Raw genomic sequence first — 70,984 nt, 5'->3', positions numbered from 1 at the left:
AAACCGCTGCGCCACCCAGGGATCCCCGCAAGATAATATTTTAAACATATTCTCCAAAGGCCTCTCCCTTGCCAGGGGTAAATAATTTGCTAGAAATCCCCCATGTGCCTGACAACAAAATATATACTCATTATTTATAACCAGTTGAATAATAAAAATAAAATAGGCTTAAAGAAACTTTCTAATGAATTACAATAAATAAAAGAGACATCTAGTTCATTTTCTAAGGCCACCTCTATCAAAACTTTTCATCTAAAATTTGCTGCAATGTTTGATAAAATGCTGTTTTTAAAAAGATTAAGTTAATGAAAGTATGTTGCCAAATAGGGCCTGAAAAATATTGACAAAATCTGGAAATTAAATGGTCTAGTGACTTTATTTCCATATGATCATTATCATAAAGGATATTATTTCAATTAAGAATAAATGCTTTGGGTCTTCAATTAGATAATGTCTGATTAAGTGGTTAAAATAGTCTATTATTTTGATTGTTGGGACCTGCAAACCCAAAGCATTAAATGAGTTTGGTGCTTAGGATTTTGCACCAGTCTAACACTTTGCTTCGTTTTGTTCATGTCTCCTCCAAGGTGGTACATCCTCACTTTCTTTAGCCCTTCCCAATTCTCCCTCTTGTAAATCAGTTGAATTGAGGTAAATTTTATGTCAGATAAAATTCACATATTTTAAGCGTATAGCCTGAGGAGTTTGGCCAAACATATACAGTCCTGTCGCCAACACCATGGTTGCTATCATCTCCCCTTTGCTCGAGGTATCAGTAGGCACCAAACTGCTTTTTGTCACTATAGTGTTACCTTTCCAAGCATTTTACATCAGTGAAAATCTACAACTGGTATGTTTGTGTCTGGATTCTTTCATTTAGTAAAATGTTTTTGAGTTTCATCCATGATATTTCACGTATCAGCATTTTGGGTTTTTTATTGTTGAATATTGTTTTACTGTATAAATATACACAATTTGCTTATCCGTCCTTCAGATGATGGGCATTTGGGGTTCCTCTAGTTTGTAACTTTTATGAATAAGACTTAAATGTGAACATCTGTCTACAAAGTTGTTTTTGTTTTCAGAGAGAGGATGCAATCTGGCAGCAGAAGGAGGTGTTGTAGAAAGAGGAGGAGAGAGAGAGAATCTTAAGCAGGCTTCACACTCAGCATGAGCTCAATGCAGGGCTCAATCTCACAATCCTGAAATCATGACCTGAACCAAAATCACGAGTCAGAGGCTTGAATGACTAACCCACCCAGGTGCCCATGTCTACAAAGTAGTTTTGAGGACATACTTTCTTATTTCTCCTGAGTAATTTCTAGGATGTTACTCCTGGGCCATATGTTAAACTTTACAAGAAATCTCTAAAGTGTTTCCCAATATGACTGTACTTTTTTCCAAAAAGTTTTAACTGCATAGAAGAGATTTCTAAACATGCAAGATAATATTTTAAACATATTCTCCAAATGTACAATTTGCATTCCCAGTAACAACATATGAGAGTTTGAGTTGCTTGCGCCATTATCCTTTTTGACACTTGATATTGTCAGTATTCTTTTAATTTTAGCCAATCTAATGCACATGTAGAGAGACCTCATTGTGGTTTGAGCGTGCATTTCCTTAATGACAAATGACAATAAATAATTTTCCTGTATTGTTTTGTCATTCGTATGTTTATTTAGTGAACAGTCTCTTCAAAAATTTTGCTCATTACTTTATCTTTTACTGAGTTGAAGAATTTTTCACATAGTCTAATTACAGCTATTTCTCAAATATGTGTTTATCAAGTATTTTTTCTCTGTAGCTTACCTGTTTTTTAACACCGGCTCCTGAAGATAAAAATTTTAATAAAATATTTTTTCTACTTTAGTTCATGCTTTTGTGTCCTATTTAAGAAGTTTTGTCAGGAAAAAAAAAAAGAAAAGAAAAGTTTTGTCAGGATACCTGAGTGGCTCAGCGGTTGAGTGTCTGCCTTTGGCTCAGGTCATGATCCCGGGGTCCTGGGATCAAGTCCCACATCGGGCTCCCTGAAGGGAGCCTGCTTCTCCCTCTGCCCATGTCTCTGCCTCTGTCTCTCATGAATAAATAAAAATTTTAAAAACCTTTTTCAGAAATCAATTGGCCATATATGTGTGGCATCTATTTCTGGACTCCCTTTTTAGTTATATTAACGTGGCAAAACTAGAATTTTGTCCTGAAACCTCTAGCTGTTTTGTTCTCGGTTTCTCATATCAGGAAGATGATTAGCATCCACCTGGGTTTCCCTTCCTTATACCAAAGCTTGTAGCCCTCACAAGGGAATAAGAACACATACAGGGTTCACCTCCTTTGTTTATGGCCACTCAGAGATCATTTTCTGACCTCCAGTTTCTTGAAAACCATGGTTTCATATGTTGGGTCAAGTTGTTGTTTAAGCTATTTCAGGCACTGGTATGAATCCAGTCTCTGCTACTGCCATCTCAATAATCTACACAACTTATTTTATAGCTAAAAACATGGTCTACAGTGGCAAATTACCTACACATACTTGAAAGGAATGAGTATTCTGGTAATATCAGCTGGAGTCTTTCCTAAATGTAGTTAAGTCAAAATGGTTGACAATATTCAAATCTTCTATATTATTACTTATTTTCTGTTTAATTTTCCAGCCAATTACTTTTTAAAAAGTGTTGAAATTTCCAACTATAATTATTTTTTTGAACTATAACTGACACATAGCATTTAGCTTCAGGTATACAAAATAATGATTCAATATTTGTATTATTCTTAAATGTCTTGTTAACATCGTCACCATCTATAACTATACATGTTTTTAAAAAAGTAAGTTCCACACCCATCATGAGCCCAATGTGGGCTTCAAACCCACAACCCTGAGATCAAGACCTGAGCTGAGATCAAAACTCAGATGCGTAACCAACTGAGCAACCCAGGCACCCCACAAATTTTTTTTATCTCATGATAAGAACTTTCAAGATTTATTCTCTTAGCAATTTTCAAATATGTGATACAGTATTGTTAACTATAATTCAACTATAATTTTGGATTTGTCTGTTTCAGTGTTTAGGGGTTTTTTTAATAATAAATTTATTTTTTATTGGTGTTCAATTTGCCAACATACAGAATAACACCCAGTGCTCATCCCGTCAAGTGCCCCCCTCAGTGCCCGTCTCCCACTCACCCCCACCTACGCCCACCTCCCCTTCCACCACCCCTAGTTCGTTTCCCAGAGTTAGGAGTCTTCATGTTCTGTCTCCCTTTATGATATTTCCTAGTTGTATTATTTTTCCTTTCCTCCATTTGGAAGCTCTCTTAAGTGAAAAAAAATATTTATGATTGTCATGCCCTCTTAAAGCATTAATCCTTTTAGCATCATAAAATGTCTTTCTGTATTTGTGGTAATTTTTTAAATGTGAAATCAACATTGTCTGATACTAATAAAACCAATCTAGTGTTTTAAATTTATGCTTCATTAGTGTTCCCACTAGTTACTGATGTGATTGAGTTCAAATCTGTCATCTTGCTAAATATTTCCATTTGCCATCTCTCTCAGATTACAGGAGTTTTTTTTTTTTTCAGTGACTCCATTTTTACCTCCATTAAAGCTATATCTCTGTTTTATATTTTACTGTATGCTGTAGGCATACTCACCTTTCAAACAATATTACACCACCTCAGATGCTGTGTAAGAACAACACAATAACCTGCTTCCATTATTCCCCATCATACACTGTGCCAAACTTGCCATATATCTTACTTCTAAATATGCTTTAAATCCAATTTGCTTTTATAGTCAATTGCCTTTTCGTTGGATTATAAATAGGAATAAATATTTTTAATTTATACACATATTTCCCATTTCCAGGAGTCTTCGGTCCTTCATGTAGATCCAAATTTCCATTTGCTAGGACATTTCTTCTATCTGAAGAACGGCCTTTAACAATTTTGATAGTGCAGATTTGTTGGCTATAAATTCTCTCTCCTTTTATTTGGAAAATATCTTTACTTTGATATTTTGTCTTAATTTTAAAATAATTGTTTTCCTCCGTGAAGTCTACATCGACAGTTTTTGTTCCCATTCACTTTTTTAGTAATGCCATTACATCATCTTTTCCTTTCATATTTTCAGATGATCAGTCTGCATTCACTCTTATCTTTGTATCTCCATCATGAGCCCTTTTCTCTGTGTTTTAAAGATTTACTCTGTTCTGCTGATTTCCTGGAAGTGATCTTGATGTAGCTTTCTGCAATGTTCTTTATATTCAAATTTGAGTCTGTGAGCTTTTTGGATCTGTGAGGTTTTATTTTTCACATTTGGGAAGATTTTCAACATTTTTTCTCTAAATATTTTCTTCTGAACCCTCTTTCCACTTCTACTTTTGGGAATTCAATTACATTAACGTAAACAGTTTGATATTTCTCCTGAGGTCACTAACTCTTTCTTCATTTTTCCTATTAATTTTGTCTGATTCATTTTGGATATTTATGTTTCCATATTTTCAAGGTTATGGATCTTCTCTTAATCTGCTGTTAATCTTATCTATATTTTAAATTATAGATGCTATAATTTTCAACCTGAGACCTTCCACTTGAGTTTTTAAATATATTTTTGTATGCTTTTTCCACCTCTTTTTTTGTCATGCTCATATTTTCCTCTAACTTCTTGAACATATGGGACATATTTATGATAGCTGTTTTAAAGTCCTTGTCTATTAGTTATACCATCTGTCATGATATCCAATAGGTCAATTATATAATTTTTCTTCTGATTTGAGTCATATTTTTCTGCTTTAAATACCTGTTCATTTTTTATTAAATGACAGGCATTATAAATTTTATACTGTTAGTTGTAAAATATAGTTTATGCCTTAAATAGTATGGAGATTTTTGATATATAGTTAAATTAGATTGCCTTCTTATACTCAGCATAATCCCTCTGAGATTTTTATAAGTGTCATCTGTATCTAACAGGCTTTTTTAGATAACAAATTATCTAAACAAACAAAGTTTTTATTGTGTTTCATCAGTGTGACAACTTCCTCAGAGTAGAATGAAAGGACTGTTTTTACAACAAATACTATATAAAAAATAGTTGAACAGTAAAGGTATAGGAGAATGCTTATTTCTTCAGCAAATTCTAGCAAACAAGTTGTTTTTACTTTAAATAAAATTGGTTACTAGTATGAACACCATATAGTATTCGTATCTGCAAAATATAGTACCAAGAATTTCTTTGTCAAATTTCCATTTAATAAACGGTTTTCACTGCTTTGTCTCATTTGAATTATTGTCCAAGCTTGTGTCAAAGCCATTGCCATTATTCATACATCATGTATTTTTCCCTAACTAAAGGCTGATGATCCTTCTATCTTTCTAATGAAGGTCAGTAGTATTGTTACCTTACGTTGTGCTACAATTATTTTTTGTACAGGAAACTGAAAGATATTAATATTATACTCTTGTAATTATTAAATCACTTCTATATTCATCATGAGATCTATAAATCACTTGGCAAAGAAACAAAATCTATTATCATGAAAGAATTCCTCATTAATCCACATTGCTGTCAAACTTTAAAAAGTTGAAAAGTTGTTTAGTTGATTCTGCACATCTAAATGTATGATATATGTTTAAAGTGTTCCTTTGGTAGTTTCACTCAAGATGAAAATCAATGATCCGATCACCCATTTCAAGAAATTATAAATAGTAAATAAAACTTAAAGTGTACAGAGAAAATTATTAATAAATAGCATTAATTAATAAAAATAAATATGAAATAAATATCAACAAAAAGTCCTAACATCTTTGCAAATACCATAAAGTGGTAAATCCTTCAATGGCTCATCAAGAAAACATAACAGAAATAAGAAAGAAGGCATCACTGCAGATTCTACTGGCATTTGAAAAGATAAAATATTATAAACATTATGTCAATAAACTTAAAATATCAGATGATATGGATAAATTCTTTGAAAAAAATTAAGAAAGTCATCCAAGAATAAATTTAAATCTGGATGTCAATATAACTATAAAAGAGATTTAATCTCTATTTAAAAAAAAAAAAAACTACCAACAATGAAGACCATAGGCAAGATAGGTTCACTGTTGAAATCTTCAAAACATTCTAAGAAGAAAGAATATCAGTCTTACACAAACTTTCCAGAGAAGAGAAAAAATATAGAGTGCACCACAAATCTTTTTTAAAAAATATTTGTATTTATTTATTTGAGAGAGAGAGAGAGAGAGAGCACACACATCAGCAGTGGTGAGGCGGGCAGAGGGAGAAAGAGAAGCAGACTCTTCACTGAGTGGGGAGCCAGATGCAGGGCTCAATCCCAGGCCCCTGGGACCATGAATTGAGCTGAAGGCAGATGCTTAACTGATTGATCCACAAAACATTTTTATGAAGCCAGGTAAATTGGCCTCAATGCCAGGTGAAAAAAAAAAAAGAAAAGGGAAGTAAAAGAAAAGAGAAAAAAGAGAAGAGAAAAAAAAAAGAAGAGAAAGGAAGTGAGGAAGGAAGGAAGAAATTAACAGATGAAAATTTCTCGTGAGAGTGAATACTGCAATTCCAAACACAATGTTAGCAAATAGGACAAACTACTATATGTGTGTGTGTGTGTGTGTGTGTGTGTGTGTAAGATCACAAATGGGATTCATTTTGGTTATACATGTAGGCTTAGCATTTGAAAACCATACTAATGGAGGAAAATATAATAATAATAAATTACAGAAAAAGCAGTTGAAATAATTCGACATGCAGTAATAATGATAATCATAGTAATAATAATGAATCTCACCAAACAAGCAATAGAAAAGAACTTCCTCAAGGGTATCTATGAAAGGCACTTGGATAGATCAGTCAGTTAAGCATCTGCCTTCAGGTCAGGTCATGATCTCGGGGTCCTAGGATCAAGCATCCACACTGGGCTCCCTGCTCAGTGGGAAGCCTGCCTCTCTCTCAGCAGCTCACCCTGCTTGTGCTCTCTCAAATAAATACTTTTTAAAAAAATGTCTTTTTAAAAAAGAGTATCTATGAAAAACCCAGACATAATATATTATCATATTTAATAGTGAAATATGAAATACTTTATTCCTAAAATCAGGGGGAAAAAATTAAGATATTCACTCTCACCACCATGGGAGGTCTTAGCTAAAGCAGTAAGGCAGGAGAAAAATCAAAATCATACATATTGAAAAGGAAGGAAGAAACTGCCTTTCTTGGAAGATGACATGACCATGTGAGAAGAAATTGCTAAGGAATTTACAAAGTCACAGTTTAATAAGTAAATTTAATGAAGTCTTAATATATGGATATTAAAATATCAAACATCGTCCCATACACTATGACAAAAATGGGAAATAAAATTAAAACATCAAGACCATTCATAATAGCAATGTAAAACATCTAAACCATAATTAAATTAACAAAATATTTGTAAGATTACAACACTGAAAACATTATCAAGACAAATTAGAAAAGACTTAAAATCAGCTAAGAGATATACTACATGCATGGATTAAGAAATGTACTAATTTTAATTTACCAGTTCTTCCAAAATTGATCTACAGATTCAACAAAATCTGACTTAAAATCTCAAAATTTTTTGGAGGAAAAATTGACAGGCTTATAAAATTTGTAAAACTAGATCAACATCTTTCTGAAGAAAAATTACACTACAATCCTATTCAAGGCAAAACTATTCTCTTAAATTCAAGCAAAAGAAAAATGTATTCAAGAAATAAAAACTGAGAGAAATCATTGCAAGCAAACATGCACTACAGAAAATAATAAAAAAACAGGGCTCCAGAAAGAGAAAAGTAAGATAATTTTGACCTATATGAAAGAATGAAGAGTTACAGAAAGATAATCATTTGGGTCAATATAAATGTTTTTTCTCATCTTCAAAATGCTTGTAAAGATAATCAACAATTAAAAATGATTACTATAATGTTGCATTCATGACATATAGCATTGAAATATATGGTAATAATAACCAAAAAAAAAAAATAGGAGAGGAGATGGCGGCATACAGTTGGAAAGTTCTTCTTACATACATGAAGTAGTACATTATTTGAAGTTAGATGTGATAACAAAGATGCATATTGTAAATTCTAAAGCAACTACTAACAAACAATAAAACCCAGAGGTATATCTCATAACCCAATAGTAAAGAAAACAATAAAAAAAAAAACCTGGAACAATTTAAAAAAAAAAAGAAGGAAAAGGGTGGGGGGGGGAAATCAAATGTAACAAACAGGAAACAAATAGCAAGATGATTTCATCCCATCCCTCTATGTCTCCAGATATTGTCCTATATATGTAATTTCCGTGTTATCAAAAAGGATGTCTCTCTGACACCTCATATTATATAAAAGGTGTCTCAGCTCTTAAGATTAGCTACTGGACTTCTGTAACAGAAGATGTTTGCGTTGGGGCCCAATAATAGACTAGCAATTGTTCACAAAAGTAATACTTTGCTACCGCATCACGTAGATTTTGAACCCAGAATCCCAAAAGACACCACTTGGTGGCAGTGCTTGACTTTATCTGCAAGTGTTAGGGACCATCTCCAAAGTCAGATATATCATTGGGGCAGGGGAAGAGAGGATAAATTACTTGAATGTAAAAGAGTCACATTTTTTTTTTTCCAAATTTAAAGAGAACTGTGAACTCAATAATCAAAGAAACTCAATAAATTCCAAGAGAATAAAAATATAGATGACAGCATCACATTTTAATCAAAATGCTAAAAAGGTTTTTTAAAAGAAAGTCCTCAAAGTATCCAGAGATAAAAAGAAATATTGACTACAAAAGGACATAAATAAGAATGACCACATCATGTCTGCAGGCTAGTTTTTGTTCTAGACTCTGGCCAAATTCATTAATTTAATGTACAGGAGTTAGCAGGGTGCCTATGTTGGTATACACATCTAGCCATATCCAAACAGTCTGCAGGGACTGTGTTTATTTCCTAGTGTTCATCCAGCAGAGACTATTCTGTGCCATGTATCTTGAGATTCTGCATAAAGTTATTCTTAGAAAATTTACTGATTAGGTAAGTTTCTGTATTTTATCTATTTTTGATTAACCATCTTCAGCTAATCATGTGCATCAGTAGAGTCTTTGGCTTTCTCCCCAGAGAGAAATGATCCTGATACACTACTATAATGAAATACCTTTCTTTTAATATTCACTAGGCTAAAATGGCCCCTAACAAAGTAGTGACAGTATTTGAGAGAGGTCAGACATCCCTGAGAGGAGATGACAAACCTATAGAGGAGTCCCATCCAAGCGAAGGCAAATTGTGCCTGTATTTCTTCTCAAGTTGGTATACGCAAGTACTAGGCCTTCCGCCTGGATGAACCACAGCTACTCCAGACACTACCTGAGCAAAAGTACCTCTTACCTTATCAAAAAAAAAATCAGAATTTGGGCAGGCCAGGTGGCCCAGCAGTTTAGCGCCGCCTTCAGCCCAGGGCGTGATCCTGGGGACCCGGAATCGAGTCCCACGTCAGGCTCCCCGCATGGAGCCTGCTTCTCCCTCTGCCTGTGTCTCTGCTCCCTGCAATCTGTGTCTCTCATGAATAAATAAAATCTTTTTTAAAAGATTCAGAATTATATATATATATATATATGCATATGCCTCTGAATAAAGATATATGTGCATTGCACAATTAGAAAAAAATAAGCAATGAAAAAACAAGGAAAACACTTGAATACATACCTCATGAAAGAGAAACACTTTAGACCATTAAAGCACAGAAAGATAACCAAACTCATTAGTATTTAGAGAAATGCATTTAAAACCACAATAAAATACTATGTTACACAAATTTAATTGGCAAAAATGAAGAAGCTTAAATCAAATTACTAGAAAAGATGCAAATCAATGGGAATAGTCATACTCTGCTTTTGAGAATGTAAACTGGTACTGCTATTTTGAAAATAATGCAGCACTAAATTTTCCATGAGTCAGCAATTCTTCCCTGTGTGTGTGTGTGTGTATATATATATATATACACATATATAAATTGGCCACAGTGCAAATATTTGTACATGGGAATCACAAATGCTACAAATCAAGGCCTCAAGGGGATTTGCAGCTTCCACTTTCAGGCTTTTAGAACTCAGATGCTATGTGTGGAAGCTGAGCTCCTGCTAAAAAGACCATGGAAGAGAAATGAGTTCTGCTCACTAACAGGCTAACTGTCAGACATTCAGGACCAGCCAGTCTCCAGCTGACCTGCCAACTGAGATCTGCCAATGAACTCCAAATGCAAAGGGAGACTGACTGATACCATATGGAGCAGAGATGGGCTGTCCCAGCTGAGCCCAGCCCAAATTACTGACCTACAAGACTGTGAGCAAATAAATAATTGTCATTTTGAGCTAAAAAAAAAAAAAAAAAAAAAATGCTTCTGCCTCTTTACCTTCGCACCTTCCTCCCCAGGAAGGTATATATATCTCTATATATATATATATATGAGAAAAACTTATATATGTGCACCTGGAGGCCTAGAAAAACATATTTATAAAAGCGTATTTTGTAATAGCAAAATAACACCCAAAAAAACCCTCCCAAAACCTGGGGAAAAAAACTAAATACTCCAAAACAAGAGAATGGTTAAATAAACTGTGGCATATTCTCATTATAGAATATTTTATACATTGGTGAAAATGAATAAGCTTACATTTCATGCAACATCTATGGCTACTATACATACGATTGAGGGAAAATCATGTCTTGAAAGACTACATAATTCCATATTCTGCCCCTATAACAAGCAAAACTAAACATATTGTTTAGGACTGCTTATACACATCTTTAGAATATTTCTAATTTAAAAAAAAGAGAGAGAGAGAATTTCACACCCCCAAATCAGAATTTTACTTGTATTTTAAGAGAAACAGAGACTGGATAGGAGTAGCATACAGGTAGATAAAACACATTGGTAATATTCAGTTGAAGTGAACATAATAGTGACTTCTTGGTGTTTTATTATTAAGAGTTTCAAAAGAGAGAAGATAAAGAAGTTAATTCACTCTTGAAGGGCCTGGGTAACCTGTAATACATGTAAGCCAGATAGAGAGTCCATTTAAGGCCGTCCACACTTTCATAGGCTCTACCCTGCCCAAAACCCCTGTGCTGCTCAGCAGATGATTGCCCTAGCTCCTAAGGAAAAAGAAAAAGGAATTTTTTAAATATAACTTCTTAAATGAGATTCATGTTCTCTACACAAACAATTAAAGTGTTACAGTTACCGATAAAAGTCTACAAAGCAAAAATGGAGGCTGGACACAAGTAGTGGCCAGGATGGTCTTCTAAGGAGAGGGGTATATATGAGCACAAGTCCACAGGTGTGACAGCCTGATGTGATCATAGGGTTGTAAGGTATTTTGATGATTAGACTGTGAAAGGCAGAAGGGACTCTGTGAAATACAGGCTGAAGGCTTCATTAGATTGATCATTTAGCTAATTGATAATTGACTTTGCTTCTTTTCTAATGTATGCACTAGAAATTATGTGTTATTAATTCCCTTCTGAGACCAGCTTTACCTGCATCCCACAAGCCAGGATATGTATGTGTTTTCATTATCTTTCAATGCAAAATATGTTCTAATTTCTATGAGTTTTTAACTCTAAGTTATTTAGCAATACATTTATTACTTTCAAACTGATGGGGATTTTCAAATTATCATGTTGTTATTAACTTTTTGCCCAATTCCAGGAGACCTGGGTGGCTCAGCAGTTGAGTGTCTGCCTTTGGCTCAGGACATGATTCTGGGGGCCTGGGATGGAGTCCCTCATTGGCCTCCTTGTAGGGAGCCTGCTTCTCCTTCTACCTGTGTTTCTGCCTCTTGCTCTGTCTCTCATGAATAAATTTTTTAAAAATCTTAAAAAAAATTCTAGCCCAATTCCATTATAGTCAGAGAATATGCTGTACATGGTTTCCATCATTTTAAATTTGGCAATTGCTTAATGGCTAAGAAGATTTTTTAATGTTCATTGTGTACTGGAATGTGTATTATGACATTATTTGCTACTCAGTTCCATATGTGTAAATTATAAACCATTTTTATTATGTTGCTGAAATCTTGTCTACTTCATAATTTTATGAAGGTAGTGGGTTTTTTTTCTATCATTTATTGAAAAAGGACAAGTTCAAGTCTTCCACTATAGGTCCTTAATTTTTGAAAATCCCCAAATCTCCCTTATGAGACCAAGTCTTATATATATAGGATTTTTTAATCCAGTCAAAATTAATTTCAAATACAAAGACTGAATCTTACCTCCCAGAAAAAAATATGTTGGGGTCCCAAACCCCACTGCCTGAGATTCTAACTTTTTTTGGAGATAGGGTCTTTATAGAGGCAGTCAAGTTAAAACAAAGTCATTAGGGTGGGTCCTCATCCAATAGGATTGGTGTTCTTATAAAAAGGAGAAAATTTAAAAAAAATTGAAGAGAGAAACACACATAGAAGGCCATGTGATGACAGGAGTTGTGCTGCCACAAGCCAGGGAATTCCCAGAGGCTAGGAGAGAGGGCTGGAACACATTCTTCCCTAGCAGCTTCAGAGGGAACATGAGCCTTTGGTCACATGATTTCAGAGCTCTGGGTTCCAGAACTGTGAGACAACCCATTCTTGTTGTTTAAACCACTTTGTTAAGTAATCCTAACATAAAACAATGCTGGAATGGGTATTTGAGAACACCTCAAAATTTGTTTACTTGCTTACATGTTGGTTATGTGCTTTGGCAATCTATGCCTTATATGTTTCCAGGAGCAACAGACAGGTTACCAATAAAAGTAACAGAAGACTCACAGAGCTTAGAGATGAAATCAATAATTTCTTTTATATAATTTCCCCAGGTATTACAAAAATAGATTACAGAGATATATCCACAAGACTTGGTCTAAGACACAAACTACAATGTGAACCTTTCTCTCGGTATGTAGAGAATATTTACCCTGATTATCATGTTCCAGATCACTATTTCTCTTTGGGATAAACCGTGGAAATTAATCAATGTCTGGATAACTTAGCTAGAAAGGAGAACAAAAAGCTTGGAGATTTTAGGAAACATGGTATGGGATATGATCAGATCTCCCCTTATATTAACCAATATAGAAATTAGAGTACACGACTTTTGCTTGGATGTTTCCAATCTTCTTTTAAAGATTTATTTGAGAGAAGGAGAGAGCTCATGAGTGAAAATGAGGGGAGGGGCAGAGGAAGAGAATCTTCAAGTGGACTCCTCACTGAGCATGGAGCCTGACTGAGGCGGGGCTGGACCCCAGCGCCTGTGAGATCATGACCTGAGCCGAAACCAAGAGTTGGATGGTTCAACCACTGAGCCACCCAGGTACCCCGATGTTTCCAATCTTGATGGTTTTGTCACAGTACTCAAATACCACCACATAAAAGGCAACCAATTTTGGGAATATGGCCCAACTAACCTTGTAGCATGTCAACAGTCATCAATGCTGGATAAAGGCACTGAGTAGCCAAGAGCCCAGTGTCAGAGATTACAAAGGAAGCCTGTCTAGCAGTGGCTTTTACAAAATGTCTCTCTCTTGGAAATGTTCTGAGGCCAAATTTACAAAATAAATAAATGAGGATTGACTGGGCTACCTTAGCATACATTTCTGCCACATTCATAAGTATCCAAAAAAATAACAATAATAAAAATTAAAATTAAAACCATAAAGGAAAAGTGCTTTCCTACTCTGCGGAATGTAAGGCTTTTCTGGAATTAAACTCCTTGAACTTTTCTCTAGAGCTAACCTTCCTGTGCAAGGATATGAAATTGCATGCTAGTGAGACTACACACTCATGCTCACAAAAGCTTAAAAGAGGCTTTCAGCTAGAATCACTATGAAGAATATTCAGACAGTGGACAATCAACAAAATGAGCTTTCTGGAGAGCTGCACCTTCTATGGTTTGCTTGCATATCAGTTCTTTTGGTTGAATGTGCTGTGACAGTAAAGAGTTTTCCAAGAGGTTCCCCCCCTCCCATTAGAACTGGTGGCCAGGGATCCCTGGGTGGCGCAGCGGTTTGGCGCCTGCCTTTGGCCCAGGGCGCGATCCTGGAGACCTGGGATCGAATCCCACGTCAGGCTCCTGGTGCATGGAGCCTGCTTCTCCCTCTGCCTGTATCTCTGCCTCTCTCTCTCTCTCTGTGTGACTATCATAAACAAATAAAAATTAAAAAAAAAAAAAGAACTGGTGGCCAGTATAGTAAATGGTGAAAAAGAATTGGAATCAGATTCACTGTTATAATTTTTTTTACAATAACTTAAAAAAATATTTTAAAAGAATTGAAAGGAAATTAAATCAGAACTATTACAATATAATTTGTCATAGGATCAGCTTTCCATATAGATTTTATAAATCTCAAAGAAGAAATATAATGGACTCCAATGAAATTCACTTTGTTCTAATTTTTGATAGTCATAGAAGTTTTCCTATCCTTTGGGTGCTGAAAGTGAACTGAAGACAAACTGCTCTTTGCACATATTTAATTTCTTTCTACATTAAAAAAGTATGAAAAATATGTATGAGTTTATGGACTGCTGAAATTGTCATTGTTAATTGCCTGCTGAAAAAAAAATGTAGGTTTGACATAATGCCTGGTCTCGACTGAACAAGTCAGATATCTCTGTTGCTCTTGGGTCAACTGGCTGGTAAATTTGCACCATACAGACAAATTTCTTTCTATATTTTTAACTTCTTTTTTTCATATATTTTTTTATTGGAGTTCGATTTGCCAACATATAGTATAACACCCAGTGCTCATCCCATCAAGAGCCCCCCTCAGTGCTTGTCACCCAGTCGCCCCAACCCCCCGCACACCTCCCCTTCTACTACTCCTTGTTCATTTCCCAGAGTTAGGAGTCTCTCTCCTCACTGATATTTCCCACTCATTTTCTCTCCTTTCCCCTTCAATCTCTTTCACTATTTTTTATATTCCCTGACTGAATGAAACCATATAATGTTTGTCTTTCTCCAACTGACTTACTTCACTCAGCATAATACCCCCCAGTTCCATCCACATAAAGCAAATGGTGGGTATTAATTGTTTCTGATGGCTGAGTAATATTCCATTGTATATAGAGACCACATCTTCCTTATCCAGTCACCTGTCAATGGACACTGAGGCTCCTTCCACAGTGTGGCTATTGTCGGCATTGCTGCTATAAACATCGGGGTGTAGGTGTCCTGCCGTTTCACTGCATCTGTATCTTTGGGGTAAATCCCCAGCAGTGCAATGTCTACGTTTTCCTCTGAAATGTCTGTTCATGTCTTTTGCCCCTTTCATGATTGGATTGTTTGTTTCTTTGCTGTTGAGTTTAATATGTTCTTTATAGATCTTGGTTGCTAGACCTTCATCTGATATGTCAGCTGCAAATATCTTCTCCCATTCTGTAGGTTTTCTTTTAGTTTTGTTGACTGTTTCTTTTGCTGTGCAGAAGCTTTTTATCTTAATGAAGTCCCAATAATTCATTTTTGGTTTTGTTTCTCTTGCCTTCATAGATGTATATTGCAAGAATTTGCTGGGGCCAAGTTCAACAAGGGTGTTGCCCGAGTTCTCCTCTAGGATTTTGATGGATTCTTGTCTCGCATTTAGATCTTTCATCCATTTTGAGTTTATCATTTTGAGTTTATCTTTGTGTCTGGTGTAAGAGAATGGTCTAGTTTCATTCTTCTGCATGTGGCTGTCCAATTTTCCCAGCACCATTTATTGAAGAGACTGTCCCTTTTCCAGTGGATAGTCTTTCCTGCTTTGTTTTTGTTTTTTTTAATTTTTATTTATGATAGTCACAGAGAGATAGAGAGAGGCAGAGACACAGGCAGAGGGAGAAGCAGGCTCCATGCACCGGGAGCCCGACGTGGGATTCGATCCCGGGTCTCCAGGATCGCGCCCTGGGCCAAAGGCAGGCGCCAAACCGCTGCGCCACCCAGGGATCCCTCCTGCTTTGTTAATGATTAGTTGACCATAGAGTTGAGGGTCCCTTTCTGGGTTCTCTATTCTGCTCCATTGATCTATGTGTCTGGTTTTGTGCCAATACCACACTGTCTTGATGACCACAGCTTTGTAGTACAATTTGAAATCTGGCATTGTGATGCCCCCAGCTCTGGTTCTCTTTTTCAACTTTCCCCTGGCTATTTCGGGTCTTTTCTGATTCCACACAAATCTTAAGATGATTTGTTCCAACTCTCTGAAGAAAGTCCATGGTATTTTACTAGGGATTGCATTGAATGTGTAAGTTGCCCTGGGGAGCACTGACATTTTCACAATATTAATTCTTCCAATCCATGAGCATGGAACCTTTTTCCATCTCTTTGTGTCTTCCTCAATTTCTTTCAGAAGTGTTCTGTAGTTTTTAGGGTATAGATACTTTACCTCTTTGGTTAGCTGTATTTCTAGGTATCTTATGCTTTGGGGGCAATTGTAAATGGGATTTACTCCTTAATTTCTCTTTCTTCAGTCTCATTGTTAGTGTATAGAAATGCCACTGATTTATGGGCATTGATTTTGTATCCTGTCACATTGCCAAATTGCTGTATGAGTTCTAGCAATCTTGGGGTGCAGTCTTTGGGTTTTCTATGTACAGTATCATGTCATCTGCAAAGAGGAAGAATTTGAACTCGTCTTTGCCATTTTGAATGCCTTTTATTTCTTTTTGTTGTCTGATTGCTGAGGCGAGGACTTCTAGCACTATGTTGAATAGCAGTGGTGAGAGTGGACATCCCTGTCATGTTCCTGATCTTAGGGGAAAGGCTCTCAGTGTTTCCTGATTGAGAATGATATTTGCTGTGGGCTTTTCATAGATGGCTTTTAAGATACTGAGGAATGTTCCCTCTATCCCTACACTCTGAAGAGTTTTGATCAGAAATGGATGCTGTATTTTGTCAGATGCTTTCTCTGCATCTCTTGAGAGGATCATATGGTTCTTGTTTTTTCTCTTATTGATATGATCTATCACATTGATTGTTTTACGAGTGTTGAACCAGCCTTGCATCCTGGGAATAAATCCCATTTGGTCATGGTGAATAATCTTCTTAGTGTATTGTTGGATCCTATTGGCTAGTACCTTATTGAGAATTTTTGCATCTGTATTCATCTGGGATATTAGTCTATAATTCTCCTTTTTGGTGGGCTCTTCATCTGGTTTTGGAATTAAGGTAATGCTGGCCTCATAAAACGAGTTTGGAAGTATTCCGTCCCTTTCTATCTTCCGTAGAACAGCTTTAGTAGAATAGGTATTGTTTCTTCTTTAAACGTTTGATAGAATTCCCCTGGGAAGCCATCTGGCCCTGGGCTTTTGTGTCTAGTGTGTTTTTGATGGCTGCTTCAATTTCTTCCCTGGTTATTGGCCTGCTCAGGTTTTCTATTTCTTCCTTTTCCAGTTTTGGTAGTTTGTGATTTTCTAGAAATGCGTCCATTTCTTCTAGGTTGCCTACTCTATTGGCATATAGCTGCCATGATATGTTTTTAAATCATTTATGTTTCTTTGGTATTGGTTGTAATCTCTCCTCTTTCATTTGTGATTTTATTAATTTGAGTCTTTTCTCTTTTGTTTTTAATAAGGCTGGCTAATGGTTTATCTATCTTATTAATTCTTTCAAAGAACCAACTCCTAGTTGATCTGTTCTACAGTTCTTCGGGTCTCTATTTCATTGAATTCTGCTCGAATCTTTAGTAACTTCTTCTGCTTGATACAGGTTTTTGCTGTTCTTTCTCCAGTTCCTTTAGGTGCAATGTTAGCTTGTGTATTTGAGCTTTTTCCAATTTTTTGAGGGATGTTTGTATTGCGATGTATTTCCCTCTTAGGACTGCTTTTTCTGTATCCCAAAGTCTTTGAACAATTGTATCTTCATTTTCATTAGTTTCCATGAATGTTTTTAATTCTTCTCTAATTTCCTGGTTGATCCTCTCATCTTTTAGCAGGATGCTCTTTAACCTCCATGTGTTTGGGTTTCTTCCAAATTTCTTCTTGTGACTGAGTTCAAGATTCAAAGCATTATGGCCTGAAATTATGCAGAGGACAATACCAATCTTTTGGTATCAGTTGAGACCTGATTTGTGACCCAGTATGTGGTCTATTCTGGAGAAAGTTCCATATGCACTTGAGAAGAATGTGTATTCAGTTGTGTTTGGATGTAAAGTTCTGTAAGTATCTGTAAAATCCATCTGGTCCAGTGTATCATTTAAAGCTCTTGTTTCTTTGGAGATGTTGTGCTTAGAATATCTGTCATTTGCATAAAGTGCCATGTTGAAGTCTTCCAGTATAAGTGTATTATTATCTAAGTATGTCTTAACTTTGGTTATTAAGTCATTGATATACTTGGCAGCTCCCACATTACTGGCATAAATATTCATGATTGTTAGTTCTTCTTGTTGCATGGACCCTTTAAGTATGATATAGTGTCCCTTTTCATCTCTTACTACAGTCTTTGGGGTAAACTTTAATTTATCTGATATGAGGATTGCTACTCTTGCCTTCTTTTGAGGACCATTTGAATGATAAATAGTTCTCCAACCTTTCATTTTCAGGCTATAGGTGTCCTTAGGTCTAAAATGAGTCTCTTATAGACAGCAAATTGATGGGTCTTGCTTTTTGGGGGATCATTAAGCCCATTTACATTCGGAGTTACTATTGAAAGATATGAATTTAGTGTCATTGTAATACCTATTCAGTCCCTGTTTTTGTGGATTATTTCTTGGGGCATCCTCTTTCTTTTACAGGGTCCTCCTTAATATTTCTTGCAGAGCTGGTTCGGTGGTCACATGTTATTTCAGTTTCTGCCTATCTTGGAAGCTCTTTATCTCTCCTTCTATTCTGAATGACAGCCTTGCTAGATAAAGTATTCTTGGCTGCAGGTTCTTCTCATTTAGGACCCTGAATATATCCTGCCAGCCCTTCCTGGCCTGCCAGGTCTCTGTGGAGAGGTCTGCTGTTAATCTAATAGTTCTCCCCATATAGGTTAGGGATCTCTTGTCTCTTGCTGCTTTAAGGATTTTCTCTTTATCTTTGGAACTTGCAAGTTTCACTATTAAATGTCAAGCTGTTGAATGGTTTCTATTTATTTTGGGGGGGGGGAACCTCTCTATCTCCTGGATCTGAATGCCTGTTTCCCTCCCCAAATTAGGGAAGTTCTCAGCTATGATTTGTTCAAATATGCTTTCTGGCCCTCTTGGTGGCTCTGGAGCTCCAATTATACACAGATTGTTCCTTCTGAGGCTGTCATTTGTTTCTCTTAACCTTTCCTCATGGTCGTTTTTCTCTTTTTTCCTCAGCTTCCTTCCTTGCCATCAACTTGTCTTCTATGTCACTCACTCTTTCTTCTACCTCATTAACCCTTGTCATTAGGACCTCCAGTTTGGATTGCATTTCATTTAACTGATTTTTAATTTCGGCCTGATTAGATCTAAATTCTGCAATCATGAAGTCTCTTGACTCCTTTATGCGTTTTTTCCAGAGCCACCAGTAGCTTTATAATTGTGCTTCTGAATTGGCTTTCTGACATCAAATTGTAATCCAAATTCTTTAACTCTGTGGCACAGAGTACTGTTTCTGATTCTTTCTTTTGTGGTGAGTTCTTCTTTCTAGTCATTTTTCTCAGTGCAGAGTGGCTGTATGAACAGGCTATATCAGGAATATCAACCATGACCTAGGTAAATTTCACCCTACATGATTCTGCTGAGGTCAGAAACCAGAAATTGAAAACAAAGATCAGAATGCAATAAAACAAAAGGACAACTAAAATGAAAAACAAATTTTAAAACAAAGTAGTAAAAAATAAGCCAGGAATCCTAAAGAAGAGAGAAAAAAAAGGAAAAAAAAAGAAGAAAAAAATGGGGGGTACTGGGAGATGGTGGTGGTGACGAAGTTGTAGTGGAGGGAGAATGTAGTCTACCTGAGGGGTCCTAAAGGGTTATCCTCTTGTTTCTGAGTATATTAAGTTCTGTATGTTAAAAGATGCTCAGTCACAAATTTATATAAACCAGAAATACTTGTAGAAGGCCCCAACATTGAACACCAAAACATAAATGAGATAAATGAGGGGGGCAGAATGGGAATGGGGAATCTCACAGAATGAACCAGCATGGTATACTTGGTTCTGGGTGCATGCTTGTCATGTTTTAACTTCTGCCATTGTAGAACAAAATGAGGCAGAGAAAACAAAACACACACACACACACACACACACACACACACACACACACATATCTTGTATATTTCCCAAAATTAAGTTGAGTATGTTGAAGGGAATCTAGAAGTGTAAAATAAATCTAGGACCTGTAATTGTAGAAATAGGAAAGTCAAAAAGGAAGCATCTTAAAAATGAAGAAATGGTAAAATATTGTAGTTAAGGTGGGAAAAGAGAAAAAAAATGGAAATTTACAGTCTGATATCAAAATGAGTTGTACTGGAAAAAGGAAGAGAAAAAAAGGAGGAGTACCCTCTGGTTCCATATACTGTAAATTCCTCGACTTCCCCTGGAGCTTTCCAGTGCTGCTCAGTCCAGAACTTGCTCTCCCCCCGTCCTTCTAGCTGGTCTTCTGGGGGAGGGGTTGCTGGGCTCTCCCTGGGGTGCCCCTCCTCTCCTAGTGACCCTGGGGGACTGGAGGCCCCACTGCCCCTCCTGGGATCCTGCCCAAGTTCCCTGATGAGCGCCTTTCCCTCTGGGAAGAATCCGGGGCAGATTTTTTAAAGTTCCTGTTTCTCCAGGTCTGGGCTCTCCTGTCGGGGGCTCCTCATGCCCCCCCCCACTGGATTATTTTTATTTTTTTCCGCCTTCCTACCTTGTTAGAAGTGAAAACTCTTCTCCCTGTAGGGTTCCAGCTGTTCTCTCTTTAAATCTCAGGTTGAATTCATAGGTTTTCAGGAAGGTTTGAAAGTCATCCAGGTAAGTTGGTGGGGCCAGGTGACTTCGGGACCCTACTTCTCCGCCCTCTTCTCCAACACCTATTTTTAACTTCTTAACCTGATTCAATTGGTTATATTTAATATCCAAGATTCATACTACTGTACTACAGATTGTTTTCACAGCAATAAATCTTTAGTTTTAATTTATGGTTTCACTCAACAAATGGCTTGTAGAAGTGATTTCTTATTTTGGTATTTTGAAATGACATATTTGACAGTTTAAAAAAAACTGTTCACTCTATACTGAGCTGGGCTACACTGTTGAGTACATATTTAGATTAAGATGAATTATAATGTTGATCTGTTGCCTTTTTAAAATGTAACATCTGACAGAAAATGTGAAAAAAAAATGATCTTCCAAAAGATATCTAAATTCTAGTTCCTATAAATGATACTTTACATGGGGAAAAATACAGGTATTTGCAAATGTAATTAAATAAGGATCTTGAGATGGGGATGTTACGTTGGATTACTTTGGTGGACCCTAAATGCAAACAAATGTATCTTTCTAAAAGGGAGGCAGAGGAGGCCATGTAAAGATGGAGCAGAGAAAGATTTGAAGATGCTAACTTTCAAGATAAAATAATCTGGCTACACCAAGGAATACTGGCAGATGAAAGAGGCAAACAGCCTCATCTACAGTCTCCAGAGGAAGTGTGGCTCTTGGTGGCAGCTTGATTTTGTGACACCCCCCCCCCCCCCCCCCCCGCCCCAGGACACTTAAGAGAAAATACTTCTGTTGTGTTAAGCCATTAGATTTGTAGTAATATGTTACAACACAGAAAAGTAATCAAATTACCTCATACTTTGTTTTTTTAATTTTTCCTCTTCCCACTCACTATTGTATTTTCTGCGTCTGCCTGGAAACAATCTTGTCTAACTTGCGAGTAACCATTCTTATTTCTCAACTTTAATAGGTGCTGGTCCCTACTGGGATCAACATAATCATAATCAATTATAAATGAAGGGATTAAATGCATTTTACACATGCAGATTCTGTGATCAGAAAAATCAACCAGTTCAAGGACATACAGTAACTGTTATAACTAACTTAAATCTAGATTCAGATAACACAAATGACATTCTTCTTGACACTACAACTACAAAGAAATCACAAATTACAATCTGTTACCTGATGGCCAAGTATATAAATATTTATAAATATGTATATGCCATGCATATTTATAAATTCTTATCTAGCCAACTAATATACATATCTCTTATCCTGAGACCTACATGTAAATACAGTGGTGGTGTCATAAATGATAAAGCTGCATGGATTCCATTCTCAATATGGTCATGAGTAACTTGAACTCCAACATTTTGAAGTCTTGAAACATACATAAGTCCATCATCCCTCACAATATCATATTGACAGGTAAGAATATAGGTTGGTGGCAAATTCTGTAACAGGGAATCATTGGCTAGCAAGGGTGATACTCTAATATCCATAAGTCCTGGAAATGAAAAATTATGTTTTCCAAGAATTGGTTCAGTATAAACATAACCCTTCCTATACTTCTCGGGTAAAAGAGTGCTCCAATTAACAAACTGAAACAGATGTCTTGATTCCTGAGGCATATGTTCATTTCTTCTCATCGCCTCGACAAATGTTTCATCCTTGGTGAGATATAAACTCACAAGTTTTATGGCCAAGTCCCTTGGTAGAATTATACCATGCTCATTTTCTTGGTGAGATGGCAGATAAGAATCAATTATCTGTAAGGCAGGGTAAAGTAAAGCTTGTATCTTGATTTTATGTTTAAATCCAGTGTCAGTCTGGACCTGAAAAAACATAATGATGTCCTATAAGCAAAGACCTCTGAAACACCACGAGGAAGGAATTTAATAATTTAAGCAATCTCATGATAAATCTATACAAATTGATGTGATATTATAGCTATTTTCACAATATTTATAATGTCTTTCAGTGGCATGAAAAAAATGTCAAACTCATTTCAACAGTAAAGTTTTAAAAATGTCGGTTACGTGTGCGAGAAAGGGAGAAGATACAAACTCTCAGTTACAAAATGAGTAAGTCCTGGGGATGTAATGTATAACATGGTGACTAGAGTCAATTATTCAAAGTTTGTATATTTGAATGCTGTGAAGATAGTAAATCTTACAAGTTCTTATCACAAGAAATACAGTTTGTAGTCATACATGATAATAGATGTTAACTACATTTACTGTGCTGCCAGTTTGCAATATGTACAAACACCTAGTTATCATGCTGTACATCTGAAACTAATGTTATATATAAATTATATATCTACAAATTTTTTTTAAAAATAGACATATGGGCTGTACCCAAGAGCAATTTGAGAGACTGGGAACAATGGAAACAGTGAGCTCCTCAATCTGAGGTAGTGACAGAGGTAGTAGTTGTGACAGTAGTGGCTTCATAACCACTAACAGCATAAACCCTCCTAGAGTTGCTTTAGCAAATTGATGGTTTATTGTCAGTTGGGTTGGTACATAAAAGGAGTCCAGTACAGTGGGCAAAGGAGAAAAAAATAGAGGGATGGGGGAGAGGGAGATATATACATATAATGATGTTTTTGTCAAAAATCACCAATACAAATAACCCAAGTAGTGTCTTCCTGGGGAAATTGACAGTATATATAAGTTTGTAAAAATTCCTGACTCAAAAAAAACCACAGTGAATAGAAGAAATAGATGTAATTACTAAATAATATTTTATCTTTATCTTAAAGTTTAAAAATTAAAATTAAAAATATTAAAATGAAAATATTTTAAAACTTTTTAAAGTTTAAAATAATATTATTTGGCTATTAAGTATGTTCCCAACTGTACATTTTAAGAAATATATGTAAGTGCAAAAGTACACAGACAAAAAGAAAAAGAAAAAAAAAAGCCAGTTAATAGGTAACTTACCTTCTGAAAAAATGGTAATACTTGGAAAACAAAGGGATGGCTATTAAGTATGTTCCCAATTGTACATTTTAAGAAATATATTTAAGTGCAAAAGTACACAGACAAAAAGAAAAAGAAAAAAAAAGCCAGTTAATAGGTAACTTACCTTCTGAAAAAATGGTAATACTTGGAAAACAAAGGGATAAAATTGATTTTTTAAAAAAACTTGTTGATATTTACAGTTTGACATGCAAGGAGAAAATGTGTAATATTTGACAAGGAGCCCTTTTTTCTTTTGCTTTCTTCCTAAGATTTTATTTACTCATGAGAGACACACAGACAGAGGCAGAGACATAGGCAGAGGGGGAGGCAGGCTGCCCTGTGCGGAGCCTGATGCAGGACTTCACATTCTGGGACCCTGGGATCACAACCTAAGCTGAAGGTAGATTCTCAATCACTGAGCCACCCAGGTGTCCCAGAAGCCCTTTCCAGAGGTGAAGGGTGTCCTGAGGTTCACCTATGACCCTGTGGACCATAGGAAAAACTTTGAAATAACTCCAGGGAGCAAGTATCTCAGCTAGAGCATGGCATCAGAGACAATGGCATCTGGACAAATGAAAAAACCTGCTGCTGCCCTAAGTGCAACACACCTCAGGATCCAGTCCTATGTACCTACAAGTCAATCTTTTACCACAGCAGCCAGCTAAACCCAAAAGAGTGAAAAAACTGAACTCTGAGAGGTACCTCAGAAAGGGACATTGTATCCTATCACCTCCAGGATGCTTTCCCAAAGTGCTAGAGGCTTCACAAGTTTAGAATGAAAATGAGCCAAAACAGTGTTTTCTGAATGAAACTTCTAAGTCTCTCCCAAGTGCCCTCAGGTCGATGATTTACTGAGCAATAGTCCACCATTAACATCCCACTGCCAAAATCCCAAACCTAGACAAAGAAACAAACAGCACCATATACACAGGGAGAGGGCAAAAAGGAACCTACCAACACCCTTATCTGGCTCTCACTGTCCTCTCTGGAATGTCAGATGAAATAAGTTTTCCCACAAAAGTGACACCACTTACCACCTCTATGTCCCCATTACATCATTTGTTGCTTGGCCATTCACTGCCGCTTCCCATCTCTCTGTCATCCTTTGAAGCTCATTTCAAAGTTAACCCCCTTCATTATATTGAAAGAGCACCTGCTGGTCAGATTCTCCAACTTTGGCAATTTTTCCCTGTTATCAGTCTGGTATGAATCTTCTCAGATGTTTTCTACACGTTTTATGTACATTTATAGTCACATATGTATGATTATGCCTGTGAGTACCCGACCAAAGTTCACTTCTCTTTCTCTAATCTCCTCCCAACTTCCAAAAAGCTCTCTACCTCTTTCAGGTCAATGATCATTTTCCCCTTATATTACAAAAATATACATAATGGATCTTTCTGCTGGATTTTGAGTTCCACAAGCGCTGATAATATCTAACTTATCATTGTATCTCTTACTGAGTCGAAAATACTGAAATGTTCAATATAGTATAGAAAAGGCAGAGAAATGAATAAATCAATATTGCTGCTCGGTTTATAATGCTCTGAAGAGGACACTATCCTTAGAATCAGAAATCAGAGGCTGTAAGAAGCAGTAAGAGACATATAACAAATAGGTCCCAACAATAACACTGAATTATTGAATTATCTATAGCTCTGTTCTTTCCTTCTTAGACCCATATGGACTCAAAGACAACTAGCTAATCAGAGGGCAAAAGTGCAAATGAGCATTGATACTGATCCATAAACATTACTACCAAAAGCCCTGAGTGGACCGTCCTTTAACAGAAAAGCGATTCTTACATGAATGGATATGTATTTCTCATTTCATATGGACCTAACTGCAACTCATATGTACCTGACTGTAGAAAACGTATAAGACATTTATCTCAGGACACTATTATTACTTTGAAAAGAACAAGAATGAAAATACAAAGTCAAAAAAAAATTGAGAGAACATGTCTTGCTTGTTGAGGTTTAAACACTGGTAATGTTTCTTGAATTGTCCGTTTAAATTTTTATTTTTCAGTATAAGAAAGACCTTTGGTAACTCAGTAAAAGGCTATGGAATGTGCTCAACAAAGTCCATCCTTATTCTTAATCCTTTTCAATAATTAACAGTATTTCAAGGAGAACACAATGGATAGGATGCATTTGAACTTCCCTTTTATACTTAAGTACCATTAATCCTAAATTCATGAAAACTAAAATAGAATTAATTCTCCCACATATAAACTATTCCCTCTGCCCTTCTTTTACTAAACCATGCAATTTGAATCTCTAACTGGTTTTTCAAGTTACAGTTCATGCCACTGATAGGACTATCATGAAAGTAGTTTATTGCCACCATGGTAAAGACTGATCTCCTAAGTCTGCATATTTGGGAACAAAATTTGGAACCAGTTCATAAAAGACTTCTCATCATGCTAAAAAGCTTGGAGTGACACGTGGGTCAGAGCTATTTTCACTCCTACATGAAACCTACTTGTTATATGTCTCTTACTGCTTCTTACATCCTGTGATTTCTGGTTCTAAGGATAGTGTCCTCTTAAGAGATTTATTGATTTATTCATTTCTCTGCTTTTTTTAATACTACATGTTGAACATTTCATTACAACCAACCCCTATGAGTTGGGACTGGTGGCTGAGTGGTAGCTGATAGCAAAGTCAGAGAAAAGATGCTTCATGACTTTATGCCCTGTGCACCGAGGCCAGTATCAGTCTACGGACTCAATGGCTTTAAAGCCCATTCAGAGCAGTTGTCTGTCAGATACTTATATCTGACATAAGACCTGCTCCAGATAGTGTGAAGCATTACTGAATTCTCTCCCTTTCCCCAGATGCCCAAAGACCATCTATTAAGGCTTGGCGCTTTCCTAGAAAATAGTAGGTTCTTCCTGCCAAGGGCACATACAAGAGTTCCTGAGTCCCTCATTATCCACTGCCCTTTTCAAACCAGTCACTGGTTTTGCAAGGGTCCTTACTATCTCCTCCCTGGTCTGGATGTGTGTTATTCAAAGTCCTGCATGTCCACAGCAACTTATCCATTGCCTGTCATCCACAGAAGGAGAGATGTGTGCAAAATATTAACTTATACGTAGAATTCCTACATCACTAATACTAAGTCTTATTCACCAAACTTAGCAGATCTACTATTTTCAACCAGGTAAACCCAGTTCCACAGCAACTGTGATTGTTCCTCCCACTAATTTTCCTTTTCATTGACCACCCCCCATCCTACCTCACACCCAATTTCACCAATACACAGACAGCCAGTGAGTATTTGTGGGAACAATGAACCATTATGAAGGAATTCTGATATGAGAGGCCTTCTGGTCTCATTCTAGGGCTCATGTTCCAACGACACTGGGAGTTGGAGAACTCCCATGTGGGGCCTGCTATAGTCCGAATGTTTATGTTCTTCCAAGTTCATATTTTGAAAAATCTAATGACCAAGGTGATGGTATTAGTCAGTGGGGTGTCTGGAAGGTATTTAGGTCACTGGAGTGTAACCTTCCTGAATGGGATGAACACACTTATAAAAGAAGGCTCAGAGAGTTAGCTTGCCCTTTCCACCACATGAGGATATAATGAGAAGCTCGCAACCTGGAAGAGGGCCCTCATCAGACCATCCTGGTGCCCTGATATCAGACTTCCAGCCTCCAGAACTGTGACAGATAAATTTCTATGGTTTATAAGTAACACAGTATCTGCTATTATTTTTGAGCAGCCCAAATGGATTAATATAGAATCCTTCAAAAAGCCCAAAATAATCAACTTGCTTTCCTCCTTAAGGATTTATCCATATTATTTTCTCAAATTAAGAAGATGTTTATGACTTGAATAAATAAAAATAAGGCATAAGTTATTTTAAAATTAAGTTTGATGAGATGGTGATGAAATTGCATTTAAATGCTATGATTAAATTTTTAATATTTGCTCCTTTAAATTAAAAATTAAGGGACTATGTCCAGAAAAGTTTCCTTGATTGTAGTGATTATTCAGATCCTTGTGACTGGGCATCAACTTTAGTGATTTTAGGACACATTATGTGATATTGCCAGAAAGTCTTCAGGAGAAATGTCTTCATTTCCTTTTCAATAATTAAAACATAATTGAAAAATAGACAAAGTCCACAAAACAAAATTATAGAAGAAACTATTTGACTTCTTAATCCATGAGACCAGCTTTTTATATTGTGAATTCTATATGTGTTTTTTTTTTCTTTTTTGGTATACTGGAAAAACAAGTTGAATATATCCTCTTGCAGTTTTCTCAGAGTACAGAACAATATTGATCTCTCAGTGATAGATTCTTATTGAAACTGAGTTTTTCAGGCCATCAATCTTTAACATATTATTAAGCACAAGGTCATGAGACTTTGGGGGGAAAAAGGTTTATAATATTTACAAAGTAAAAGTTGATTTTGATGACCCAGATAAAGAACCAACCTAGTATGGGGAATAAAACTTTTGGATTAAAATATAACTCACATAGGAAGTTTAGCAGACTGTGAATAAGTAGCTTAAAGTATGATCATAAAAATAAACAAGAAAGTGTAAAGGAAGTCACTTTTTTTTTTATGTCATCTTAGCTTATTGAGTTCTGACACAGCATTTTCAGTTGTAATAATCTCTTTGATCAGATATATCAGCAAGTTAAACAGATACTATATTCTTGTTTAATTATCTAATTCAAAGAAAGGAATAATGTCAAATTTTAATTCACTGTAAGACAACTTGTACTGTCCACAGATTTTACTGAGAATTGCATCTGGTTTTGGTGGCTATGTTAATATTTAGGATTGCCCTGCTGGAAAGCAATGAGAGGTCTTCACATCTTGATGAATCTCTAGGACTATACCTGTCTTCATTTCAAAAGCTTTCCTCATTTACTAAGCCTGGGAAATATTACAATATGTAAACAGAAATTAGAGGTGTAGCAAGGTGCTTCTTGATTCGGTAATTACTGGATAGCTTTCAGAATTTCTAAGTCCATAAAACCAGTTTTAGGTGAAATTCAAGATTAGATTGCTAGGGGCACCTGGGGAGCTCAGCTGGTTAAGCGCCTACCTTCAGCTCAGGCCATGATCCCGGAGTCCTGGGATCAAGCCCTGCATCGGGCTCCCTGTTCAGCAAGAAACCCGCTTCTCCCTCTGCCTGATGCTCCCCTGCTTGTGCTCTCTCTCTCTCTCTCTTTCTGTCAAATAAATAAATAAAATCTTAAAAAAAAAGATTACATTTCTATATGATGTATCATAGCAATTAATAATGTAAAAAAGGGGATAGTCTGCAATTTTCATTCCACCACACTTCCCACCCTATCCCAGCAAGATCTTTCAAATAAGTGATATATTATTTCAAATACACAGAAAATTAGTTCAGGTCAGAAGAGGCCTCAGGAATCAACAAGTCTAATGGTCTGCAACTTTTCTTTTTGGTAATGAAATTCTCTTTTATTTTTTTTTCCCCTAAGAAAATGTATATTGAACTCTAAACATGAAGGGGATTAAAGTGAAACATCTTGGGCTGAAGGGAAGCCCAGGGTGAAGATTAAAGGTGAAGCCTTGCTAACAATTGCCATTCTGGCTCTACAGGAGGGCTTTGTAAATGTATGTGGTAATACAGAGAAGTATATATGCATAGGTATATGTACATGCTCATATGTATGTACATATATACTTGTATATGTGTATATATAAAATAATATGTGTGTGAATATAATTTTCCTGTAAGTAGTCTAACTTGAGTATTTTATTTTTATTCTTAAAAGGAAATAATTTTTTTAAAAAAAGAGGGATATTGCAGGTTTCATGGAAATTTGGGAAGATAATCTATTCCCTGCTTGTGTTAAATCTAACTTTTATCAACCTATCTAGAGTAACTAAAATGCTCACAGGAGATCAGTCACCAGATAGTGAGTATCCAATCAGAGAAATAATTAGGCAGTTCATCATTCAGGAGAGCTGACTTTGGCTGTTGCCCTAGCCAATATTAACCTTATAAACTCAAATCACCGAAGCTAGCTAAAGATGTTGATCCTCAAGGTCTGAGAACCCCCGGAATCATCACCAAACTAGACCTTACAGATGAAGAAAGAGATGCCAGGGGTGTCCTAGAAAATAAGATACTGCCTCTTCACAGGGGTTACGTGAGAGGGTAAACAGAAGCTAAAAGAACATCATATGGTTTCACTCATACAGGGAATATAAGAAATAGTGAGAGGCAAAGGAGGGGAACTGAAGGGGAAAAATTAGAGAAGGTGACAAATCATGAGAGACTCCTAACTCTGGGAAACAAAGGGTTGCAGAAGGGGAGGTGAGTGGGGGAGATGGGGTGACTGGGTAACGGGCACTGAGGGGGGCACATGATGGGATGAGCACTGGGTGTTATACTACTGTATGTTGGCAAATCAAACTTCAATTTAAAAAAAAGGACACGGATAGGAAGAAGGACATAAAGGCTGCCATATTGACAGACAAGAATTTGCTTCTCTCACACCCAGCTCACAAACATATTGCTGATCACATGGAGACCCCATACCTGCAGAAGCCCCTTAATCAGCAAAATACCAACCACATTTGAGATACTCTGCCAAACTTCAGGAAGAAATGATAAGGACAGTTGCTTTCCACACAACACAAAGTAGAAACCTAAAAAAACTTCAAGCCAGAAGACCCTACCAGGAAGACCAAAGCATTGCTACAGGTAGATCAACAATTTGCTGCAGACTCTGAGAAGAGAATTAAAGGGTTAGGGGATCAAGTGGATACTCTGGAACTCTCGAGAAGTGCTAAAATCAATTGTATTTTTATGAAGGCTTTTCTTTGAAGATTGTAAAGATCGAGTTCAATGAGAAAGAATTGTGAAGAGGAATATCCTATGCAATCAAAAACATACACTGTATCAGGACAGGGTTGTTTTCTATAGACATGGCAGTCCAAGAAATAGTCAAAAGATGAATTGCATAGCTGAGAGGGCCTTCCTTGAAGAGTGTAGATCTGGTAACACAAAAATTAATCAACACTGTCAAGATACCCCTCAAAATGGCAAACGTTCCCAGACCCTGAGAGGAAATGGAAAGGCTTGTTGCTAACCACATTTGACAGCAACAAGTCAAGACAAAGCATCAGATACTGCTATTGATTGACACCCAAGTCTCCTACATCAACGCCAAACAGGAAGATTTTATTAACTTTGCAAATGCTCAGCTCAGCAGAGGAGCAGTCAAGTTAGCAAGAAAAATACAAATGGAAATTAGGGTAATGTGCAGGGAGTAGCTAGCCACCAGCATCACTGGCATCATGCAGGGAGGCTCTAAAGGATATTGGTTTGTCCTTACCACTGAGTTTGTCCTCATACAAAGATGACAAGGAAAAAGAAAAGAAGTATACACTTCTCCTGGGAAACCTGGAAGTTTGGGGTGTGGACTTTTTGTCTAGCAAATACATGTTTCAACTCTTTAATAAAGAACAAAAGAATGTATACAAAGATTGTTGCTCTCTTGAGCTGGCCTGTGATTCACTGGAGGATGTAGGCAGCTGGAAGACCTCCCTACTAAGAACTGAAGTTTGTGCTTATGAATCTTCAACTGCAAATAATGAGGCTAGTCAAGCAGAAATCTTTTCCATGGATGCACAAGTGGAGAGACAAGTGAGGACCTTTCATAACCTAGTAGACTTCTACATATCTGCCCTCCCAACATGTGATGACATCAAATTCCAAAAGTGAAAATATACCTTATACTCAATAGTGTTAAAGCATTTATAACTTCAGAGCTCTTAGCACAGTTATATTCTTTAGAGGACCAAAATACTCTGATGGAGGAACCTGCTGAGCAGGCTCAGCACTGAGATGAGATGTTTCAAATGCACCAAACCCTTAAAGAAGCCTTTGTGAGCATTGATGACATCAACATAGCACTCCCTTCCCCCCACCTCTGCTTCCTGTGGATGACTTCTGGAAACAGCAGTCCTGCAGTTCACCACCTCCAAGCCTCACAGCCCAAAGGAGGCAGACATCAAGTGCTCCCCTCACGTGGCCTACATGGCCCAATCCAACCAAAGGTCTGCTCCTGTCATTCTGTTCCTGGGATGGCCCCTGGCCCCACAGGGGAGCTCTCCCAATACCATTCCAGTGGGCCCCTCACCTCTTTTTCCCAATAGCAGCAACTCATTGGAACATCTCTGCAAATTCCCTCTCAGCTCACAGGGGCCCCTCCCAGTGCCCTGAATTAGTCCCCCAAATTTTGAGTGAGGACAAACCCACACACAATTCTTATGAGTGTCTCTTTGTGTACCTAACATCAAGCTTTGGTGTCATGAATGAAGAAGCTGCCAATCCTTGGAGACTTGGGCTCAAGAAACATAGGTGACTAATTGACTTGTGTAACTAGCCTGTGTCTGAATTCTCTACAATCACATCCTGGAAATGACCTAATTTATTCCCTCCTTCAGAGTCCTCTAAAAGTTTGACTTTAAGCAACTGTCATTTGAACAAATGATGAATTTATGTTGTGATTTCTGATTTCAGCTGTGAGCTTTCTGCTTTCCTCACCATTCTTCTCCTTTAAAGAACAAATAAATTTATTATTAGGTATTCTGAAAAAAAAAAAAAAAAGAGAGAAGTTGGAATGCTTCCCAAATGATTGAATGAGGCTGTGACAAAGAACTTAAAAAAAAAAAAAGGTATCAATCCCTCAAATCTTTCATTTTAGCAAATGGAAACCAGTAATATATAAAAATTTGTCATCATGACCAAGTGAGGCTCATGTCTGGAATGTAAGCATAATTTTACATCTGAAAGTCAATTCACATAACTTACCATGTTAAAAGAATAAGGGAAAGAAATCACACAGTCATGTGTGTTTCACAGTCATGCATCAATAGATGCATTAAAAACATTTAGGAAATTGGGGGTACCTGGGTGGCTTAGTCAGTTAAGCATCCAACTCCTGGTTTCAGCTCAGGTCCTGAACTCAGGGTGCTTAATGCTCAGCATGGAGTCTGCTTGTCCTGTCCCTTTCCCTCCCATTCTGCTCCTCCCCAGCCTGTTTACTCACTGGAGATCTCTCTCTCTCTCTCTCTCTCTCTCTCTCTCTCAAATAAATAAATAGATAGATAGATAGATAGATAGATAGATAGATAGATAGATAGATATCTTTTAAAAATTAGCAAATTTAATACCTATTTGTGCAAACACCATCTGCAAACTAGGAATAGAAAGGACTTCTTCAATCAACAAAAGCCAACTATGAAAAGCCTTCAGTTAACATCATATTTATTAGTGAAATATTGAGCGATTTCCTCTTCAGATTTCCTCCTAAGCTATCAGAGTAAGACAACTGTATTCAATATCATCCTGAAAGCCCTAGCCAGTGCACCAATTAAGAAAAGTATAAAGGGTGGAAAGAAGGAATTAAAACTATCTCTAGTAGTGGAAGATAAGATTATGTAGAAAATTCTAGAAAATGTTTTTAAAAATACTGTAATTTATAAGTGGAACTTATAAAGATATGATTGTAAAAGGCCAATGTGAAAATCAAATGTATTTCTATATACTGTCAAAGAAATGTTTGAAAAATACTATTTTACGTGAAAATTTTCCAATATAACTCAGGAATAAATTGAAACAAGATTTGTAAGATATCTACACTGAAAAAGTAAAATAGTATTGAGGAAATTGAAGAGGATCTAAATAAAATATGAGCTATACCATGTGCTTTAATTGGAAGTATTAATATTATATTATTATTATATCAGTATCAATATTATCCTCAAATCTATAGATTCAACGCAATACCAATCAAAATACAATTAGCCTTTCTATTTTAGAAATTAGCAAGATATCCCAACATTTTGGTGGAAAAGATTTAGAGTAGTCGAAATAATTTTGAAGAAAGAACAAAGCTGAAGTCAAAGTAGTACCAATGGAACAGAAGAGAGGGTTCGGAAATAGTCACATTATGGTCAATTGATTTTAGACTCAAGCATCACTGTAATCCAATGAGAAAGGATGCTCTTTTCAACATATGTTGCTGGAAGAACTGGTTATCTGTATAAGAAAAAAAAATGAGTTTTAAACTCAACCTCTCAGGATAAAGATAAATAAAACATACCTGTTGAGTCACTCCTGTTGCCAAACCGGCCCCAGAACTGTCTCCTGAAATACAGATTCGTGCAGGATCTACTCCGTATTTTTCAAGAATTTCATCTTGGAGAAAAAACTTGACTGCAGCGAGGCAATCTTCAAACTGAACTGGAAAGTGGTGTTGAGGAGCTAATCTATAACTTAAAAAAAATTTCATTTTAAAGTACCATTTATGGTTAGATCTTTCCAAGTAGCTTTTAAATACCAAATAAATGCAATTTAACACCAGTCTCTGTTGTTTAATCTTCCAAATATCAAACCTGAATTTTTCCACTGGCTCCTTATTCTTTGAAAAAAATTAGAATTGGTATAAAGGTTTTCAACCTTGTGTCTAAGGTCCCTGGATAGCATTGTATGTGAGGAGTAGGGGATATTATGAACTCTCTAAACTGTAACATAATTTTGAGTCCGAGCACATTTTGGATCGGAGATACTCTACAACTTCTATCATCTTCTCAATGTAACTGATGATCCAAACATTAAAAAAGCACCATGGACTTTTGAAGGCAGCAGATCTAAGAGAATATTCTAGGCAAAATGTTATATTTTTTCAAGGTCACTTAGGTAAAAATTCTACATGCTTACAATGTACAGACCTCACTATGGATAATGCCCAGGGTTGATTTTAGATGAAAATTTTGAAGTATAAATAATATTTTAAATATGCCAGGGAGGTTGCTTGTTTCTAATACATTCACAAAGCAAACTAACACACCATTATTTTGATGGATATATGTGGCTTTTTCCCCTCTATATGTGGAGCAGTAAAAATAGAATAATTCTATTAGCTATTATCTATCAGGACTTTTTCTTTTTGCTCTTCAGAATTAAAAATTTGTATTTAATATTAAATGATGAGATAATACTTAAAATTTTATCATAAATATATTTAGAAAGTCCTAAACAAAGTATAGGTTAAACACATCCCAAAGATGTTGGTATCTATTACTTTCAATGCAGTAGATTTAGACTTTTTTAGGGCAAAGAACAACACAAATTATAAGGATTTAATGGGATATATATGCCAGACACAAACATATCACTATATTAAAATAGATTTAGAGTGAGAAGGTTTAGATTACTTCAAAAGCTATGAAGGTAAGGGGTGTCTGGGTGGCTCAGTTGGTTAAGAGTCTGGCTTTGGATCAGGTCATGATCTCAGGGTTCCATAATCAAGCCCCATATCAGGCTCCCTGTTCAGTGCAGAGTCTGTCTCTGCCTCTCCCACCCAGCTCATGCTCCCTCTCTAATAAATAAAATCTTAAAAAAAAAAGTGCTATAGAGGTAAAAAAAGAAAAAAATGTAATGTCCTCGTATTATAAATTAGAAGTACCCTTGAAAATAGGAAGTGTAGGAATGCCTGGGTGGCTCAGCCCAGGCTCACTGGTTGAGTGTTTGCCTTTGGCCAAGGGCCTGATCCTAGAGACCCAGGAACGAGTCCTACATCAGGCTCCCTGCATGGAGTTTGCTTCTCCCTCTGCCTGTGTCTCTGCCTCTCTCTCTCTCTCTCATGAATAAATAAATAAAATCTTTAAAAAAAAAAAAAAAGAAAATAGGAACTGTAGGTACTGAAAGTGGCCAAAATGACAACATTGATGATCACTCTTTTGGTGATCAAATTGTCACTTTAGTTGTCTCTCTGAGCATTCATAGCTTCCTAGCTACAAAAACAAAACAAAGCAAAAAACCAATGTACTATAGCCTCTAAGAACTATTAGATTGGAATTCTCTAAGTATGTTTTTGTTACTGTGGACTAGGGGAGAGGGGTAAGAAAAAAATTACTCTTGGGGATGTCAGCTTCAGAAATTTATACTGTACCATTCTAAGAAAATAAGAACTGTCCTGAGACATTCTGATATTTTCTAGCAAAATCCAGAACATAAGATCATTTTTCCTGAGAGTGGCTCAAGATTCTTAGCTGATCCCAATCTTTATCTCCCACATTACTCTAAATAATAATTATAACAAAATATTTTTTTTGCCAACCCAAACACAACCTACCATCCCAAATGTGTAAAAACTCATTTATTTCTATCTAACTGTTACCTGATATACAAATTGGGACCTGAATTCTACACATCTAAAGCAACAGTGTTTCCACAAATGCTCACTCAAGAATGTCACTCAGAGATTCACATAATCCAAGAAGAATATGAGATACTGGATTCTTTTGGGGAATGATCTATGTTGCAATGGTGACAAATAAAATAGATTAATTTTTTAAAAATTATATCTGAGTATAGTTGACTTGATTTGGAAATCAAACCTCTACTTGATAAAGGCAAAAAATCACAGTAACCAAAGAAAATCAGTCTCTTACTCCACTCCTACAACAATGGAATCGAGTTTGTTTGCAGTCCATCTGTTCAGGGAGTCAAAACCCGCATTTTCTGAAATGAAAAAATAAATGTCAAAGTACTCTCTGTAATTAAACAGCAACAGAAATGCTTATAGCTATGAACTTGGAAAGAAATGCGATTTGGGTGTGTTATATAGGAACTTATATTTTCCACCCCATTTCTATGCAGAGGGACCAGAATCGGCATGAAACACTCTGCAGGAGTTTCTTCTCAGGCACTGTCTCCAGAGATGGAAGGATGTCTAGGCAGAGTGGTGGTTTTGAGGAAGAGAAACTAGGCTAAGCCCATTCTAATTTTTCTCTTTCCATCTGCTACCTATACACAAGGAGCCTGACCCCTGAGAACCTTCTGTGGCTTGTTGCATTTTATTCTGCTTGTTCCTTCAGGCAGCAAGTTTCATAAGGAGGTGCGTGATTGATCAACAGGGCCAGCCACTACAGATGAGTTAATCTAACTCAAGAGTGTCATAATACCTAAATACACATTCTCCAAAACCTTCTTTGGAAATAATGGTTATGCTTTGACGGTCACTCACTCGAATCTTGTGTATGATCTTCAAGTGGCTCAGAATTCAGGGGAGAAATAATAGATGTACTGATTCTCTAAAACCACAGCACTCAGTAATATGGTTCTTTGAATCTCCAAATTCTTTTAGTACGCCACATTATAAAATGTTGCAATAACCTTAGTATCTGAGACAGAGTCTTAAGGAAAAACAACTAAATTTTGGGAGAGCCTCTGGCAAGTCAGTATGTGGACTTAAATGTACATATCCATTTTGTCACACATGGCACACAAACCATCATTCATCTCCACAGTACACACACATATCTCATCCCAGGTACTTCCAAATCCAATTTCCCAATGCCCTGGCCACAAAACATTGTCAACTCTATGACATCTGCTACATCTGCTATTACTTTAGTTACTACATGACCCTAGAAATTCAGAAAATTCTAGAGCTGTGATCAAATTCCAGACTTTTCCAAGATGCTTCCTGCACATTAACAAAACTTCAAATTAAAAACTAATTAAATACTGGGAGTGAATACCATGAAAACAGAAAAGTAAGTCAGCGAGTCTTGTAGGTAGAAAAATAATGTTTTCATTAAAGATTTAGTTGATGATTTGCAAGACGAAGCCATGGGTAGATGAACACCAAAATGTACAAGAACCCTCTGAAAGCCCCTCAGTGATTTATTTCAAACCTGTCTTTATTTTTTATTTCCCAATACTTTTCACTTATCTTACAATAAAGTCAGTTTAAGTGTTTTGTTTCCCATTCTTTATCTCCAGCTGTCTTAACTCACTATATTTCCTGATAAAATTTGTTGGTTCATATTTTTCTTTCTTCTATGTCCAATTATTGAATTTATATCACTTGAAGAACCCAGATAGAAACAAAAAGATAATAGGATAGATGTCAAAAACAACAACCACAGTTCTATGTAAAAAAAAAAAATCTACTAAAGAAATATTTTCTTATGCTTCTTAGTTTTCAGCAAGTCTAATGGAGGAAAAAAAAATAGGAAGCCTGGGAAACAAAGAAAGGAAATTGAAATTTATAAATACCAGACAATAGTTAAAATGTCTAGTCCTGACCTGTCACAAAATAGAAAGTTTCTCAATCTACAAACAAATAATGTGCAAATATAAAGCCAAGACCAGAAAAAATACACAACTGAAATTCAGCTGAGCAAGAAATTGGAATGTGTGTCCTGAATAATAATTCACATATTTTTAGGAATTATGGATCACAATCATTGCATATGTCAATGAAGGGGTAATCAATCTGATATTCAGAAGCACTTCTAAGTATGTTTCCAACAAAGTATTTTTCCCATCTGTGAGCATTTCTCTTGTGCTCATTGAAGTTCCAGGTAAAATATATATATATGGATACTTGGATATTTCATAGACTTTATAAAAGCTCTAATGGCACTAATACATCTCTTTAGAGAAAAATGAGGTCAAATTGGTATTTATCTTCTTATATATCTTATAATATCTTATAATGTATTTTATAAAGGAAGCAAAGTATTCCAACTACCCTAATGTCTGATATAAATTAAATTACAAGTGAAATCTAATTTGTTGAAAAGATTAAGGAGGTGAAAAAGATATAACAGTACTGGGAAAACATTTTGACTAATAATCCCTCTAGAGAACAACCGCAGAATTTCCTTTTAGTCATTTAGTATATTTTTTTTCTCAAGACATTTATTTTTTAAACATTCATTGTATGGAAAATGCTTTGGTAGATGCAAAGAGGTGATTCTACTTCCTGGAGAGATGCTAACTGAGCACTCAACACAATTATAAAACAAAACAAAACAAAAATGATTGTTGCCATCAGGTAAACACATGCTGCAATGGGCCCCATAGCAACATTACTAAAACCTTTTAAAGCCAGGGAAGACTAGGGGCACCTGGATGACTCAGTCAGTTTAGCATCTGCCGTGGGCTTGGGTCATGATCTCAGGATCCATGATCAAGGCCCTGTCAGACTCCACGCTCAGCGGGAAGTCTGCTGCTTCTCCTGCTCCTTTGCCTACTGCTTCTCCTGCTTTGCCTGCTCTTTGCCTACTGCTTCTCCTGCTCCTTTGCCTACTTCTTTGCCTACTCGTTCAAGGAAAAAAAAAAAAGCCAGAGAGACTACATACACACATACACACACCCTTACCTACCAAATGATACTTTATCTGAACATAAAAGGGTAAGCAGAAGTTTTCTTAAAATAAGATAGGAAGGATATTCTAGAAAAGCATACCAGAGATCAAAATAAGAATTCACAGAGAGTTTGGGAACTAAATATAGCTTAGTATGGTTGAAACAAAATTATGAAGGGTAGCGTTAGTAAGAAAAGTTAAAAATGTAAGAACCTGGAAATCTGAACAATATGCTAATAGTCTAGATATATGATGAAAGTCACTGAAGAGTTTAGTCAAATAAATCATATAACCATATTTGCACGTTAGAAAGATCCAGCACACTAAGTGTAGAAAATGAACTAAGATTGAGCAGGAAAGAGACAGACAGAGACATCAAAAGGAATATATGTAAAAGATCATGAGGTACTAAGTTGTGTTAAGGAAGTCAAAATGGAAGTTCAGAAGTGGAATAAATAGGATATGGTAATTTGATGTGAGTATCAAAGAACTGTAAATAATTAACCATAACTGCTATTTACTGAGAGCTTTCAGGTATTGGTTTAGATGGATGGTGGGTTTTTCTTTTTTTGTTTTCTGAAGCCATTTGGACATAAGACAATAAATTGTGTATGGTCCTATTGAGCTGAAATGTCTGTGGTTTGTCCAGTATGTAAATGTCTAAGCGATATTTGTATATATGGGTCCAGGACTCAGGAATACTATCAGACAAGCAGATTCAGGACTGGATGTCAGCAGAAGAAGAGAAGGGATTAGAAAAGAGAGTGTGTAGAATCGAAACCCAAAGGTAGGGAGAGAATTCTGGGAGACAAGAATATTTATGAAGAGTAAATATGGAAAATCTCTTACTTTCTTTGGTTTGTTTTTAAAGATTGTATGTATGTATGTATTTGTGAGAGAGAGAGAGAGAAAGCATAAGCAGGGGGAGGAAGAGGGACAAGCACACTCCAAGATGAGCACAGAGCCCAATGTGGGTCTTGATCTCATGACTCTGAGATCAGGACCTGAGCTGAAACCAAGAGTTGGAAGCCTAACCAACCGAGCCACCTGGGCACCCCTGCCTTGTTTTGAGATGAGAGACAAGAGAGAAAGATGAGAAAACAAGGAATGGCAGAGGAAATCTAGGAGATACTTTGTCAGAGAGAAAGGGAGGACCACTGCATGTCAAAAAGAAAAGACTAGTCTTCAGCAAATGTAGTGGATTGTAGAGATCAAAGAATTAATTAAAGGTGGGAAAATAAGAGGATAGGGAAGGACTAGAGCCTACAGGGCATAGAAATGGGAAGCGAAAATGAAAGAGACTGTTTAATTACACTGAGGAGCATGTTCTGGGGCATCTGGGTTGTTAAGCGTCTGCCTTTGGCTCAGGTCATGATCCTGGGGTCCTGGGATCAAACCTCTTGTCGGGCTCCCTGCTCAGTGGAGAGTCTGCTTCTCCCTCTCTCTCTGCCTCTGCCCCTGCTCATGTGCCTGCTCTCTCTCTCTGTCTCTGACTCAAATGAATAAATAAAATCTTTTTTAAAAAAAGAGAGAACCAAATGAGGCTTAGAGAAAGGCAAAATATTAAAAAAATTATTTGTTACCTGTTTATCTTTTCCTCAATTCTATTCATTTTTTAATTAAATAGAATAGTGACTCCTTATGTATGAGCACCATTGTATCACAGAGTTTTCCAAAGTTCCATAAAACAAAATACATTCCTGTTTTCTGTTTTGGATCTGCTATATATGCCTCTTAGAATGATCACCAAAGGTAAATAGGGAAACTAGACTTCATCAGGAGAATTTATTATACCATAGGTCCATTTTGTGTTTACCTTTAAGAATCAGGACTAGCTACCATTCTAAGCTTCATCACTGTTGGCATTACTGTTATCAGCAACTGCAAATTCGACCTTGTAGCAACCAACAATGTATGACTCTGATTTATCATTTAAAACATCTCATCCTTTCAATGTTTCTGCTCCCAAATATATTCTGATCCCAAAGAAAACAAGTTGTATTAGTTTATTAGTTGACTCATTCATATCCTACTTTCATCTGATATGAGCTATGCAATATAAAAGCTGATAAGAAAACGCTTAGCAAAACCAAACCAAACCAAAACTGAAATAATCTCCATGTCATTTTTTTTTTTTTTGCCAAACATATGTCTGTGTCTATCTCTCTATGGGATATCTAATACTTACAGCTACACTTATACCTATTGTACATATAAGTATTCATATATGAAACAGTTCTTATATCAAAAATACACAGCTGGTTGTAGTTTTTCCTCATATGATTAACTTACTGAAGCTTCCAAAACAAAATGCACCACCGTGAATATAGATTACAGCTCGTCTTGGGGCGTCTGACTTTCTCTTTGGCAAGTACACACGCACTGGAACGCCAGCAAATTCTGTATCCATCACTGTGACATTCTCATCTGAAACTGGTTGGGTTTCATCCAGTCTGAATAACATGGAAACAAGCTCTTCATATTTTATAATACCCATATGTTCAATACACATACCCTGTAAAGCAAAACAACATTGACCATTTTCATCCTTAAGTAACATCAAAAGCACGTGAAGAGAAAAGAAAAAAGAAACAAACAAAATAAGCAAATAGAATGTTTGTAACAATTATTTCCAAACAATACTGCATGGATCTTATTCCATAATCCTGTTGAAAATCACACATATTCTATATTTTAGATTAGTAACTGGTCATTCAAAAGCTTTCAGTTTACTGGCATTTTTTTTTGATGCCAGTTGTAATGATATCCTAATTGTAAAAATTCTTGTCTGAAAAATGTCCAAGTCTTGTACCACCTTTTTCTTTTCTTTTTGTTTTGTAGGCATGTTGCATTTTTCTTCTTTATGGTTCACTTTATTTAATCTGAAATTTTAAATGTTGTCTTATGACCGCACTACTAATTATTTAAATGCCCTGGTTTTCAACTCCAAATAGATTTGTGTCCTTTACCCCCACTCCCTGTCCCTCAAATCTCACATTTGAGATCACTGAAGAAAGCTCTTCCGGTATTTCTGACAACTTTTCTAGGATCTTTGTGATGTGTCAATGGACAGTTTATTCAAAAGAAGAACCTTAATAATTACATGGTCAATAAATAGTGCATTAAACAGCCTTTATTCCTACAGTTATTTCCCAGAGTTTAAGTTATGACAGGGTCTTAGAGAACACCTAATGCCTATACTTTGGTGATGAGAATGTATACAAAAGCTCTTAAATTGCAGCCAGGAAATGTCAAAGCCAAATCTGCACCCATTTTTCTAGACCAGCCTCTTAGACTATCACTGACTGACTATACAAGAACCCTCTTGGGAGCCTTTTCGTTCTGCAGAAAGAGTGTGAGCTTTGAAATGAGGCTTTTGTGGGTTCAAATTCTGAAGGTGTCCCTTTCTAGCTGCAGGAGCTCCTCTGAACTTTTTCTTCCTCTGTGAATGGGTATAAATAATCAGAAGATGGGATGGGGGATGCACAGAGGTATATATTATAGAAACCCTATATATTCTAAAAGCTCAAAAATGCTAGCTTCTAACCATATCTTGCCTTTACCAAGGAGCTATTTTAGCTCAAATTCATAATCAACCTCATATATTTCAAGTCAGACAATCTCTGAAACCTAGCAATTTAAAATTAAAAATAGGCAATGGAAACATTGAAATAGAGCCCTAAATTAACATCAAGTAGCTACAAACACCTATACTATTTATTTGTATAATATATATAAGTAAAACAACCAGAACCTCAAATGTGTCAAATATAACTCAAACACAAGTTATCAAGTAAACTTCAAAGCTTCTCCCTTTAACAATACTACTTACACATAACACAATATACACAATCTTTACAGTTAGATATAAACTCTTCGGAAGCAAGAATTCTATCTCTGTTTGCTCAGATGTAGATGCAGCAAGTTTTATTTAGTTAAATTTATGTAATTGATGTCTTCTAACAAAGAAGCGATGGTTATTTAAAAAACAGCAATTACTAAAAAGTTCACAAGCACAGATTTTTAGTCAACAAGGCATTACAATATCAAGAAAGAAAAAAAAATGTTAATCTTACCATAAATGTGAAGGTTTTAGCAGTTGTAGCTAAGGCCACTACTTTCCAGTACTCTTCAATGTCATCTGGTAGGGAGATATACAAATGAGAGGCAAAGAGAGCACAAAACAGCCCCAAACAGAGAGCTTTGAATCCCATGCTAGTCCTTTCTCCAACCTCCTGACAATGCTGAGATTAAAGTACTTCCACTAAATACTAATAAGTAGCAGAACAACTGTAGATTGGAAACCCCTTTGGGTATATGTGATCACCTTAACAGTGTGTATTTTTAACTCAAAAGTTATTGCATCAGTGGTGATTTGTTTTTGAAATAAACAGATTCTGAGACAGATATTGTAATATAGTAGTCAGTGCTTATTTTGTTACCAAACAATTAACAACTCCCACAGTGTTTCTTCATCCTGCCATAACGTCATCATTATCAAGCAACTTAGTTGTGAAATCAGAGCCTATATGAGAGCTCTTAATACACCATAAAGTGAAATTTTGTGAATGGTTGTTTGCATCATTTTGTAGGAAGAGGCTTTAAAAAAAATTAGTGGACACTTAGTCAAAGTCCAGGTTTGTTCAACTAGCATGGATTACCACATTAATAGACCCTGTGGCTATGGTAGATCAAACTTTGAGCCGAAAGATAAGGCATGTGAAGGCATGTCCATATGCCACTGTTCATCAGGCTGGAACTGTATAGTCTTAGGTAACACAAGGCTCAGTATAAACATCTAGGAAACACTTCTTTTTTCTTTTTTTTTAAATGATTGTTCAGTGACTTTGTTCTTATGGTGGTAAATTTTTAAAATCAATCTAGACCAAGTAGCCTAGTGTAGCAGGCAATATCGAGTGCAGATATTGGACTTCTGCTTGCTGCAACCAGAGAGAGACCCTATCCACAAAGCTGATCATTTTGACATTCTTTAGAGATGCAAGTAACTGGATATTTTTTTGTCTGTTATGTCAGGACTTAGGAAATAAAAGAAGAGTCACAAATCAATAAACCTGCAATTCTCAAACTCATCACCAAAGATTGGTACTTAAAGAAAGTGATTTTTAGTAGAAGAATAATCAGGGGTCTAATATTAGTATATATTGGGCCTCTTGAAAGCATAAGTATTAACTCCAAAGTCTATCCTAAATTTCTCTATTAAAATTTTTATTTAAAAAATAATAAAAAAATAAATTTTTCATTTTTATTCACTTACATTGAAGTCTTCCTTGAATCCCCTGGGCATAGCTTAGTAATATTATTTACTATTCAACCTGCAACACTATTACAAGTGAAAGAGAAACTATTAATAACGTACATAAACTCAAACTGTCCTGGATAAACTAATATTAATAGACTTACCCTAATTATATAACTCTTGTATCAAGTTGAATTTAATTTGTGTGCCTGCATTTCTGAGTAGACTGTAAGAGATCATACTTTTTTTTTTTTTTTTTTTTTTTGTCTTTGCAACCTGTAAGTGCTCAGTGCTTTGCAGGTAGAGGTGCTAAATACATATTTTGATTAAATTAATGGATAACCAAGTTGACTGATTAATTAATGCCTAAGGATATTAGGAAGGGGGAAATCTCAAATCCACCAGCAACAATGAAGTTTGAATACTAAAATCTAGAGTGGTCATTGATGACAAAGAGAGAAAAATAGAGTTAAGGTTAACAAAGTTTCTGCCCTCACACTACACCTCTCTCTCTCTCTCTCTCTCTCTCTCTCTCTTTCTGACACACACACACACAGAAAGGGGAAAGGGATGGGGAAGAAAGAGAAATAACGTTATCAGGCTGCAGCTGTGTAAAGATGAAGGCCCTAATCAGAAGCTTTTAGGAGAAAGAGTCAAGGTAACATATACCAAGAAGCTTAGAGAAGGTATCTGGAATCTTTCAAAAGCCAGATACCATGTGTCTGACATGGTTTTTTTTTTTTCATATTTGGAAAGATAAGCAGAAGTATCTGATATAATGACTGAATTTCTTTAATCGGATCATAGCAATTTGCCTAACACATGGTAAGCAAACATGAAACATTCCCTGTTGCAGTTGTCATTCTTAGTATTATTATCAACATTATTGCCGGGATCAAAGAAAGGAGGCAACTTTAGAGTATGGAATATTTCAAAAAAGATCCAGGTCTACGTAGTGAGGCTACAGGGGGACTTTAGATCTCTGACTTGAGTCAAAGGTTAAAACATCTGAAGAGCTAGAGAGAGGGGTACAGACAGAGAAAATATCCTCAAAATTTGTCCCACGTTGTAGTTCTAGAGGTACAGGCCTTGGTTTCTGAAGATCTCCAACTTTCACAATTTTCCATGTCCCTTGGGTCATCATTGTTAAGCATGGAAGGAAAACAGATCAGATGCATGACATGAAGAAGGAATAAAACTGGTAGCATCTTCTCCCAGACTCAATGGCTGTGGGTCTTTTCCTACTTTATAGAGCTGTCAACAGCACCGCTTTATGTCTGTCTTTAACCTTTATCTTGTTTGACTCACTACATGAAAGAAAGGTAAGACTTTCATTCACATCATAGTTTGGTTTGGCAGTTTTGGGCCTTTGGCTTGTGAAGTTAGAAAACACCATGCAGAGACGCCTGGATGGTTCAGTGGTTGAGCATCTGCCTTTGGCTCAGGTCATGATCCCTGGGATAGAGTTTCACATCAGGCTCCTGCACCGGGAGGAGGAGGAGCCTCTGCCTATGTCTCTGCCTCTTTTTGTGTGTCTCAAGAATAAATTAATAAAATCTTTAAAAAAGAAAGAAAGAAAGAAAGAAAGAAAGAAAGAAAGAAAGAAAGAAAGAAAGAAAGAAAGAAAGAAAGAAAGAAAGAAGAAAGAAAGAAAGAAAGAAAGAAAGAAAGAAAGAAAGAAAGAAAGAAAGAAAGAAAGAAAACACTGTGCACTCAGTTCAGAACAAAATGCACTCAGTTTCCCCGCAGGTTTCCATCACATGATACCATTTTCAGTCAACTGATACCTGTGGAGCCTTGGATGCCCTTCCCATGCCTCAGTTCTGCCCACATGAGACCATCTCAAGTGTCTTTATTTTTTTCCCATTCCCTCCAAGATAAAATTCACATTTCTCAGTAGTGCATTGTATGTTTCTAGTCATCTTCACAGAGTCTCTCCTTTGACCTTACAATCCAGGCCAGCTTCAATGGCTGGAAGTTATCCTACAGCAAAAAGCCATATAAGCCCTCTAGAGCTTTCATCATATTTCTTTTCCTAGAATGAGCTCCTCAAGTTCTCTGATCCTACCTGCTTATCAAATACTTTTCCTGCTTTTAATTTCTAGCTCAGTCACTTCCAGGTTGTTTGTTGTGATCTCTCACAGATAAGCTGGTCAATTTCCCTTTCTTTACACCCTCCTAAAAAGAAGTATAGACTTGGGGATCCCTGGGTGGCTCAGCAGTTTAGAACCACCTTCAGCTCAGGGTGTGATCCTGGAGACTCAGGATCAAGTCCCACATCAGGCTCCCTGCATGGAGCTTGTCTGTCTGTCTGTCTCTCTCTCTCTCTCTCCCCCCACCCCCGTGTGTGTGTCATGAATAAATAAATAAAATCTTTTAAAAAAAAAGTATAGACTTATTCCATAGTCCTAGAAACACCAGACTGAATTTACATAGTGGGCATGAATCTCGATCTCCTTTTTTTTTTTTTTTTTAAGATTTTTTATTTATCCATGAGAGACACACAGGCAGAGGGAGAAGCAGGCTCCATGCAAGGAGACTGATGTGGGACTTCATCCCAGGACTCCAGGATCAGGCCCTAGGCCAAAGGCAGACACTCAACTGCTGAGCCACCCAGGCGTCCCTGAATCTCGATCTCTTAATGGTATGTGCACACAAATATTTCTTTAAATCCTATTATGGACTGAATGTTTGTGTTCCCCCAAAATGCAGATGTTGAAAACTTAATGATCAAGTGTGTTGTGAAGTGTGTTAGGAAGTGGCTGTGTTAGGAAGTGAGCTCTGGGAAGTTGATCGGGTCATGAGAATGAAGCCCTCTCATTAGTGGGATGGTGCCCTTGTAAACGAGACCTCAAACAGTTCCTTTGCCCCTTCTGCCATGTGAGGACACAGTAAGGAGATGGCTCTCTATGAGCCAGGAAGCAGGCCCTTGCCAAACAGGAAATCTCCTGAACCATGATCTTGGATTTTCTTGACTCCAAAACTATGAGAAATGTTTGTTGCTTCAGCTATTCAGTATATCATTTGTTTTTGTTTTTGTTTTTTTACAGCAGACTAAGACACACGCCAAACAATATTAGCATTAATGCATTATACCAGTGAGGTGTTGCAAATAAAACATAAATAAATCAGGGACAAGACAAAGATCCTACTTTTAATGCTAGTGGTTAACATTGTACTGGAAGTTCTAGATAGAGCTACCAGATAAGAAAAGAAACTAAAAGTCATCCAAATTGGAAAGGAAGAGGCAAAACTATACTGATTTGCAAATGACATGATCTGATTTATAGAAAACTCAATAAAGCTACAAGAAAGATACCAGAACTAGTAAAATAATTCAGCAAAGTTGCAGAGTAAAAGATCAACAAATAAAATAAGCTGTGTTTCTGTTCACTACCAGTTACAATCTGAAAACCAAGAAAGTAATTCTATTTACAATAGCAACTAAAAGACTTAGATACTTAGAAATAAATCTAACCAAGGAAGTTGAAAGGCTTGCATGCTGAAAACTACAAAAAACTCCTGAAATAAACTAAAGAAGACATTAAAAAATAGAAAGACATCACCTGCTCATGGATAAGAAGACTTAATGTTATTAAGATGTCAATACTACTCAAAGTAATCTATAGACTGAATGCAATTCCAATCAAAATTCCAACAGCCTTTTACACAAGAATTGAAAAGCCAATCTTTCAACTTATATGGAATTGCAAGGGGCTCCAAATAGCCAAAACAATCTTGAAAAATAATAAAGTGGCTCGAAATTCCCTATTTGGGGCCAGTGAAAGTTACTACCCAATCAGAAAATATGTGAAAACAAGCCATTCTATTTTTCAACACTTTGTAAAAACTAAAGAAGGAACCCTGTGATATTAGAAGCAAATATCTGAACTGTCTCTCTCTCCCTGTTTCTCTACAAGTTCAAAAAAAACCTACACCATGGCCAACACGCACATGAGAAAATGCTCTGCATCACTGGCCATCAGGGAAATACAAATCAAAACCACAATGAGATCCCACCTCACACCAGTGAGATTGGGGAAAATTAACAAGGCAGGAAGCCACAAATGTTGGAGAGGATGTGGAGAAAAGGGAACCCTCCTGCACTGTTGGTGGGAATGTGAACTGGTGCAGCCACTCTGGAAAACTGTGTGGAGGCTCCTCAAAGAGGTAAAAATAGACCTGCCCTACGACCCAGCAATTGCACTGTTGGGGATTTACCCCAAAGATACAGATGCAATGAAACGCCGGGACACCTGCACCCGTATGTTTCTAGCAGCAATGTCCACAATAGCCAGACTGTGGAAGGGGCCTTGGTGTCCATCTACAGATGATGGATAAAGAAGCTGTGGTCTATGTATACAATGGAATATTCCTCAGCCATTAGAATCGACAAATACCCACCATTTGCTTCAACGTGGATGGAACTGGAGGGTATTATGCTGAGTGAAGTAAGTCAATCGGAGAAGGACAAACATTATATGGTCTCATTCATTTGGAGAATGTAAAAAATAGTGAAAGGGAATAAAGGAGAAAGGAGAAAAAAATGAGTGGGAAATATCAGAAAGGGAGACAGAACATGAGAGACTCCTAAGTCTGGGAAACGAACTAGGGGTAGTGGAAGGGGAGGTGGGCGCGGGGTGGGGGTGACTGGGTGACGGGCACTTGATGGGATGAGCACTGGGTGTTATTCTGTATGTTGGCAAATTGAACTCCAATAAAAAAAAAAAAAAGAACCCATTTACCACAAAACAAACAAACCAAAAGATAAATAAATAAATAACACTGTAGATAAAGTCCAACCAGATAAATGAAGGAAGAAAAAAAAAGAGTAAAAAGACTAACTGTTGTTAGTAATCAAAATTAGTGGTGATGGTGTTCATATTGTTATTCTAAAAAAAATTGTATACAGTATGGTTATCTTTATAGGTTATTTAGTTAAATAATGGCATGCTTCATTTAAGGCAAGATAAAATGTTTATTTTCTTTTATTTAATACCACTTTTCAAGATAATGAATTGATTCCTTGTTTTCTTCAGAACGTAACCAATTAATTAAAAAATATCAGTACAGACTTCGAATTCAAGCCTATTTTATTCATTAATTTTTTTGAAGAGAGAAAGAACGCTTGAGCTAGTGTGGGGGAGGGGTAGAGGGAGAAGGAAAGAGGGAATCTTAAGTAGGTTTCATGCTCAACGCAGAGCCTGATGCAGGACTTGATCTCACATCAAGACCGGAGCAAATTCAAAACTGGATACTTAACCACCCAGGAACCCCTGATTAATTTCTTATTAAAGTAGTTCACTATTCCCTCTTTGGGCCAGTGGAAGCTCCTTTCAGTCTTCTTGATATGACTCTGAAAGTCATTGAGATCTTCCTTACAATATGGTATGTCAATATATTCCAAGCTCATCTTACATATTCCCTAAAAGAGATCTGGAATTACCTATTCACCCCAAAATCCCTGGTTTTTCTTCAATATCTTATTTATTTTAATGATGGTGATTTTTCAATACCACAATCTGAGGACTAGATTTCTTCAGTGGACAAAACTTGGAATTTTATACAAAACAACCCAAATGTCCAATAATAGATAAATGGATAATGAAATCATATATATATTTTTTTTCAAATATTACGCACCCCTTAAAAAGAAGGAAATTCTGTTACATGCTACAATATGGATGAAACTTGATGACATTATGTTAAGCAAAATAAGTCACAAAAGAACAAATTGTGTTAGATTTTACTCATATGAAGTATCTAAGATAGTCAAAATCATAAAAATAGAAAGTAGAAAACTATTGCCAAGGGCTAAAGGAAGAGAGGGATTTAGTATTTAGTTGGTATAGAATTTCAGGGCTTCAAGAGAAAACAGTTCTAGTGACCTGTTGCACAACAGTGTAAAGATATTTAACACTACTACCGAACTGTACACTTAAAAATGGTTCAGATGGTAAATTTAACGTTATGTATTTTTTACCTCATTTTAAAAAATGGGAAGTAGTTCTCACAAATAGAACCAAAATAAAAGTTGTTTTAATGTAGCTTCAAAATAGTGGCACCTGGGTCACTCAGTTACCCAGTTTGAGCATCTGACTCTTGATTTTGGCTCAGGTCACAATTTCAGGGTTGGGAGATCGAGCCCTGTGTCAGGCTTTTTTCTGAGTGTGGATCCTCAAGATTCTCTCTCTCTCTCTCTCTCTCTCTGCCCTTTCTACCTCTCCCATCCCGTGCCACTTCCAAGTTCTCTCTCTCCCTCTCAAAAAAAAAAAATATATATAGATATATATAAATAATATACATTATATATTGTAAATAAATATTTATATAATATATTTATAAGTATATAAATATATAATAATATATATATATATATTTAGAGAAAGATAGATGATAGACATAGTATCAAAATAAAATAAATATAGTCTAATAGGATTCTTAAATATCTATCCATATATTAGTCACAAAAATAAAATCTAAAATATAGTACACAAAAATAATGGCATTCAATATGTGACAAAGATACTTCAGGAAATTACTAAGCTGACATAGCTATATCGCTATTAATCAAAATAGACTCAAGGCAAAAATCATTTCTGTACATAAAGTCACTACATAATGATACAAAATTTATGCACCTAGATGATAGATCAGTTCCATACTCTAATAAACTACCTCAAAATAGGAAAGAAAAAAACTGAAACAGAACTCCAAAAGAAACTGACAAATGTATAACATTAATATAAGAGAATTCTAATACGCCTTTACTATAATCAGGTTAGAAATCAGGTTGAGAAAAGTTTCAGGAAACATGTGGAAGATTTTTACAGCACATTAATAAGCTCAGTTAATGGTATAAGTAGGCTGTTTCATCCAACAATTAAAGAATATGTAGTCTTTTGAAGTGCATGTGGACATATACACAAATTGATCACATGCTATGCAATAACTCTAATTTCAAGATATTTTATAGGATTGTAACATCATGACCATATTCTCAGACCCCATCACAATTAGGTTAAAAACTTAACAATCTCTAAACAACTCATATATAAAATAAGACTCAAATAAAATAGAAAATATTTAGAATTAAGAAGACATCGACAAATACAGAAAGCCTTTCAAACGGGGAAATCTATGTTAAATTCTTATCTAAATGAAAACAATCTTAAAATGTAGGAGTTATGCATATGGTGAACTCTCCCTTTTTTCCTAGCCACTCACCATTAAGGCAATAAATGAATAAATGGCTATAGAGAGGCAATCTATGAATAGGAAGTTACATGCACGTGCATTCATATTTACCTTTTTCTCTTTATCTCAGTGGTGAATTCACAGAGCAGTTGAGTAATTCTTAGGAAGTAAATCAAAAGCTGAACGTGTGCTTCTCTAGTGTGTGTTTGGGGAAGGTAAGAGGTAACACCATCCCGGCAGAAGGAAATCAGGCATGTGAAAGATCTTGGTTTGGTTGCCTAATTATGCACAGCAGCTAAGGACACAGAGAGAAGCCTGGAAACAAAGACAGGCTTCATAAACCAAATGTAGGAGTGGGAGCTTTATCCTAAAGGAGTTGGGGGAAACACTGCGTGCTATATAAGGTGATCTTATGTTCCTCTTGCCTGAGGTCATCACAGCCTATTTCCCTTCACCTTCACAGTTACCTTGGTTTGTACAATAAATTATTTGGTCCACCACTACCAAGGGGTTTTGGGTAAATAGGTCTGGCCCAGTAAAGCTAGGCTGACAGGGGAGAGGGGAGAGGGGAAAGGTACTGGAACAAGTACTCAAACACCCACAGAAGATCTGATGATACTGAATGGTGTGTGATGCAAACCCCAGCAAGAGGGCAACTGCTCTCCTGTTGCATCATAAACGTGAAACAAAAATGCAGAAATTTCAAACTAAATCCCCACTGTTACTTGGAACCATAGAACCATACCTGGAATTATGATTTATACGAGGAGGAGAAACAATAAATGCTAAAGCCAGTGGAGGGAAAAATTCTCTAAAGGCCTGATATTTGAAGGAAGCCATTTTGGATTTCTTTGCAAGTCAGCAGGACTGTACATAAACTTTGTTCAAACTGAAAGCCTGATTTATGCCTCACCAAGAGAGTGTAGGTTGTATATCTGCTTTGCAAAAGAGTAGCCTGAAGGAAAACCATCCTGTCCTTAAGGTATCACTCAATGCCCCAATTCCCTGCATTCCTTGATGTTAAAACGCGTGATTCCCCGTCTACTTGTTAATCTAAATTCTTTTTAACTTTTTTAAAATGTACCAATTACGCATTCTCTGTAAAAACTTCACTTTCTGTGAAGATCATGTTTCCTAGGCAGCTGTCCTAATGGGCTCAAAGAAAATTAACTTTCTCTTAGAAATTCTAAAAAGTTCCTTCATAGTGGGTCAATGGGCCCATCATAAAGCTAAGTGGCCGAGAGCTTGAGCCAATAGGAAAGATGCTCCTACCCACTGAGAATGGAGTGAGGAGGGGTCTGCTCTGTGTCTTTCTCTAAAATTGGCATAGGCTGCCTGACAGAGCAGAACAGCATCCGGGCTCAGCCACAGAAAGCTACAAAGTTGATTGAACACTTCAGGTGTCTTCTATTCCACTTTCTGCAGCCTCTCCCCCAGGCACCTTCAAAAGTCTGAAGCCTCCCCTCTCCCCCCTTCCCATGACCACCCCTTCTCAGACCTTCCCTTCCCTATAGGACTTACACACTACCTAACTCATCTTGAATTCTCTCCTTCTAATCACAACCTCCTTTCCTTTAGAGCAGCTGATATGATGTGTTATGAAAACATGAACACCAGGCAAAAAGAAAAAAAAAAGAAAGAAAACATGAACAGCAGCAGCAACAACAAACTAAAATTGGATGAACGTGTACATGTGTCAAACAAACTGGTGCGCTTTGATTGTAGCAAACACAATCATCACTTTGCATATCTCCCACCCTTCTAAATATCTGATTGTTAAGCCTCAAAAACATGATACCCTATTTTTGAGATACTTCGCTTCTGACTGCTAATTTTTATTATTGTTGTTGCTCTAACCATAGCTCCTAAAGCTTTCCAATTAGCTCATCCATCCACCTCTATATACCTACAGATATAATTCACCTTGTGGTTTGAAGAGTAAAGAACTTTATCTTCACCCTGTCTTTCCTTTCACTCTAGAAAAAAATATTCACTTCACTTAAAAAACAAAAACAAAAACCTGTTATATAGCCTAAAAGACACTCTTTAGGTCATCTGCTTACACTTCTAGTTTATCTGAGCCTAATCTTTAATTGTCTTTGAAATATTTTACAATTATGCATTGCCTACATTCAGCACATTCTCTACTGCTCGTCTTTGAGCTGTTTTTATTATATTAGTCCTTTGGATTCTCTACTAAAGAAATTGTGATATCTGCCTGGTGTCCTCATTGAATTAATTAAAATATAGTTTTTAATAGGTATTCATTTTGTATCTGCATGAGTCATAATTTTAAGATATCTAAAAGTTATCAATGGCATAGACCTTTCCAAGCCCTGGTTAATCACCATAGTATTTACACATCAATATGGTGGTTTATAATACTCATAGCTACAATGCTTTTATTTTATATTAAGCTTTGTAATGAGTTCTGATATTTTAAAGAGCTTTATTAAATTATAATATCAACTTCACTTTGACCCTACCCAGAGTTTCATAGGCTGATTACCTGTTATGCAGATATTGTTACATTATTACTCATGATGGTATACGCATGAAAATGATGGAACAATGAATATATTTTCTAGGTTTTGAAACTTAGTCAATAAGGATAGAACATGGCCGGTAGCTCTAATATCTGAAAAGATTCTGAGAAGCGACTATGGGAGAAGTCTCTCTCTTTCTCTGTCTTTTGGTCTGGCTCCAAAAAGAATAAGTCTTGAAGTAAGATACAAGGTCATCTGCTATTTTATATCAACATCAACTGGTGCATTAGTTTTAAAGTTTTATCTCTAACCCAGATGAACCAAATTCAGCACGTGATGCATCCTAAAGCCATATCAGTTTCTGTAACCTTTGTTCTTTAGCCCTCAGGACTCCGTAGAGCACTGCATCAGTGATTTGTAATTGGCTCCGAGAATTTGCCAATATTTTAAAATCCTTGAAAAAGCAACAGAATGCCTTTCGCTAACATTCATTTTGTTGCTAAGATTTTCCTCAGTTCAGAGTCAATCTTCTCTGCTCCCTCACTCCTAAAAATAAGAGACTGAGAGTTTAAGTACTGATGAGTTGACGGCTTTCAGGGACATTGCATAAGGTATCCCTTCCTTCTGGCCCAAGCTTTTAACCAGATTCCCTTATATTGCATTCCCACCAACAGTGCAAGAGGGCTCCCCTTTCTCCACATCCTTGTCAACATTTGTTGTTTCCTGTCTTGTGAATTTTAGCCATTCTCACTGGTGTAAAGTGATATCTTATTGTGGTTTTGATTTGTATTTCCCTGGTGACAAGGGATGTGGAGCATTTTTTTCATGTGCCTGTTGCCCATCTGTAGGTCTTCTTTAGAGAAATGTTTGTTCATGTCTTCTCCCCATTTCTTGACTGGATTGTTTGTGTTTGGGGTGTTGAGCTTGATAAGTTCTTCATAGATCTTGGATACTAGCCCTTTATCTGATATGTCTTTTACAGATATATTTTCCCATTCCCAATGTTGCCTTTGAGTTTTGCCTGTACCATTGAGAAAAATGAGATTTGTGCCTGCTGCATAAGTATAGTACTGTGTTATTGGTACTCTACTGGAAGTCTCTACTGCTTTAGGAGGGAATACAAAAAGAAAAAGAGATCAATCCTTCCTGTGAGGGTCAAAAAGGCAACATGAAGGTAGGTAAGGTTTGAGCTGAGAAATTAAAATTCCACAGAGGGAGAAACAGATGTGACAAAAGTTCCAGTGGCCTCGTGTTGTTGATGCCTTGGGGTGTCTTCGGTAGTTGAGGCTGGCCTGGGTTATAGAGTTGAGAGAGGAACTCCATCGGGCTGTACACATGTAATGTGTCTGATATTTGTATTTATCATGGAGAAAATTGGGAGAATGTAACTTATTGCAAACTTGTTTGAAAACCCCTGTGTGTCTTGGGAAAACTCCCAAATCTCCATGGATATTTGCTTAACACAGTTTCCATGCGATGGAAACATCTCAGAGAAGATGTAATAAACACATTCTGCTCGTACTGGTTTTCATGTTGCCTCATTAACTCACACACATCAAAAAAAAAAAAAAAAACTGTCTACATGTTCCAGAACACTCTTGTTGCCCTTCTCGTTTTCAGGGAGAAGAACAAGTTAATTGTTAATAGCCAAAGAACAATGATGCTGGAAGCTCCAAAGTGAAATGGGAGGCCTGGGAGAAGATGGAATGAGGCTTAAGCCTCATCATATCTCATGCATGTGATCCTTTTGCCCTCATTTCCTCACAATGTTATTTACAGGGACGTGTGTCATTGTCAGAATAAAAGATCACTGACATCAGACCTGAATCTCAAGAGTGGCAAAATAAACAAAGTTTGTGCATCTTGCCTGTTCTCTACTTTTCCAGCTCCCTAGATCCTGGTGCCCTGACACTGCTCTCTGGCAGGCACCAGAAAGCTCTCAACTGAGGGACATGTTTCAAAATAACTGCCTTGCACTCCTCAAAACCACCAAGGTCATCAAAGATGAAGTCTGAGAAACTGTTATAGTCAAGACAAGCTAAGAAAATCTAATTAAGAAACACAGGCATTAGCCTGTGTATGATCCTAGAACAGAAAAGAGGCATTAGGTTAAGAAGTAAGAAAACATGAATAAAGTATAAACTCCAGTTAGTCATGTTTCAATACTGGCCTACAAATTTTTAACAAACATACAGGAGATATTAGTAAAAGGGATTACTGGGTGTGGGGTATATGACAACTCTCGGTACCATTTTTGCAGTTTTTCTGTAAATCTGAAGCTCTACAATTTAAAAAGAAGTTTTAAAATTTTTTTTAAAAGTGCTGGAGTCAGGACCTTGGCAAATACCACTGCCCCCCATGATAAAACCGCAAAAAAATGTCAAAAAGAACCATAAACCAAAAGTCAAAAAAGTGGCATATCGAGTGTCGGGCTTTGGAAAGTCGCATTCTTCACTCACCTCCCTGAGTAACACAAGGTGAAGTTTAAAGCCATCCGTTGAGCAGCGCTGCTCCTGGAAAATGGCTTGGCAGAGGATGGGGTCAACTTTATTGCTCCTTCAATTCATACAACTGATTTGTTCTCCCCTTACACTCAATACTGATGACCTGAGGGACATGTGTCATTGCCAGAAGAAGAGAAAATCTTTCCAGACACACAGCAGAGTCTAAATGGTGCAAAGCAGAACAAGAGCTTTGTGTATCCTCTCTTGAGCTGCACCCCCAGAAGTCCCCCACGGATCATTTACTAAGACCTGTGCCTCATGGAGGACCCTGCACTCCTTGGTTTATTATTTGGTGTCAACTGTAAGACCTGATAACATTTCTAATTATGACAATAAATAACAATCTCAGGGTGCTTACTATGTGCCAGGCAAACACATAAATATGATTAGCATGATTCAGTCATCACGTCACACATATTTTCTCCTCTTTCTGGATGAAATGTATTTGGTTATTCTCACCTTTCTTAGGGCAAGAGATGAGAGTGTGTTGTAACAATAATGCTGGTGAGTATAATCACACTAACTGCTGTTATAACTGCCAGTGGGCATGTGTGTAGCTTGTATAACAAATTACCACCAATTTAGTGCCTTAAAACAACGCAAATCCATTACGTTACAGTCCAGTAGATCAGAAGCCTGAAATGCCTGTCCCTGGGCTGAAATCGGTGTTGGGACAGCTGCCATTCTTCACCGGGGTTTCTAGGGGAGAGTCTGTTTTCCTGCCTTTTTTCTCTACTTTCTAAAAGTTCTATGTACTTGGGCTTCACAGTGCATCACTCTGACAGTGATTCCCCTGCCTCTCTCTTCCATTGTTTAGAGACCCTTGTGATTGTATTGAAACTACCCAGATATCCCAGGATAATCTCCCTATTTTAGGTGGGATGATTAGCAACCTTAATTCCTTCTTTTTGTGTAACACAACGTGTTCATAGCTTCTCAGGCTTAAGAACATGAACATCTTTGGGGGGGGGGGCATTATTCTGCCAACCACAGTAGTTCATTCCAAATTCCAAATCTATTTAAAATTTGAGTGAATTAGCTACAATCATTTCATGCCTCAGTTTGGAAAGTTTTCAGACACCTACCCATAATTTCTTTTCGTAGATTGGCCCTTTCATCTCTACATACCTGCAACTGCCATTTGACCTCACAAAATCATTCTCTTTTCCTTGCCCTCTAATTGGTAAGGTGGTTTCAAGACAGGAAATGTGTTTACTATAACCTCTATTTCACTTCTTGGCCTCTCCTAGTGTTAATTCCAAATGCTAATGCAGTGGGTCGATTTAATATGGTCCATGTCTTTGTCCCTTTGGTGAATTAATTAGCCATTTTAAAATTCATCTTAAAATATAAAGCACATACTACATGCAAAGTATTAAATGTTTAGGAGTTAGAAGAAAAAAACCTTATAAGGCCTTCCGTCAGTGAGTTTATCGTCCACTTGGAAAGACACACAAATAAAACATGGTAAAGTGTCATGATTCCATAAATGGCATGAGTACCAGTTAGTTAGATCTGCAAAATATTATGAATACTATTACTAGTAGTGCTTGTTTCACTTGCAAAAGTGCTCTGGTTTAAATGATAAATTATGCTGCCTAAGTCAATCTAAATTCCAAACAATAATATATGACTATGCCCCATGTCCTTTCTTGCAATGAATCGTTATCAAAAGTTTTATTCTTTACCACAATTAACAGGTGATATATAGTTTTTATTATAAATTTAATTACACTAACTACATTTCCCTTTTAATTGAGTCTGATGATTTTTCATATATTTTAAAATCAGTTTTATTTTTTTTTTATTTTCCCATTCCTTTTGTTAATTTTTTAAAAAGGATTTTTGGTCTTTTTCTTACTGATTTTTGATAGTTCCCATATGTAATACTTAAGTCAGAATTTTATTCAGGATGTAAGTAGCTCTGTTTTGCTTCAGCAGCTTTTTTAAAGTAGTATTTAAAAATTGTGTTTATGTGCTTGTATTTATGTTAGGTTCAGCTGAGTTTGACAGAAAATCTATAGTTTGTCTTCATGAGACCAATTCCTTTTTCAATTAGAAACGACAAATACCCACCATTTGCTTCAACGTGGATGGAACTGGAGGGTATTATGCTGAGTGAAATAAGTCAATCGGAGAAGGACAAACAGTGTATGTTCTCATTCATTTGGGGAATATAAATAATAGTGAAAGGGAATATAAAGGAAGGGAAAAGAAATGTTGGGAAATATCAGGAAGGGAGACAGAACATAAAGACTCCTAACTCTGGGAAACGAACTAGGGGTGGTGGAAGGGGAGGAGGGTGGGTGTTGGAGGGGAATGGGTGACGGGCACTGAGGGGGGCACTTGACGGGATGAGCACTGGGTGTTTTTCTGTATGTTGGTAAATTGAACACCAATAAAAATTAATTAAAAAAAACCTTTAATTCCAGTCAGTTAACGCAGTAGTATATTAGTTTCAGGTGTACAATGTAGTGATTCAACATGTCCATATATCACCTGGTGCTCATCATGACAAATGCACTCCTTGATCTCCATCACCTATTTCACCATCCCTCCACCTACCTCCCCTCTGATAATCATCAGTTTGTTTTTTTATAGTTATAAGTCTGTTTCTTGATTTGTCTTTCTCCCTTTGCTTGTTTGTTTCTTAAATTCCACATATAAGTGAAATAATACCGTAGTAGTTTTTCTCTAACTTACTTCACTTAGTGTCATACTCTCCATCCATATCATTGCAAATGGCAGAATTTCATGCTTTTTCATGACTGGATAATATTCCATTGTGTATCCTATTTCTTCCTGTTTTAATTTTGGTAATATATATATATATATATATATATATATATATATATATGTAATTTATATGCTGCTAGGAATTTATTCATTCCTTTCAGATTGCCTAATTTGTTGGCATATAAATGCTCGTAATTGTGATCTCTCCTTTTTCATTCATGATTTTATTTGTTTGGGTCCTTTTTTCTTTTAGATAAGTCTAGCTAGAGGCTTATCAATCTTACTAATTCTTTCAAAGAACCAGTTCCTAGTTTCATTGGTCTGTTTGTTTGGGGTTTTTTATTTCTATAACATTAAGTTCTGCTCTAGTCTTTATTATTTCTCTTCTTCTGCTGGATTTAGGCTTTATTTGCTGTTCTTTTTCCAACTCATTTTGGAATAAGGTTAAGACATGTATTCGAGACTTTTCTTGCATCTTGAGAAAGGCCTGTATTACTATATACACTTCCCCCTGTATTACTATATACACTTCCCCCTTAGGACCACCTTTGCTATATCACAAAGATTTTGAACTGTCGTGTTTTCCTTTTCATTTGCTTCCATATATATTTTTTTCATTCCTCTTTAATTTCCTGGTTGACCTATTCATTTCTTAGAAATTTTTTTTAACCTCCATGTATTTGTGGTCCTTCCAAATTTCTTATTGCAATTGACTTCAAGTTTCATATCACTGTGGTCTGAAAATAAGCATGGTACAATCTCGATCTTTTTGTATATCCATATTGATTGAATACCTGGCAGTGAGTACTACCTCCTGTTATTTCTTTTTGGGGCCGAATTTCTCTATCTCATCATTTCGTCCAGAAAAGAAAGGAAGAAAGTAAAACAATAACAACTTCAGGAAGTGTTTCTGGTGTATGCTGTGTGTACACTCTACTGTTGCATTTTGGCTGTTGTTTTCCAGTGGTCCATCCTCTACAGAGTTCCTTCTTGCTTTTAGTGGGAAGTGTTGGTATGTTTTAAATAGGTATGTTTTGATTCATTTGTTGAAAAGAAAAAGAAGAAGAAAGAGAGAAAAAGGAAAAGGAAAAAAAGGAAAAGAAAAAAAAAAAGAAAGAGAGAAAGAGAAAAAGAAAAAAAGAAAAAAAAAATTCCCTGCCCTAACCTGTCTTGCCCAGGCCTTAGCATGCCTGGTGCCCCAGATCTCCTCTATTTTATTTCTGGCTGGTGGCTGGGACTCAAAACTCCACGTTTTAAATGGCCTGGCAAGGTGTGGACCCACTCCCCTCCCCCAGAGAAGAGCCTCCCAGCACACCCAGCACATTCCTGTTCCAGAACAGCAGGTGCACAGTTTGTGCACAGAGGCTAGATTTATTGTAATACTCAGTGAAAAGCTGGAACCAGGTTATCAGCCATCTATTCCGTTGTGTCCCAGAAAAGCAGTCACACAGAGGTTTGAATCTGCTGGGGCAGGCAGCGAAAAGCAGAGGCCAGATTATCTGGAGTCTGCCCATGTTTCTTGTTCTTTGCTCAGTTCTGTCCCCGAAAAGCAGCTGCTGGGTGTGCACAGGGTGGTTGAAGTCTATTGTGGCTCACAGCAAAAAGCTGCTACAAGGTTATCTGCCCTCTCTGCACACCTCTGTCCCTCCCGATGAGCACTGCTCAATGGCTCCCAGCTGGCCTTTGTTCTTGAAGAGACAAAATGTGATCTTCCAAATATACCCCATAATCTCTCCCAGTGTGACCCAAGGGATCTCCTCACCACAGCTTATTGTGCAATCCCTACCTGCTGCACTCTCCTGCTCTCTTCCTCTCCCTGACTTTGCTCCGCAAAAAGGTTCCCTCCCCTTCCAGGCTGCATGGCTTTCCTCTCCCCCAGTTCATTGCTCTGCACTTCCCATCTGCCATGTTCTCTCCCTCCAACTGTGCAGATTATTAATCCTTAGATCATATTTCTAGTTGTTCCAAATAGTTGGATGTTTCAGCTAGATCAACATCCAACTATTTGGATAAAGGCAGTGCACTTGCTAGATGATTGAGAAGGAAAATCATGAAATTTTATGTGTCAGGAAAAGGATGGATCCTGTAGTTACATTAATTGGGGTTCGAATCTTGCAACCTGGATAGAGTGGCATGAGTCTAAAAATCATTTTTGGTGGTTTTAAAATGAATTTTCTTATTTATTTCTCAGTGTAAAGTCTTTCATTAGGTTTTGGTAGAACAGAGGGCTGGGTCTTTCAGCCTGTATGATTATAGTAAAATACTCTATTTAAATATGGTTCAGGCTCTAAGTGGAATCACTTTCTTTTTTATTATTAGTATTTTTTATTGGAGTTCAATTTGGCAACATATAGCATATTACCCAGTGCTCATCCCACCAAGTGCCCCCCTCAGTGCCTGACATCGTCACCCCATCCCCCCGCCCACCTCCCCTTCCACTACCCCTGTTTGTTTCCCAGAGTTAGGAGTCTCTCATGTCTCCTTCACTGATATTTCCCACTCATTTTCTCTCCTTTCCCCTTTATTCCCTTTCACTATTTTTTATATTCCCCAAATGAATGAGACCATATAATGTTTGTCCTTCTCCGATTGACTTATTTCACTCAGAATACCCTACAGTTCCGTCCACGTCGAAGCATATGGTGGGTGTTTGTCGTTTCTAATGGCTGAGTAATATTCCATTGTATACATAGACCACATCTTCTTTATCCATTCATCTTTCGATGGACACCGAGGCTCCACCCACAGTTTGGCTATTGTGGACATTGCTGCTAGAAACATCGGGGTGCAGGTGTCCCAGCATTTCACTGCATCTGTATCTTTGGGGTAAATCCCCAGCAGTGCAATTGCTGGGTCGTAGGGCAGATCCATTTTTAACTCTTTGAGGAACCTCCACACAGTTTTCCAGAGTGGCTGCACCAGTTCACATTCCCACCAACAGTGTAAGAGGGTTCCCCTCTCTCCGCATCCTCTCCAACATTTGTTGTTTCCTGCCTTGTTAATTTTCCCCATTCTCACTGGTGTGAGGTGGTATCTCATTGTGGTTTTGATTTTGATTTCCCTGAAGCCCAGTGATGCAGAGCATTTTCTCATGTGCATGTTGGCCATGTCTATGTCTTCCTCTGTGAGATTTCTCTTCATGTCTTTGCCCATTTCATGATTGGATTGTTTGTTTCTTTGCTGTTGCGTTTAATACGTTCTTTATAGATCTTGGATACTAGCCCTTTGTCTGATAGGTCGTTTGCAAATATGTTCTCCCATTCTGTAGCTTGTCTTTTAGTCTTGTGGACTGTTTCTTTTGCTGTGCAGAAGCTTTTTATCTTGATTAAGCCCCAATAATTCATTTTTGCCTTTGTTTCCCTTGCCTTCATAGATGTATCCTGCAAGAAGTTGCTGTAGCCAAGTTCAAAAAGGGTGTTGCCTGTGTTCTTTAGAATTTTGATGGATTCTTGTCTCACATTTAGATCCTTCATCCATTTTGAGTTAATCTTTGTGTCTGGTTTAAGAGAATGGTCCAGTTTCATTCTTCTGCACGTGGCTGTCCAATTTTCCCAGCACCATTTATTGAAGAGACTGTCCTCTTTCCAGTGGATAGTCTTTCCTGCCTTGCCTGGAACCACTTTCTATTGGTGTATAGAAACATGGAAATGGTGAATCCTATGACTTAGCTGGGATGGTAAAAGGTGTACTCCTGTGAGAATAGTGGTACTTCCCTGTGACCCTGTCTTGCCCTTTGCAGATGTCATGCCTGTTCTATCTGCATCTGAAGGCAGAGTCCTCCAAAACCTGTTTGCAGTGTACCTCCTTTGCAGAGATCATAGGCAGAGGTATATACTACTTCAAAGATAAGGTATCATGTTTTGAGGGCTTAACAATCAGATATTTAGGACAGGAGCTATGCAAAGTGATGATTGTGTTTGCTACAACCAAAATGCACCAGTTTGTTTGATACATGTACATGTTTATCCAATTTTAGTTTGTCATTGCTGTGTTGTTCATGTTTTCATAACACATCATATCAGCTGCTCTAAAGGAAAGGAGGTTGTAATTAGAAGGAGAGAATTAGAGATGAGTTAGGTAGTGTGTAAGTCCTACAGGGAAGGGAAGGTCTGAGAAGGGGTGGTCATGAGGAGGGAGAAGGGGGGAGGCTTCAGACCTCTGAAGGTGACTGGGGGAGAGGCTGCAGAAAGTGGGATGGAAGACAACTGAAGTGTTCAACCAACTTTGTAGCTTTCTGTGGCTGAGCCCCGGATGCTGTTCTGCTCCATCAGGCAGCCTATGCCAATTTTAAAGAAAAACACAGAGCAGACCCCTCCTCACTCCATTCTCAGTGAGTAGGAGCATCTTCCCTTTGGTGCAAACTGTCAGCCACTTTGCTTTATGATGGACTTTAGCTTTTATTGTGTTACCTTCTTGCTGAAATATCAGGGTGTGACTCTACTGTTCTAAATACAAAGTCAGGCTTTTATGATTCTGGGAGCCTAGTTTATGAATCTTTTACCTTCTGGTTTTAGGCTTATAAAGCAACAGGAGGACAATTGTTGCACTCTCTCCCAGGGTTTGTACAATTCAGTGTCATCTGATCTTCTGTGGGTGTTTGGGTGTTTTTGTTTTTTTTTTGTTTTTTGTTTTTTTTTTCCAGTACCTTTCCCCTATCAGTCTAGTTACAGGTCAGAGATATCATTATCCTAAAGACCTTTATAGATGAATAACCAAAAAATTTACTGTACAAGCCAATGTAATTGTGAAGAGAAGAGGTTGTTGTGAACATGGATGCAAGCACAGAAGGAAGAAATTGTGACAACCTCAGGCAGAGAGAAACATATAATCACCCTGGATAGCATACACCATTACCCCAATTCCCACAAGATAAAGCATGAACTTCTACTTATGGCCTACACAGTTTCTGTGCCTCATATCAATTTATCTATCTCTGCATCCAGAATTGCACTTTGCAATTATCTAGAGTTAGGCAATCAAAATAAACTTTCACATGTTGACAACTACTACTTCTTACTCTCTCTCCATAAACACATGGGAAACACTCAGCTTTCATTTCACATCCAAGATGTACTTGCCTACTCTCTGATGCATTTTTGTGATATTCTCTTAGTAGAATTAACCACTTCCTGCATTTGGTCTACCACTGGAATAAAGGGAGAAAGTACATAAATGCACAAACTTATATATTCATCGACATAAATTGTTTATATCTGGGGTTTCATTATTTCAATAGTGGTGGTAGAGAGGGAGGGTGAGTGTGCCATATACCCCTTTTTATCTTTCAAGTTGCATTGCTTATGCGTTAACATCGTCCTCAAATGAGTGTTTTGAAAATATTTGAATCATGCTCAAGGTATTTCCAAGGGCCCTTAAGATTTTCATAGATTTAACCAACTAGGAAAACATCACAACCAAGAGCCAACTATTTTGTGTATTTTATATGCATCTTGATTTGAATTGCCAACAATTTAATATTTTTGCATCTATGTTCATGAGTGATGATTTTCCATAATATTCCTTGGAATGTCTTTGTCAGGATTAGATATTAAGGTTATACTGAACTCTTAAAATTAAGAGAAAATCTTCTTCTCATTATATCATGTGGAAGAGTTGGTGTAGTATTGTTGTTCTTTCTTATTTAAATGTTGGTCATTGGCATATGTGTCATAAATAGTGTTGTCCAGAAGCAAATCCATAGACAAAGGTACATGTCCCAATAATATCTTCAAGGAAATGTTCTCAGAAAAATCTGTAGGATAATGCCAGAACCAGTGAAAGAAAGGTGATCAAGCCACGTAAGTATATGGTGTTGGACTATGGCCCTTACAATGTAGCTTCAGCCTGACTCCACACAAAAATTCTGGAGTGTATGTTGCACTGCAGAGCTGTCTGGACTCCAGGAGGTAGAGCTTCCATATGACTTTTCTTGACAAAATGCAGCTAAAGCATAAGTGGTGGTTGTTGTGGTATGGAATTCAAGGCAATCTGATTGTTTAAATTTGATGTTTGTCTATGTGTACTGGTTCAGGATTCCACAGAATGTCTTCATAATGAGTCACAGGTGGAAGTCTGAAACAGAGCATACTCAGCCCAGGATACACAAAAAGGTATCTAAGTTCTGAACAGCTCACCTGCACGATCCATTACTGTACACACATTGCACTGCAAAGATCACCTGAATCCCAAATTTATCGTCTTCAGCTATAGATTATTCAAGAAAGTACCATGTTTTGAATGATTCCTATTCTTTTAAATTTGTTAAGGTGTTTCACGGCCCACATTGAGGTCATCTTTTACATGTGAGCTTGAGGAGAATGTATTTTGCTGCTGTTGAATGAAATATTCTATAAATATCAATGAGGTTCATTTGTCTGATGCCCAGTTCAACTATATCTGTACTTATTTTCTGTTTGCTAGATCTGTCAATTACTAACAGATATGTTAAAGGCTTCAGTTATAATAGTTGATTTGTATATTTTACCTTACATTTCTACCATTTTTTAGATCATATATTTTGATTCTATTGTTAAGTCCATACATGTTCAAGATTCTGATATCTTTTTAGAAACTGACCACTTTATTATTACATAGTACTTATTATCCTTGATAAGTTTCCTTATTCTGAAATCTGCTTTGTCTAAAATTATAATAAATGATAAATGATATAAATGATAAATATATCATGATAAATGATCAATGATATGATAAAAAATAAATCCATGTTTCTTTTGATTCCACATTAGCATGATGTATCTCTCTCTCTTTACTTTGAATCTGTGCCTTTATAACCAAAGTGAGTTTCTTGTAGGTGACAAAAACCAAGTCTTATTATCCACTCTGACAGCTTTTTTGTTATTTAGTCTATTGATATTTAAAGTAATCCCAGGTGTAGTTTTATTAATATCTGTCATGTTTGTAATCATTTACTGTTCATTACTCTTGTTCTTTGTTTCTTCATGTCTTTTCCCTCTTTCCTCCCTTCTCAAGATTTAATCAAACATGTTATATGATTCCCTTTTCTCTCTTCTCTTAGCATATAAATCACATTTCTTTTACAAAAACTTTTAGTGGTTGCTCAGAATATATATTCATAACTATATGTTTTCAAACAACACTATAGAATTTCACTCTTTATATAGGCACTTTATAACAATGTTCTCAATTATTCCCTCCCATCCCTCATAACAATATCACTCATTTCACTTATCCAAAGTTATAATGATAAAATATATTGTCTCTCATTAATTTGGACAGTTATCTATTGATCGATTAAGAATAAGAAGAAAAAAGTTTGGTATTAACTTTATCCTTTCACCGACACTCTTCCTCATATAATTTTCCTTATCTTTGGAGAACTTTGAACATTTCTTTCAAGGAAGGTCTACAGATGATAAATACCTTCAGTTTTTGTTTGATGAATTCTTTAATTCTTCTTTACTTTTGAAGAATACATTTGTTAAATGCAGTACTCTAGTTCGTTTTTTTTTCCCTTCAATGTTTTAAGTATTTCATATGACTTTCTTCTTATTTACATAGTCTGCAAAGAGAAGTCTGGTAGAATTCTTACCCTTGTTCTTCTTTGTATGGTGTTTTTTCCTCTGACTTCCTTCAAAATTTATTTTTTAAATAAACTTTTAAAAATATTTATCCTGCTTTGTGTTTGCTGAGCCTTCTGGATATGTGGTTTTATGTCTACTATTAATTTTAGAAAATTATTAGCCATTATTACTTTTTTTTTTTTTTGCTTTCTTTTCTTCTCTTTGTATACCCATTAAGTATATGTTCCATCTTTTATAATTGTCCCATAGGGCTTAGGTATTCTCTTCCATTTTTTTTAATTCCTTAATTGTCTTTACTTTTTAGTTTAGGAACTTTCTATCACCATATCTTCAAGCCTCTTGATTCTTCTTTTGGCTTTGTGCAGTCTACCAGTAAGCTTTCAATGCATTCTTCATTTATTTTATATTGTTTATTTCTTGAATTTCTTTTTAATTCTGAGCGCTTCCATTTCTTTGTATATATTATCCGTTTTTGCATGTTGCCTACTTTTCCTTTAGATTCCTAAATATATTGATCATAGTTATTTCAAGCTCCCTGATAATTCCAAAATCAGTGTTCTATCTGAATCAGGTTCTGATGCTTTGTCTCTTTAGACTGTAGTATTGGATTTTTGTTTTAGTGACTCTGAATCTCTGAGCTGTTACCTTTTGGTTTTTTAAAAATTTTTATTTAAAAAATATTTTATTTATTCATGAGATACAGAGACAGAGACAGAGACATAGGCAGAGGGAGAAGTAGGCTCTGCACAGGGAGCCCAAAGTGGGACTTGATCCCACAACTCTGAGATCAAGCACACCCTGAGCATGAAACCAGATGCTCAACTGTGGAGCCACCCAGGTGTCCCTGAGCTGTGACCTTTTAAGATATTTTTTAGCCTTTTCTCTTTTCTCCCTTTCTACTTCACATGAGGAGAAGATAAAAGGGAGCTGAAGTTGGCTAATTACTCTTCCTCAGGTAAGAGATGTCTTTTTCATTGGAAAGGAGGTTTTTCCAGATATAAAGAATAATTTGAGAAATTTTCAAAAAAAATTTTCCTCTCCCCCTACTCATGATTGGAATAATTTTTTTCTACTCTTTATCACAACAATGTACTGAGTGGTGCAGGGTAAGGGGGGGCGGGAGTCCTGAATGTGACACCAATGAAAGTACGGCGAACCTCTCATCTCTGGATCCCCAGATGGTTTCAATTCCCCAGTTTGTCCACAGATCAAGCCATTTGTCAAAATCATCATTTAAGTCTTTCTACCAGTTCCTGGCTCCAGGGTCTTCTGCCTCCGATAATCTGATCTTGGCTGTGATTCTTTATACTTGTATGTGTGTCCAGATTTGGGGAGCTGTTTTGCTCTGTGATCTCAATTCTCTGGTGGATCTAAGAAAAAAATTATTGGTTTTAGGATTGCTTGGATTTTGTCTTTTTGTAAAGATTGTATGATGACTTACAAGCTCTTTACATGTTGGAGCTTACTCTACAATTTTTTTTTAATATTCCATCTTGATAAACTGAAAAATGCTTTGAGTGTATCTCCCACAATGTTCTGGAAGAGTTTGCGAATATCGTTTTTAATCATCTGTTCCACTGGACAGGGGAAAGGTGGGCCATGAATGAATGGAATCTGCGGAGGCACAGACCAACATGCACCCTCGCCTTGTTGGGTGAACTTGGACTTTCCACTCCTGGGACTTGGTTTGAGAATCAACTTCACACACAGGGAAGTCCACACAACTCCCAGAGTACAGCTGGGAAGACTGAGGCCCCATCCCAGGAAACCCAATTTACCCTATGTTTATAAAAATGCATTTTAGATGCTTTTCAGAGTCATAGAAGTATTCCTGGAAGGAAGGAAGGAAGGAAGGAAGGAAGGAAGGAAGGAAGGAAGGAAGGAAGGAAGGAAAGAAGGAAGTTAGTTTATAGGGTATATTGTCTGAGCTGGGGCTGGAATGAACCTACCTGCATCATCTTCTTGCCATGCTATGTTTTTTCTCTAGTCTTGGGGTCCCTAATCTGCTCACTCTCTTCTTTCCAACTTTTAGAGTTTTCCTTTGTTTACTTCTTGCATTGTTTCCAGAGTTTATAGTTGTACTTAGAAGAAGCAGGAATAAATGAGTCTATGCCATTTTGTTCAGACTGGAAGGTCAATTTGGCTCATTTTTATATCTTCCATGTTTCTATGTAATCTATAGAACATTTCGGTATACAGGTATGAATACTCTCCTAATATCTTTGGCTGCTAATTCTGACATTTGTGCCAGTCTGTTCCGTTTTGACTCATTGATTTATTCATTATGGGTTTCTTTCCTCAGTATATCTGCATGCTAGGTTATTTTTTTATTGGGTGCCAGGAATTCTAAATTTTACTTTTCTGCATGCTGGATATTTTTGTTTTAATAATTTGACTCTTTTAGTTCTTTTTTTTTTTTTTTTTTTTTAAATTTTTCTTTATTTATTATAGTCACACAGAGAGAGAGGGAGAGAGGCAGAGACACAGGCAGAAGGAGAAGCAGGCTCCATGCACCGGGAACCCGACGTGGGATTCGATCCCGGGTCTCCAGGATCGCGCCCCGGGCCAAAGGCAGGCGCCAAACCACTGCGCCACCCAGGGATCCCGACTCTTTTAGTTCTTGCTTTTAAGATTTGTTGAGCAGAACTCACACGATGTCCAGTGTAAAGCTAATGATTCACTGCTCCTGAGGTAAGGCCCCTCTCTGTTTTCTACCCAGTGCCCCACACATCTTCAGATTTTCCAATAGGACTCTTAGAACAGCTATGATTATTGGCACTCTGTGAATACTAATCACTGTTAACCCTAATTTTTTCAAGTGGTTCTTTCCTCTGCCCCTGTTATTCTCCCTATAGGTATGTGTCAGTCAGTACCCGAGGAGGACCTGCTGTGGATCTCAGAAACTATTTTGCTGTGCAGCTCTCAGCTATGGTCTTCTGTCCAGTGAACCACAGCCACAGTGGTGTCTAGGGACACCTAGCTCTGTATCCTCATCTTTGGGTATCATCAGGTTTCTCCTGGTTTCCCTTCTGTATGCCACCGGAAACTCTCCCAAGGCAGTAAGCTACAGCAATAATTGGACTCGCTTGGCTTATTTTTCACCTTTCAGGATTTAACACGCTTTCTTATTCTGATGTTCAGAGTCTTGAAAACTATCCCTTCAAATATTTTCAATTATTTTGTGTTAGGTTTTCTTCTACCTGTGTTACGAAGTTTATATCTGCCTATTATTCCATTTGGGGCAAAAAACTAATAGATTTTTAAGTGTTTGCTTTTAAAATTTATACTCAAATTCTTTGTTACTAGCATGTGAACATATATGGGATCTGTAATATTTATATTTTATTCAATGATGTTAAATTTACATTTCAGTTCTAATGGCTTGTTTACATAGTCTTCAGGATTTTCTGTATGTATTAGTGTATCACCTGAGAGCAAAGAAAGATTTATTGTTTTCAGTCTTGATGCTTTTTATTACTTTGTCTTGACTTATTTTACTGGATTCAGCTAATAAATAACCAATAAACAGTAGAATAGAAGTAGTGGGAATGAATATACTTAATATGCTTCCAATCCATTTTGATTTCTTCTTGCCAGATGGCATTATTCTCTGGTATAATTTTTTTTCTGGTATTATTTTGGTTTTTCTTCCAGGATTTCTTGCAGTATGAATGTGCTGGTGACAAATTAGCTTTGTTTATTTTTCCTCCATTGGAGGATACTTTTTAGATGTATAGAATTTTATTTTATTTTTAAATATTGTATTTATTTATTCATAAAAGGCAGAGGCAGAGACACAAGCAGAGGGAGAAGCAGGCTCCCTGCATGGACCTCTATGTGGGACTCGATCCCAGGACCTCAGGATCACAACCTGAGCCAAAGGCAGACATTCAACCACTGAGACACCCAGGCATCCCAGATGCATAGAATTTCATATTAGCAGTTTTTCTGATTCAGTGTTTTAAAGATATCATTTATTGCCTTCTGGTATCTATTGCTTGGTATGTAATATCATCCATCTTTATTATTGTTTTCTTTAGTAATATGATGTACCTTCCCCCTTAGTTTCCTTTAACACTTGTAGGAAGGCACGCAAAATTAAATTGATATTTTAAAATGTTGTCTTTTCCATTATGCACATGTTGGATTGTTCATATTTAGCTTATTTTCAGTCTTTTCTTCCTCTTCCACTCATGTGA

General features: G+C 36.7%; 1 protein-coding gene and 1 pseudogene across 1 annotated transcript; one reads left to right on the top strand and one right to left on the bottom strand.

Annotated features, from left to right (window-relative positions):
• Positions 1-22,122: 22,122 nt before the first annotated feature.
• Positions 22,123-43,257, bottom strand: AADACL2 (arylacetamide deacetylase like 2). The gene is made up of 5 exons (XM_041734493.1): positions 43,120-43,257; positions 41,336-41,558; positions 36,335-36,404; positions 33,982-34,153; positions 22,123-22,729 (listed from the first exon to the last, which is right to left on the bottom strand). The coding sequence occupies exons 1-5, from the start codon at positions 43,255-43,257 to the stop codon at positions 22,127-22,129; spliced, it is 1,206 nt and encodes a 401-aa protein (XP_041590427.1). The 3' UTR covers positions 22,123-22,126.
• LOC121479023 lies at positions 22,923-32,101 on the top strand (annotated as a pseudogene).
• Positions 43,258-70,984: the final 27,727 nt, after the last annotated feature.

Source organism: Vulpes lagopus, chromosome 19 (assembly GCF_018345385.1).
Source record: "Vulpes lagopus strain Blue_001 chromosome 19, ASM1834538v1, whole genome shotgun sequence".
In the NCBI taxonomy this organism is placed as follows: Eukaryota; Metazoa; Chordata; class Mammalia; order Carnivora; family Canidae; genus Vulpes; species Vulpes lagopus.
Note: the sequence above shows the minus strand (reverse complement) of the source record. Positions and strands in the feature narration are given on the sequence as shown.

Excerpts from the sequence above, each read along its gene's own strand:
- AADACL2 (XM_041734493.1), bottom strand. The coding sequence starts at position 43,257 with ATGGGATTCAAAGCTCTCTGTTTGGGGCTGTTTTGTGCTCTCTTTGCC. Across the intron at positions 36,405-41,335 it reads ATTTTGTTTTGGAAGCTTCA|AAAATGCGGGTTTTGACTCC; the intron begins GTAAGTTAATCA and ends TTTTCATTTCAG. Across the intron at positions 34,154-36,334 it reads TCCATTGTTGTAGGAGTGGA|TTATAGATTAGCTCCTCAAC; the intron begins GTAAGAGACTGA and ends ATTTTTTTTAAG.